The 72,089-nt window shown below is 36.6% G+C and overlaps 3 protein-coding genes and 1 long non-coding RNA gene across 10 annotated transcripts in view; 2 read left to right on the plus strand and 2 right to left on the minus strand.

Moving 5' to 3' along the window:
- Window positions 1–1,585, minus strand: part of LOC113295704 (exo-poly-alpha-D-galacturonosidase-like) — a 5,831-nt gene extending 4,246 nt beyond the window's left edge. Inside the window, exons 1-2 of the mRNA XM_026544031.1 lie at window positions 1,083–1,585; window positions 1–9 (exon numbers count right to left, since the gene is read on the minus strand). The exon at window positions 1–9 is cut by the window's left edge and continues 323 nt beyond it. Of these exons, the coding sequence (XP_026399816.1) occupies window positions 1–9; window positions 1,083–1,585 (512 nt within the window). The remainder of the gene's footprint in view (window positions 10–1,082) is intronic.
- Window positions 1,586–20,121: 18,536 nt separating this feature from the next.
- LOC113293228 lies at window positions 20,122–22,546 on the minus strand. 2 transcript variants are annotated; one of them, XR_003332147.1, is made up of 8 exons: window positions 22,408–22,546; window positions 22,239–22,289; window positions 21,887–21,930; window positions 21,705–21,752; window positions 21,472–21,563; window positions 21,026–21,107; window positions 20,800–20,885; window positions 20,122–20,502 (listed from the first exon to the last, which is right to left on the minus strand). It is a non-coding gene; the product is annotated as an uncharacterized LOC113293228 (long non-coding RNA). The 2 variants fall into 2 exon arrangements; XR_003332148.1 differs by having other exon boundaries at window positions 21,472–21,734.
- Window positions 22,547–25,458: 2,912 nt separating this feature from the next.
- Window positions 25,459–26,814, plus strand: LOC113295705 (F-box/kelch-repeat protein At3g23880-like). The gene has a single exon (XM_026544032.1). It carries the CDS (start codon window positions 25,459–25,461, stop codon window positions 26,812–26,814), a length of 1,356 nt encoding a protein of 451 aa, XP_026399817.1.
- A 17,669-nt stretch (window positions 26,815–44,483) lies between these two features.
- Window positions 44,484–49,843, plus strand: LOC113299224 (expansin-A6-like). Of its 6 annotated transcripts, none has more exons than XM_026548207.1 (7): window positions 44,484–44,686; window positions 45,442–45,492; window positions 46,317–46,699; window positions 47,573–47,782; window positions 47,965–48,128; window positions 48,262–48,583; window positions 49,263–49,458. In XM_026548207.1, exons 4-7 carry the CDS (start codon window positions 47,598–47,600, stop codon window positions 49,300–49,302), a joined length of 711 nt encoding a protein of 236 aa, XP_026403992.1. In that variant the 5' UTR covers window positions 44,484–44,686; window positions 45,442–45,492; window positions 46,317–46,699; window positions 47,573–47,597; the 3' UTR covers window positions 49,303–49,458. The 6 variants fall into 6 exon arrangements, with proteins under 6 accessions (XP_026403992.1, XP_026403990.1, XP_026403995.1 ...); XM_026548205.1 differs by having other exon boundaries at window positions 44,485–44,686; window positions 46,776–47,782; XM_026548210.1 differs by having other exon boundaries at window positions 44,485–44,686; window positions 47,617–47,782.
- Window positions 49,844–72,089: the final 22,246 nt, after the last annotated feature.

Raw genomic sequence — 72,089 nt, forward strand, 5'->3', positions numbered from 1 at the left:
ATGTGCAAACTGTAGACGAATAAGGAACACAATAGATAATAAAAAATCATGCTGTTGCAGTGCCAAATAGAACACAACTACAATGTGGTCATTTTTGCCAAACTTTGGCAATCATTCCTTTTTCAGGGTTTCTGGGTATTGTACATTTTGCTTTCTACTCTGAAGAGAAAATATTGACATTTATGGATGCTAAGATCAGATAGCATAATACGAGTGAACCTACATATGTAGATAAATGAGGAACACAGTAGACAATAAACATCCATGCGGTAGTAGTGCCGAATAGAACACAACTATAGTGAGGTCATTTTTGCCGAATTTTGGCAATCAGTCTTTTGTCAGGGTTTCCAATATTGTACACTTGTTTTCTACACTGAATATTGACATTTATGGGTGTTAAGATCAGATAACATAATACGAGTCAATATAAGCATGATGAACTGTGATATAACCCTGGTCCCTGACTGATAACAAAAACCTTATTTAAAGAACTCCCTTTTGTTCCCTTTTCCTGCATCTCTGTTTGCGATTAATATGAAAAAATATTATATTTGCGACTAATATGAAGAAATATTATCATGTAGCTTAAAGTTTTTTTTTTATTGCATAGAAAGCGTGCAACATATACAACATTCAGAGGCCTGTGCTTCCAGTGCGAGATAAACCGAAAATTCCTTAGACAAGTTGCATTTTCGGTTTATCTCGCACTGGAACCACAGGCCTCTGACCATAATATGGAACAGGCATTACATTTCTTGTAGGGCCATTGGACAAGTTGCAATATCTACCTAATTGTTTTCATGTAGTACGGGCAACACTAACATATTTCTACCAACAACATCTATCCTGCCCAATGAAAGTATGCAGTAAACCCATGTGTATGTAGTGAATCAGGAAAACGAAAAACACAAAATTTTACAAACAAGCTCACCATCTTGGTTCCCATATATAATCTAGTAACATAGTACTATAGTAGTAGTTCCTGACAGTATGAATGTACCATGGACCTAATTAATTCTTTTAGAAATTGGCATTATTAGCAAGCATCAACAGAGAAATATCAAGAAGTGAGTACTACGCACCACCAGTAAGCAGGTTGTGTAAAGAGGACATCTGAAACTCCAACATTTGTGCAGTCAAGGAAACCAACGAGCCTAGGCCTGCATTCATCACCAAAACAAGCTCCGGTAGCATTCCAACTGACCATAATATTCTTCCTTTCGTTTATCTTCTCCACAAATTTTGGTCCTTGACCGTCAATTATTCCTTGACCCATGATCCCAACATCTGTGGCACTCTCTGCCAACACAACATACCATCTATGTGATTCTAAAGGATAATCACTCAGTTTCGTGCCTCCTAAAATGGTAGCATTTTTCTGGAGATCCAGCATCACCCCTGATTTCAAGTAAATTATTGCTGTTAAATAATTCCCAATTGGGAATTTAACACGTCCACCACCCGTGGCATGGCAAGCATCTATTGCTGCTTGAATATGTGGTGTATCGTAGCGTATGGGTGAAAACCATTCCTGCTGATTGATGTGCACGTTAAGTTTCGTACTTTGTAATTTTGTAATTTTCATGTGCAATATAGCTAATCACTTCGTACTTTCGTAATAATTGATGTGCACGTTAAGTTTTCCTCTTTGTAGGTGTTTATGGGTGAAAACCATTCCTGCTGATTTCGGTAATTTCGCGTGAGTGTGGGTGAGAAACGAATCTAAACCCAAAACAATGTACTGTAAGGGAGTACTTTAGATTCGAGAGATCAATCTGTACAAGTCTGGCCTAAACCAAGAAATGACCGTTCCAGAATTGCTTCGGACACAAAGTGAAGGAGAAGGGTTGGTTTTGGGGAGGGAAGCGAAGAGAGTGTTGAGACCAGAATGGTTCTGGAAGAGTAGTTGTTCGACTTGTATCAGAAAGTGAAAGCTAACATATGGGAAATCTAACAAATGTTTTCTGAGTGTTGTATGCTCCTGACCAGAACTTGTTGTTCGGTGGAAATAGGTAATGCCTATTTCTACAAGTCGAAGTGAAACGTATTCTGGTCTCATTAAGAAATGGAAAGCGGGTGAGTAAACGGGAGGAGGTGGTAACCGGCAACGCCTGGAATTGATGTTCCATAAAAGAAAGCGTTTCACCATTACTCCCTGTATTTACTAACCGCCTCATCCTTATGACACTTTCTTATAACGGGCATAGTGTACGCCACACGCTATAAACCGCCAAACCAATACCCAATGAGCATCCCCCAGTTTGTGACATGCGTTGATGTCTCGAGTGTTTTCGTGGAAAACATGAAGCATGTTGTTGTTGTCTGGAAAGTTGAACTTGGGAGACTTGATGGCTCGGTGGTGACCTTCGACGGTCGAGATTTTGCATCTTAAGAGGAAAGGTAGTCGTTGATCGTCGCACGCCTTCGTTTTGGCAGCCACATAGAGAAGGCCGGTATGGTGCGGCAAGGTGGTTGGCATGCCATTGGCACATGTGGCATGGCATGCCTTGGCGCGGTTTGGCGTGGCCAAAGGTTAGCACGCGTCGTCTAGCAACCTTGGACGGCTAGGATTCGCATCTAGGATAGAAGGGTGGCCGTTGATCGTCGCACGCCTTTGTTTTGGTAGCCGCATAGAGAAGGACGGCATGGTATGGCGCGACAAGGTGGTTGGCATGCGATTGGCACATGTGGCATGGCATGCCTTGGCGCGGTTTGGCGTGGCCAAAACTAGGGTTTTGGGCCAAAAGTTACCATGCGTTGTCTGGCGATCTTGGACGACTAGGATTTGCATCTAGGATTGAAGGGTGTCCATTGATCTTCGCACGCCTTCATTTTGGTAGCCGCATAGGGAAGGTCGGCATGGTAGGGCCAAGGCAAATGGCGCAGATGGCTTGGCATACTGGGGCCAAAGGTTTGGACGGCTTGGAATGGTAGGGCCAAGGAAGAATGGTGCGGACGGCTTGGCATGGTAGGGACAAGGCAGAATGGTGCGGACGGCTTGGCATAATGGGTCCAAGGCAGAATGGTGCGGACGGCTTGGCATGGTGGGCCAAGGCAGAATGGTGCGGACGGCTTGGCATGGTAGGCCAAGGCAGAATGGTGCGTACGGCCTGGCATAGTAGGGCCAAGGGTTTGTCATGTCATTGGCGTATGGTGCGGCTAGCATGGCTAGGGCCAAGGCAAGGTGCGCTTGGCTTGGCATAGTAGGGCCAAGGGTTTGGCATGCCATTGGCGTATGGTGCGGCTAACATGGTTGGGGCCAAGGCAAGGTGCGTTGGTTGGCGAACTTGGACGGCTAAGATTTACATATAAGGTGGAAGGGTGGTCGTTGATCGTCGCACGCCTTCGTTTTGGTGTGGTCATACCGAAACCCTAATTAGCGCCCTTTACTAGAATCTCCGTAGAATTCGCGTACGGACTTGGATTTTTACTGTCTTCCCCTCCATCTGACCGGAAAAGAATTCTCTATCTCATTACGAGGGAATATTAGGTTTTGAGCTCGTTTGGTTGGTGAAAACATCCCGACAGTAAAAACCAGGAAGAATTCAGGAGGGACGGCGGCATGGTCGGCATGCCTCAGCGCGGAGATGCGGCTGACACGGCCTGCCATTGGCACATGTGGTGCGGCTGGCATGGTTGGCATGCCTTGGTGCGGAGACGTGGCTGGCATGGTTTGCCATTGGCACGGTGGTGTGGCTGGCATGGTTGGCATGCTTTGGCTTGGAGATGTGGCTGGCATGGGTTTTCCATTGGCACGGTGGTGCGGATGGCATGACTGGCATGCTTTGGCGCGAAGATGTGGCTGGCATGGTTTGCCATTGGTACAGTGGTGCGGCTGGCATGGTTGACATGCTTTGGCGCGAAGATGTGGTTGGCATGGTGTACCATTGGCACAGTGGTGCGGCTAGCATGGTTGGCATGCCTTGGCGCGGTAGCATGAGAATTAGGGTTTGGCATAGATGATGTCAGTCAATGTTATGGGTTCTGCCGTGGAACATGACCCATGTAAAAAAAGGTACCCCGGTCATTCTTACGTAGGCATGCTGATTGATTCAATAAATGTTTTAATGTTCATAGTGACGTCATGTCAATTGTACAGTTTTACGATTTTAACCCTAGGCTAAAAACCACCATCAACAGTAGGTATAGGCTCTTATTAGCACGATTCATCCACATAGGACAAAAGGATCTCAGACAATCCTTAACTGTTAATCCTTAAAAAAATCTTTCAATGAAGTCCATCAATTTATCCGTTATGTTAATTAAATTTTCGTATAAGTGATTTTTTTAATTAAATTTCCGTACAAGAGATATAGTCTAACTGCGGTAAACAAATGTTCGACAAATGAATAACCTCGTCAAATGAACAATATTTTTTCTCTGTTTGTACTTGGATAAAGGGGAAAAATGCCAAAATAATTGGGCAAAGGGGCTAAATGAATAACTTCGTTAAATGCATTAATGAATTAAAAGGAATTTACACTTTAAAGGCCCAATGAAAAAATAAATGAACAATCACTAAATTTCATATAAATATATATAGGGGAAAAATATTTCTAGTTAGCGGTGGATATCTTTGACCACTGATAATGCCCCAAAAAAACGCTTAATTTATCAATTATCAACGGAATCTTATAAAAATATTTTTGTCAGTATTCGTATATTAAATAAGGTTAATTTAGTCATTTAAAAATGTGAAAATTTAAATTCAATCTAAACTATTAATCTTAACCGTAGATCTTATGTTTTTGGGCTACAGATATATATTATTTTAATAACGGGTTTCTAAAAGAGATGGGAACCATACATGGGTTCCTCAGAAATTTCCACAATATATATATATACCAAAATACTTTATCTAATCAATAATGCTCGTACAAAAAGTCACTTATTCTTAAGAAAATGCATCAAAAGTTGATTTTTTTTCCTTACGCCTTGTTATAATTGTAAAATTTCGGTATCTTTATAAAAGTAAAACTAAATATGCATACTTGGGCAAAATCATTCAATACGACTTCTTTCAATCCTTAGGCATGTCCCCATGGAGGGTGGTATAAAAGTTGTTTTGCCATTCCATGTGGCATGGCAAACTAGTTTCCCCACTATGGTAAAAGTGGCAAATTCTAATAAACTAGTATATTTATTATGTTTTATGGGACCCATATTAATAAAAAATCTGTTGTTTAGTTTCGCTGGGTCTTTAATAAATTTTTGGGATTGTACAATATTTTGTGAGATGTTTTTATAGTAAAATCTGTTACAAAAACTAAAATGTAGGAGAGAAGAAAAAAATATGATTGTTAGAGCACTGCTCGGTCAAACTCGCATGCGTTGCTATATCAAGCATGTTTGTCAATGTTAGTGATCAAAACTATAAGTCTTTATTTCTAGTCTATTATAGCTAAGTCTCGGATTAGGATACTAAGTGTATTTGATCTCAAGGACTTCATGGCGATTCATCATACAAGTAGAAGAACTACTCAAGGAACCGGTGGAACTTCTCGACAAAAAGGTATGTGAAGACTTGAACTTATGTGTCACTCAAAAGTCTATCTATTCTATCTCCTACTTCTTGAGACAAAAGTCGTATGCTATATATATAGACTTAGATTATACACATTTGGTATTTCGAGACGAGTATACCTCGCCTATCTATATCTCGAAATATGTGTTGGTAAGCGTTTCGCTTCGACCATGTTTATCTTTACCTGGTGACGAAAGTCATGATATGTTTCAATCACTTTGAAAATTGCTTTGACGAGAAATGGTGTAACAACTACATAACGTCCTCTAAGAATGTTTCAATGATTGGAATGAGAGTTTAGATTACATAACCAATATGGACATAAGTATTGTTGTGGAAACACATATGTGCATAAGTCCTAAACCGGAAGAGTGGCTTGTTTCCAAATCCGCGAACTCAGTCCGCGAACTGCCGAACTTCTCATCCCGAGAAATTCTGCTGGAGTTGACAAACTAGTTGCGTGACTACCAGTCCGTGAACCAAGTCCGCGAACCGGCGGAAAGTCTTTGCTGGAGTTCGTAAACTCTGCCCGGTTCCTTAAGTCCGCGAACCTAGTGTGCGAACTTAAGAAGGTTATATATCTAAAGAGGATTTCTGAACTTAAACTTATAAAGACTAAGGAATGCAATTTCAAACCGTGGCTATAAAGTTCGTGAACCGATTCTTTGAATCAAATCATCTTTGCTTCAATTGTGTCTTCTTTAGTATATGAGATTTCCATGCAATTGAACAACTTTCTAACTAGTTCATTTGAGTCGATTGAACTAGTTATGGTGAAGAAGAATATGGTTGGTATGAAATGCTCATATGGCTAACCTTTTGGTTAACTATTGTTGAACCAACAATGCACACGTTTGGGTACGGTTAACAAACCTAGAAGCGTGCATTTCATTTGTGTATAACAAGCTAAGGTTTTCGATCTAACAGTTGAGAAATACTACCTTGAATCTAAATCAGGTTTTCATCTAACGGTGAATATTGTTTTCTTTGTAACCAAGGCGAAACCCTGATTTGAAAGACTATATAAGGGAACATCTAGCAACTCTGCAAAACTAATCCCCACACCTTACATGTGATACTAGTTTGCGTGCTAGAGTCGGTTCTCCTTTAACCTTTGGTTTTCTTCTTCTAAAACCAGGTTAACGACTTAAAGACTGCATTGGGATTGTGAAGCCAGACCGATATTACTTTTATAGTAATTGTGTGATCTGATCTTGCATCTTCTATCGTACGAGTACAATCAAATTGATTGGCTTGAGATTTAATATCTCCGATAGGCAAGATATAAAAAGTAACCACAAACACCTTCGTCTCATTGTTTGTGATTCTGCAACATCTTGTTTCGCTACCATACGATTAAGATTGTTGTGAGGTGATTGATTAATCTAGGTTGTTCTTCGGGAATATAAGACCGGATTATCAATTGGTTCATGTTCACCTTGATTGTTATCAAAAGACGGAACAAACACTTTAGGGTTTTGTGGGAGACATATTGACCCTTTGATAGACTTGTCTGTGTGAGACATATTTGTTTATTGTCAAAGCCTGTGATTTTGGGTCGTAGCAACACTTAGTTGTGGGTGAGATCAGCTAAGGGAATCAAGTGCGCAGTATCCTGCTGGGATCATAGGCGCATGGAGTACAAATGTACCTTGGATTAGTGGGAGACTGATTGGGGGTTCAACTAAAGTCCAGTCTGAAGTTAGCTTGGAGTAGGCTAGTGTATGTAGCGGCTTAATACAGTGTGTGTTCAATCTGGACTAGGTCCCGGGGTTTTTCTGAATTTGCGGTTTCCTCGTTAACAAAATTTCTGGTGTCTGTGTTATTTCTTTTCCGCATTATATTTGTTTATATAATAGAAATAATACAGATTGTGTGTTAGATCATCAATTGGATTAATCCAACCTTTGGTTGTTTATTATCATTGATCGATCCTTGGACAATTGGTCTTTGGTATCGTCCAAGTTATTCCTTGTGTTTGATTAAAGACTCGCTGATTTCTATTAGCTTGAATAAATCAAAACAAGAGAGATATTAACTCCTTGAGATACTTTTACCTAGATTGAGTCTGACTGTCTAGTTGATTCTCTAGAAAGTGTTTCGGAGTTAGTCCATACAGACTGCTAAGCGAAATATTGGGTGTTGTTGTTAGACCCCCGCTTTTTCAATTGGTATCAGAGCAGGCAAACACGTTTAAGGCCTTACAAGTCTGTGTTTGTAGCGATCTGACTCTATGGACAGAGGTGCTATCTTTATTAACGTACCACCAGTCTTCGATGGATCTAATTATTTATGGTGGAAAATTTCCATGCAATCTTTTCTTCAAGCATGTGATTTTCAATCATAGGTATAAGTTGTTAATGTCTATGATGCTCTCGTTGTGGCAGTTTGAGATGTACGTTCCCAAACCTATTGGTGAATACACCACTGCTGAGATAAATGTTGCAAAGAAAAATTCCGACGGTTTGAATGCCATCATACATGCCATTACCCCAAATCTTCAGCACCATGTGTCTAATTGCACTCGGTCTAAAGATGCTTGGGATATTAGAAACCGTATTTTAAGGAAACTCTAGTGAAAAGGAAGCTAGGCTTCAAAACCTTAATTCCGATTGGGAGAACCTTCGTATGGCAGATGAAGATACATTTGATGAGTTTAATCACAGAGTGTCTGAAATTGTTAATGCATATTTTGCATTGATTAAGACTATTCCTGAAAAGGACATGGTGATGAAAATTCTCAGATCGCTGCCATCTAGATACAAGTCTAAGAAGAATGCCATCGTTGAGGGAAATAACCTTGATAATCTTTCCAGAAATACCTTGGTTTGAAAGCTAAAGATCTTTGATCATGAGCATACATACAAAATTGGAAAGGATGTTGCCTTTAAAGTACAGAAGAACACGAAATTACTTGATAAAAGTAAAAGTGTTTATGTCTCTGAGGATGATCAATCTGAGGATGATTTTTCGGATGAAGATCTTGACAAATCAGTCTCCTTGATCACAAGACAGTTTAGGGATCTTCTTTTAAAGAGTAGTAAACGGTTTTCAAGAGACAAACCTAGGTCGTCAGATAAACCTCACAATCGCGTTCCTCTTACAAACAGGGATGCCGACGAGGCTGATGACGAGGATATGCCATGGTGCTTTAAGTGTAAATGTTTTGGTCATTTTGCAAACGAATGCCCTAATCGGAAAAAATACACTGGGAACAAAGGTATTGCTGTAACACTTGATGAAATGTCTGAGATCTATGATTCTGATGAAGATAGGAAATCAAGTGTTGGCCTTCTATGTGAGAACATTGATTTTGATAATTGTAGAAATACGTATATCAACTTTGATGGTTTCGGTGAAGATGAGAATCCAATCAATCTGGAAGAATCAATTGACCCATCCTTTGGAAACTCTGTCTGTAATGTTTCAGGATCTAACTTGTGTTTAGCTGCAGTCACACAAATGCCTGAATATTATCCAAGATTGACGTGCTCGTTTTGTTCTCAGAAGGGTCATGAACTATCAAGATGTTACAAGTACAAACATCAAATGAGGCACGCCAACAAATTTCAACGAAGAGAAAATCAATTAGCAAGGAAGCTTAAACTTGCTCAAAAGACCGCTGAGGTATGCAGGATTTTATCTTCGTCTAAGAAGTTTGTTTCCAAAGAAAAAACAAGACCATTTGAGAAGAAAGTATGGTCAAATCGTTTTAATAGACATAAGTCAGAGGATTCCTCTCAAGAGGAAAATGGTGGACAAATTGTTGTTCACCACAGCACAAATTAATTGTGTTGGTTGGTAAATCTTGTCTCATGTGCCTGATCAAAAGAGACAAGGTTGTGAACGCACATGCTTTAGGAAAAGTTCTTCTTCTTAGATATGTTCTTCTCTGTCTGTCAAATAAAAGAAAGGGTTATTATCGACAATTATACTCTTTATAGGGTTTAGAGTTGTGCATCCACGAATCTGTTTAAAGGTTTCGAACCCTACATTCCTTTTTCCTCTTTGATATTATTTTTCTCAAGACTTCTTGTTGAGATTGTGAATTCCATTCACAAAAACCAGTTGGTCATAGCTGCTCTCAAAGCATTACATCTTTGGATGGAAAAGATGTCAACATGATTTTTAAGCCATCAATCAAGGAAAAAGAGAAATCTCCAATAACTTCATCCTTGAAAAGAAAAAGGAGGAATATAAGAAAGCCAAGGGTTGTCCATTCCAATTCTCAGAAGTTTTTCGATGTTCTTGATGAGTTGAAGGAAGTAAGAAAAGAGATATATAAAATAAAGGCTTGCATTTTAAGATCTTTGGAAATTCAGAAAGCCCTGGTTCGACATAACCAGCCAAGACGGTTTGTTGATATCAACTCCTTTCTCCACGAACCTTATGTACCAATGGTGGTTGATGACAAGGAGTTCGGGAATGATAAAGAATTTCTCAAAGACATTGTTGCCTAGTATGTCTTCTTTTTGGTTTAGTTGGAAGAATAACTAGTTCTTTGAATAGCAATGATTGTGACTACACATAGCTATTATTTCTCAGCTTCTTGTATTATTTTTTAGGTTTATAGGTTTTAAATTCTAAAAATATTTGGAGGATGATGGTTTGAAGTATTTAATCTTTATGATTTGTTATATTGCAATGTGTTATGGGATATTGGTGTTTACGTCCGTGAACTATGTTGTCCCATATTTTGTCAAAAGTAAAGTCGTTCATGATCGGTATTCATGTATTGATTTAAGGATGAATAGACTTTTGAAAAATACAAAAGTTAAGCCTATATTGTCAATTATTTGATGGAAGATAGGTTAAAATCTTTTGTGTTTAAGGATTATGTCTATTATATATCGTTGTGCAAATAGTGATGGAAGATAGAATGAATCCTTGTGAATTCCACAGTATTGATCTTCACTGATCCATATTTTATGTAATACTGTGAGGCTCCGTAATGTGTCTTATGTTGAGCACGATACAACTAAGTTGATTAATTTTTGATTAGCTTTGTTGGTTGTTCCGTAAGGTACTTTATGTTGAGCATTTGGAACTAAATTAATCATCTTGTTTGGTTATTTAGTTATTGCTCCGTAAGTTTTCTTATGTCGAGCAAAACAAATGACAATTAAATTGATCACTTTTGTGTTTAATTTGATTGCGTATTCCGATTAAATTAATCATGGGTTTACTTGTGATTAATTTGATTGAGTTTTGGATATAGAAAATCATTCTCATGGTTTTTGGTGTCCAATAAAAAATCCTTTTTTTCTTTCGAAATTAAGGTCGCTTTGTTGTTCCCTTGGGAATGACATCTAATGGGGGAAAGTTCTTTTGAAATTGTGCTTAATGGTCATAACTTGAGAGGTGTGCGGCTGTGGAATTTAAGAGGGGTTATCTTGTATATTTAAACTCCTTGATAAATGCTATTAGCTTCGGCTATATGATTGCATCTAAATTAGATGGTATGTATTTTTTTCTTTTAGTCATGAAATGTCTCTTACGGAAATTTCATTATGATCCCGTTCTTGTACCTTTGCCAATTTTATTGACAAAGAGGGGGAGAATTAATATGTAATTCACACTACAAAAACATATGGTTTTCGGATCATTGTGTGGGGGAGTGGTTTCCATGTGAGATGGATTATTGACTAAGGGAGAGTGATACACATCACCATAGTATTATTGTCGAAGTTGTGATACAATTGGACTTTGACACTGTGTAATAATACTATGATACTGTATAACAATGATCGAGACCGATGCTTTCTCATTGTTATAGCTACGGATCTTCAACAATGGTGATGCTAAACTTACAACCTTTGGGATCATTGGAGTACTTGGAAGTGAGTTTTCAAGGAATGTTGAAGATTAGACATGTGGAATAGGAGCTACTAAAGTTTCATTATCTTTTTGGTATTCCATATGTATTGATAGTTTTGTCACTAAAATAGACAAAGGGGGAGATTGTTAGAGCACTTCTCGGTCGAACTCGCATGTGTTGTTATATCAAGCATGTTTGTCAATGTTAGTGATCAAAACTATAAGTCTTGATTTCTAGTCTAGTATAGCTAAGTCTCGGACTAGGATAGTAAGTGTAGTTGATCTCAAGGACTTCATGGCGATTCATCATACAAGTAGAAGAACTACTCAAGGAACCGGTGGAACTTCTCGACAAAAAGGTATGTGAAGACTTGAACTTATCTGTCACTCAAAAGTCTATATATTTTATCTCCTACTTCTTGAGACAAAAGTCGTATGCTATATATATATATATACTTAGATTATACACATTTGGTATTTCAAGCCGAGTATACCTCGCCTATATATATCTCGAAATATGTGTTGGTAAGCGTTTCGCTTCGACCATGTTTATCTTTACCTAGTGATGAAAGTTATGATATGTTTCAATCACTTTGAAAATTGCTTTGACGAGAAATGGTGTAACAACTATATAACGTCCTCTAAGAATGTTTCAATGATTGGAATGGGAGTTTAGATTACATAACCAATATGGACATAAGTATTATTGTGGAAACACATATGTGCATAAGTCCAAAACCGGAAGAGTGGCTTATTTCCAAGTCCGCGAACTCAGTTCGCGAACTGCCGAACTTCTCATCCCGAGAAATTCTGCTGGAGTTGGGAAACTAGTTGCGTGACTACCAGTCCGCGAACCGGCGGAAAGTCTTTGCCGAGATTTTCTGCTGGAGTTTGTAAACTCTGCCCGGTTGCTTAAGTTCACGAACCTAGTGTTCGAACTTAAGAAGGTTATATATCTAAAGATGATTTCTGAACTTAAACTTATAAAGACTAAGGAATGCAATTGCAAACCGTGGCTATAAAGTTCATGAACCGATTCTTTGAATCAAATCATCTTTGCTTCAATTGTGTCTTCTGTAGTACATGAGATTTCCTTGAAATTGAACAACTCTCTAACTAGTTCATTTGAGTCAATTGAACTAGTTATGGTGAAGAAGAATATGGTTGGTATGAAATGCTCATATGGCTAACCTTTTGGTTAATTATTTTTGAACCAACAATGCACACGTTTGGGTACGGTTAACAAACCTAGAAGCGTGCACTTCATTTGTGTATAACAAGCTAAGGTTTTCGATCTAACGGTTGAGAAATATTAGCTTGAATCTAAATCAGGTTTTCATCTAACGGTGAATATTGTTTGCTTTGTGACCAAGGCGAAACCCTGATTTGAAAGACTATATAAGGGGACATCTAGCAACTCTGCAAAACTAATCCCCACACCTTATGGGTGATACTAGTTTGCGTGCTGGAGTCGGTTCTTCTTTAACCTTTGGTTTTCTTCTTCTAAAACCATGTTAACGACTTAAAGACTTCATTGGGATTGTGAAGCCAGGCCGAGACTACTTTTATCGTAGATGTGTGATCTGATCTTGCATCTTCTATCGTACGAGTACAATCAGATTGATTGGCTTGAGATTAAATATCTCCGATAGGAAAGATATAAAAAGTAATCACAAACACCTTCGTCTCATTGTTTTTGATTCCACAACATCTTGTTTTCCTACCATACGATTAAGATTGTTGTGAGATGATTGATTAATATAGGCTGTTCTTCCGGAATATATGACCGGATTATCAATTGGTTCCTGTTCACCTTGATTATTATCAAAAGACGGAACAAAAACTTTTGGGTTTTTCTATGGGAGACAGATTGATCCTTTGATAGACTTGTCTGTGTGAGACAGATTTGTTTATTGTCAAAGCCTGCGATTTTGGGTCGTAGCAACTCTTAGTTGTGGGTGAGATCAGCTAAGGGAATCAAGTGCGCAGTATCCTGCTAAGATCAGAGTCGTAGGGAGTACAACTGTACCTTAGATCAGTGGGAGACTGATTGGGGTTCAACTACAATCTAGTCCGAAGTTAGCTTGGAGTAGGCTAGTGTCTGTAGCGGCTTAATACAGTGTGTGTTCAATCTGGACTAGGTCCCGGGGTTTTTCTGAATTTGCGGTTTCCTCGTTAACAAAATTTCTGGTGTCTGTGTTATTTCTTTTCCGCATTATATTTTTTTATATAATAGAAATAATACATGTTGTGCGTTAGATCATCAATTGGATTAATCCAACCTTTGGTTGTTTATTATCAGTGATCGATCCTTAGACAATTGGTCTTTGGTACCGTCCAAGTTATTCCTTGTGTTTGATTAAAGACTCGTTGATTTCTATTAGCTTGAGTAAATCAAAACAAGAGAGAGATATTAACTCCTTGAGATACTTTTACCTAGATTGAGTATGACTGTCTAGTTGATTCTCTAGAAAGTGTTTTGGAGTTATTCCATACATATTGCTAAGCGAAATATTGGGTGGTGTTGTTAGACCCCCGCTTTTTCAATAACACTAAAATATTAATCAACCTTGATATTAGTAACCAAAATATGTACAATCGCGAAAACCATCATGTATGATTATCCAATCTTGTTTTAGTTTCCCATGACGCAAAGCAGATATTTTGGTACACTGCTAAATATATAGTCCCCTAATAGATATTATGAGTAATCATACACCAAACTAGGCATTTTTCATGTTCACACTCCTCGGTCTTTATTTGATGTTGGGCAAAGCAGATTGTTCTTGACCTGTTAAAATATATAATGTCGAGAAAGGTATAAAGAGTAATCATATACCGAACAATGCATGTTTAAGTTCATACTACTCAATATCGACATACATTCTGATCTTCCAGAATTGAGCAAAACATATCTTTAGGTACATTCCATAGATTTAGTGGCTCAGGGTGGATATTATGAGTAATCATATACCGAATGATGCATGTTTAGGTTCACACTTCTCGATATTATTGACTTTTAGGTTCACACTGCTCGATACCTCCGTCATACATTCCGTTCTACTAGATATGGGACAAAACATATCTTTTCCTATATTCCTAGATAGATTAGAGTCTCGAGACATGTATTGTGAGTAGTCATAGACGCTTTCATGCATGTTTAGGTTCACACTGCTTGGTATTGAACTCCGTCACAAATCCCGATCTACCAGATATGTGATGATTACTCATAATATCTATCTTGAGATCCTGAATCTGGAATGTACCAAAAGATTTGTTTTGGCTCATATTTGGTAGATCAGAACTGTGGTCAATACCTTTCAGTGTGAACCGAAGCATGCTTCGCCGCGTCTATGACTACTCACAATACCTATCCCGGGACTCTAAATCTGGAAATCTAGGAAAATAAACTAAACATGCATCGATCCATCACTGATTACTCATAATATCAACCTCGAGACTCTAATATGGGAATGCCAAAAGATATATTTTGCTCAATATTTGGAAGATTGGAATGTATGTCAAATGTCAATATGGAGCAGTTTGAAACTAAACATGCATCTTTCCATCAATGATTACTCATAATATCTACCTCGATACTCTAAATATAGCATTGCTCCAAAAGATATGCTTTCTTTCATATCTAGTATATCGCAATGTATGATGGAGGTCGGTCCTAGTAGTGTGGACCGGAACATGCCTCGTCTGCGAATGTACCAAAAGATTTAGGCTTTGTCCAAAATATGTAAACTTCAGAATATAGGATAGAGATCAATATTGAATACTGTGACCTAAACATGCTCCGTCGCATATATGATTACTCATAATATCTTCCAGATGACTTTAAATCTATTAATATACCAAATGTCTGCTTTACTTATGAAGAGTGGTCATAAATCTTATCAATGCAATCTAAAATCTAAGAACGAAAGTGGCTTCCAGTGTATTGTCCACAATTTAGCCAATAATTTGGTAAAGGACAAATGAATAGTACTAGAAATCTCTTAAAATTTGGTAAAGGACAAACAAATAGTACTAGAAAGCTCTCAAAATCAACCGAGTCTAGTTCCAACAAATTTCGACATGTTTGAGTTCGAACTTTCAACACCTTGAAATGCGAAAGGCATAAACACCCGTGTCGTTTGGTGGGGAAAAAATAGAGTGGGGATTTTTTTTCAATTTCATGCATGCCTATGTTTTAGGCTTTCATCACACTTTAAGCAAAGATTACACATGCTGGAGTGTTGGACTAGGAATTAGGGAAGTATCAAACGGATTTTTCGATAGTAAATTTTGATCTCAAGCAGTTCGAATCATTAATGTTTTTTTTCTGATAAACTACAATATAGTGTAGACAAGTTCGAATCTTCGGGGTTTCTTGTTCAAGCCAAGATAAGTAAAATTTACCCTTGTCAGTACTCTAGTACTGCTATTATGTGTTTCTTGGGTGTCATTCAATCAAATCTATTCAGCCTGGTTAGAAATCGTCCAGATTTTTCTCCATGGGTTCTTAAAGGAAAAACTTCATATCTTAAGTCGTCTTATACTCGGTAAGTATCCATGTGTACGTCTACTACATTTTTAATTACGAACATGTTTTTGACTGTCATTTGAATCGGCTGTATTATCTATATATCATGTCTAAAACGCTTCATTTGGTGGTAAGGGGATTGTAGGATCAAGATTGAACTTTGTGGGTATGTCATATTTTGACCGTCAGTTGAATCGGCTGTATTATCTATATATCATGTCTAAAACGCTTCATTTGGTGGTAAGGGGATTGTAGAGTCAGGATTTAGCTTTGTGGGTATGTCATATTTTGTAAAGAAAAGAGGTCATGTTTTTTGGTGCTATGTATTTAACATGGGATTCATGTATAGGTTTCACTTTATTCGTAAGTCATTAAGATAGCTTAAGATTTGAGTCAGTCTCTTCACAATACTTGTTTATTGTTAGTCATAAAATGTACTTCATCAGTTTCATGCCTACCCATGAGGTTATAGATTAGGAGTTCTCAACAAGTAATACTCTTAGTTTTTGTTTCCGAAAAACCAAAAAGAATGAAAGAACAAGTATAAATTGGTTGATGGAGAAGACTTTTGCTACTTTCACTTGGTTTTACCTCTTCTTATTTGTCGTTTTAGCTCTGGTGTAACTAAAATTTTAAGACGTTTGAGAAAATTAACGGAATGGGTTACTCAACCAGGCCTTAGACCAAAGATAACTATAATGACTCAATCTACTCAGAGCTTCAGGTGGCCGGTCTCCTAATAACAGACTATGAAATCTAGGATGAGAATACGATAGTTGAATTTAAGAATAACAGTTTAAAATTTGATTATTACAATTACGAGAGGTATAAATAACAAAATTGAATGTATATGTTATATTTGAGTTTAAATTACCATCAGTTGTGCACATAAGGATTTATGCTTGTCAAAACGTCGTTCAAGCTTATTATGTATGAAATTTGAGTTGAGAAAAGTGTCTTCTGTCTTCAAGCTCTTTATTAAATTTGAGTAGTCTAATGAAAGACCGAGTTTAAATTTGAGTAGTCTGATGAAAGGTTGAGTTATATAACAAGCATCTTGCAAATCTTGTTATTTCTCTAAGCAAGGAGAGTAGCAAATCGTCCACTGTTAATCTTTTTCTCTCCTTGACTTTGGCCGGGCGATTTTAATTAGATCCAGGAATTGATTCTGGTTCTGAATATTTCCCTCCTCTTCCCCCTTCTAACCGTCAATCAGGTTCTGTTTCTACGGATACTCCTACTCCAAATTGGAGTAGGTAGCTAGTCGTTATAAAAAGGTTCTTCCGAGATCCTCAGTTGGTTTGTGCTATCGTCCTCCTTCAGTGATTGATGGAGAAGGATTCTGATATCGCTAACCATATGGAGGGATATGAAAAGCTTGTTGCATGAGGCTTTGTGGCGTAAATTTGCTTTCACTTATGTTAAGAATTCTCTTGAAAAATCTTGGAAGATTAAAGGTAATCTCTCTTTGACTGTTCATGTTTCTATCGTGATTGAGTACAATCGTAAGATTGGCTTGAGATTAATTTCTTCGATAGGCAAGATAGAAAAGTAATCACAAACATCTACGTCTCATCGTTTGTGATTCCAAGATATCTTGTTTCGCTAGTCGATTAAGATTGTTGTGAGGTGATTGATATTTCTAGGCTGTTCTTTAGGAATATAAATCCGGTATATCAATTGGTTCATGTTTACCTTGATTTATCAAAAGACGAAACAAAACTCATAGGTATTTCTGTGGGAGACAGATTTATCTATTCCTGTAGACTTTTCTGTGTGATACAGATTTGTTTATTAAAGTCTTCAACTTTGGGTCGTAGCGACTCTTAGTTGTGGGTAAGATCAGCTAAGGGAATCAAGTGTGTAGTATCCTGCTGGGATCAGAGACATAAGGAGCGCAATTTTACCTTGGATCAGTGTGAGATTGATTGGGGTTCAACTACAGTCCAAACCGAAGTTAGTTTGTAGTAGGCTAGTGCATATAGCGGCTTAGTACAGAGTGTGTTCAATCTGGACTAGGTCCCGGGGTTTTTCTGCATTTGCGGTTTCCTCGTTAACAAAACTTCTAGTGTCTGTGTTATTTCTTTTCCGCATTATATTTCTTCTAGTGCATATAGTGGCTTAATGTAATTGAAATATCATAGCTTGTGTGTTGAATCGATCAATTGGTAAATCCAACCTTTGGTTGTTGATTGAAATTGATTAATCCTTGAACATTGGTCTTTGGTACCGTTCAAGTTAATTTCTCTTGTATTCAATCAGGCTCGCAGATTTCTATTTGTTTGAGTAAGGATTGAATCGAGAAATTGAGATATAACTCTTTGATATACTTTTCATTAAGATTGAGTCTGACTGTCTAGTTGATTCTCTTAAAATTATATTGGAGTTAGTCGATATAGATTTCTAAGCGAAATATTGGGTGAGGTTGTTGTACCCCCACTTTTTCACTATAAATATCTAAATTTGCATTTCTAGCAAACCAACCTAAGAGCCAGGCAAACTTCATTCTTGTTGTTTATGGTCGATCCGTCTATTCGGAGAAGAAAGTATCCTAATTAGGTGAAATCTCTTACGACCGCTCGTTCAAATACTTATGTGGGATCAAGAAGCTCTAAGAGTACCGTTGGTGGGAAACTAGATAACTGCAGTGTTATTAGTTTTCGATTGATTTGATTGACTAACGTTTGTTGAAACTTTGGTTTCACCTAGTTTATTTATGCTTGAGAATCTTCTCTGCTGATATAAGATTCACTCAAACTAGATCGAAGTATCGACGGGATATTTAGAACTGTTATTAGATCTAAAGACATCTTGTGATAATCAATTGTTAACAGACTCCGTTCTATGCGTGATTGATCACATGAGATTCAAGTGGTGTTGTGCAGGTTATTGAATATTAAAGAAGATTTGAAGACTAAGAATATTTCTGATTGGTTTTCGTATCTTGTGAACTATGTGCACAAACCTTGATTGGATGCAATCCAACTAGAATCAGATTTATCGATTGATTAGTTGCGTGAGATCGGCATTCTCAATATATCTCTTTAAGATCTATTTTGATTGAGTGTGAATCTATACTTGACTATTTTGGTAGTTAAAGTTAGGTTTATCTAACCATACAAAGGAGTTTATTAGATTAAACGGAAGAGCCTTTGTCAACGACTCATCTAAATCTTTAGCAAGATTGATTTGAGTGGTTACCAAACAGATTCTCCCTTGTTATTTGAAATACGATCCAAAGGACTTGTTATTCACGTGCGTGACTCTAGAAGTCGAAGGCGTAGGGATACTGAGGGAATTAAGTAGCTAGGGGTAGTCTACTTGGTCTCAACTATACGAAGTTGGTATTAGATTTTGTATAACGTCTTAATTGTGAGAGTATTCAAAACTGGACTAGGTCCCGTGGTTTTTCTGCATTTGCGGTTTCCTCATTAACAAAATCTTGATGTGTCTTTTACTTTGATTTCCGCATTATAGTTGTTTATTGTAGTAATGTAAAATACACATATACGTTAACTCCGCATTACTTGATAGTGATACTATAGAGTTTGGTTATTACCGAACCTATTATCAAGTAACACACTTTGTTGTAGTATTGTCTAGATCTTGTATTCATAGCCAATCACACAAGTTATCTTGTTGTTGTATTGTCTAGATCTCGTATCCATAGACAATCACACGAAGTGTGAACCGAATTATCGTATTGTATCGACTCTGTCTATATACGATCACATTCTATAGAGTACTTATAGGTTGAAACAAAAGATTGTGGTGTCACTAGTCCAGAGGGGGCTATATATGACGAATGAAGTCTGTTATATAACATGATTTGTCACGGTTTTTAAATGTTATTCGAACCGTTATTTATTTGGTGTGACTCTTTATAAATGAAAAATAGAAAACGTCATTAAGTATGACAAATAAAATATGTGACTTTCAATCACGAACAAAATTTGTTTTTTAGTACCACGGTTTTCGTACGTTAGATATAATGACAAACGATGTTTGTCATAAGGGAGGCCCTCAGTATCACGGTTATTGGGTGTTAAATATAATAACGGTTGATATCCATCATAAGGAATGACATTTCATAAAAATAAAATTACTAATTAAATCGAATGATACGTCACTCTTCAAATTTTGGTATACAGGTTTTGTGAATCTCATTCCAATTCATATTTGGTGTATCTGAAACTAATTTTGGTTTAACTGAATCTGAAAACAAAATAGAATCTTAAAGGAAACAGTGTGAAACTAAATTTATATCAATTACCCAAAATATCATTCAAGAACATCGAATCTCTGAAAACAAATCGCAACATGAATTCTTGCTAAAACTGAATTCAATCTGTTATAACCTTGCCACTCTAATTGCAAGCTCTCCTACAGGAGTTACATAATCTTTTGGTTGCTGAATCATCTCACCCTTTGAAACATGAGCTTTTCCACGTGCTTCATCATCTCTATCGCATAACATCTCACTTGCCAATGATTTCTTCAATCATGCAGTCATAATTGTCATCATTTGGTGGCTATGCACTATCAACATTTGCGCTCGCAAAAAATTGAGTTTCAGAAACCCCAGTAGAAGTTGTTCTATCTTGTATGTGATCATCTCCATATCGTGGAGCTGTTTCAAATTGAGAGAATAACCAATGTAAGTAAATTAATAAGAAAACTTAGCTCAAGAAAGAAAGAGATATTGCTTGCACACTTGAAAATATTAGTGAAGCCCAAATTCACTGGAAACAAAACACAAGCTGAGTCACAGAAAAGAGGAAACTCTTTGAGTCTTTGGGTAGGGGATCAGGGAGCCCAAAAAGATTAAATAACTTTTTCTTTTTGTATTTGGATGATCTAAATTAACAAGAATGAGTTTGAAGTAAAGAGATCAAAAATAAAGATTATGACAGCCTCTTATCCTTACCTCCACCAAGGGTTGCTTTAGGTAGTCCCTCAATCGATTACTTCAAACTTATGGCTAGTGATGTACATGATTGGAAAGGCAGAAACCTGCTCCCAATCAAGCAAATTATGCATCAGAATGAAAATAAGAATAATGGCATTTGTTCGGCAATCAATTTTTAAAAATAAAAACGAAGATACAAAAAGAGAAGCAAAGTTTCAAGGCAAATTAAAATGTGCCGGTATACCTTGCGAATTCTCCACTTCAAATCTCTATCTCATGAAAATAGTACAGATCAGTATATCCACTATTAATGTCTTCTTTGATATCTGTTACCCCATATATTAACATAAACAACATTACTGAAAACAACACAAGAAGTTCTTCTAGGCTAGCCATAATTGATGCATAAGAACCCGATAAATCTATATACATTTCATAGAAATCAGGAGAAATGTGATTCCAAAGAAGCGATTTAACCTAGGAGACGGTGATAGATTTAAATTCTCTTGTCTCTATCTTTAGCACAACTGAACTAGGTTCAAAGATTATAGTTTCAAAAATGAACGCCAGATCATATGCTTTTGAACAGGATTCAGATGAATTACTCTATTCAGAAAGCCACTTGTGTTTGTGTAAGTACTAGAAGCAGAAAAGAAACATGAATCGATAGAATCTGTTATTGGTTCATACCAGATTAAGTAACTCTATCAACCATAAAATCATCGGCATAAGTTCCTTTGTGGGTACATGGGAGTCTCTCAAACCAAGGATCCTTTCCAATCCTATTAAACGATAAATGACATTTCACACACTGTTAAATTTAAGAACTATCTCCAGTTATAAATAAAACATTCTAACTCATTTAAAAACAATTAAACTTCTCAAATAAACATCTATTCTCAAAGCTACTCATTACTTCTGACCTAACTTCTCCTTCTCTGCCATGAAGCAATCTGTAATGCAAGGAGTACCTTGTTACCAAAACGAAAAAAAAAAAACAACCAAAAGAGTCAATATACAACAAACAAGCACATCAAACCAATCAGATACTAAAAGGATCCCATGGTAACATTCAAATATGTAGAAAAAAAAAAAGAACACTCACGTTTTGCATACAAGCAATCCATCCTTGCTTTTCTCCAAATCCAACTACACAAAATGCAATTGATATAAAGAACATCAGTGGATATTATCTCTATAAACATAACATGACGCATAGTTTTAGCTCGATTTACTAAACCAACCACAATCAATAAAAACCCTGAGTTTAGATGTAAAAAAAAATCATTACAGACAAAAACTATGATATTTTTTGTAAATTGATACTATTTGTTCATATGTAATCGCGGTAACAAGATTATATATCTTTTCCACCAAAAAAGACAACAGATTCAGCTTCTTCTACAACAATTTTTATATTGTAAAACGAAAAAACAAAGACAAGCATGAAATCATACCTGAAGTTGAGAATGAATCCAACAAATCAATCCAAATGGATTTCGCGTAACCTAAGGAAAACATACAAAAACTGAGATTCTTCTCCTAAACCTTTGTTTTCAAACATCAAACCAGTTATAATCTGAAAAACTATGATGAGATTCAAAGGGAAATACAAAGCGACTTTACCTTAATCTCGGAAAGAGGAATAAAGAAAAATCCTTTGAATAGGAGAAGAAAAATTTGTCAAAATAAAGGAAAACCATGATTCCATAGTTGAATCCATGGCCGATCCGCAACAAAAGCTAGGGTTCTAGCTCAGGAGAGTTAAACGAAATAGATAAATAAAGAGTAAAGAGAGAGTTTGGGTCGATATAAGAAATAGTGCGTCTCGATAGCCCATTTCCCACTTAGGCCAGAAGTTTTGGGCTTTGTCGGATCGGACCGTTCCCGAACTAGGTGAAAAAAATTATGGCAAGTAATCCAGTGGCTAACAATTTTCAGACTCATAAAAACATGGCATAATACGTGGCTAGTCATTTCTGGGTCTCACAATATAATTTTAGTGGTGGGCGTATTAAAACTTAAAATATCTGTCGGATTTATTCCGTGATTTAACGGTTCATCATTAAATCACGCACCTAGTAATTTATCACGTTTGAGAATAACAGTTTATTTGTGTTAAATGGTGGTCCCAATTATTTTTAAGTTATATGACGAAATTTATTCGTGAAATCCTAATCACGATATTAATCTGTCACTTAAAAACGTGATTAATAGCCTTTTCTGGACTAGTGTGTATTTGGGTACCCTCGTCTTTTCAGTCGTTACTTCTTCTCATTCTTCAGGTCTTTAGAGTAATACTTGTATGTCTCAACATTCCTGGACTTTCTAGTCTAATATAAACAAAGTTGACTCTAATATTTAATCAAGCGGCTCTAGATGAGTTTTGATACTAAAATATGACAACCAAACTTGACATACCAAGCTTGGTGAGTTCAACCGAACTATGCTCTGACACCCTTAGGTAAATCAGTGTTCATATGTTGCAAAGTTGGAGTTTTAACGGTTAGTGAAGAACCAAATTCCATGTTTTGGGAAGTTATGAGAGAAAATAAATATGTTTCCTGATTGGTTGCATGAGAATGATTGTTGATCGAATTCATAATCGTCAGTTTAATATTATCCGGATAGTATCCAGATGAAGGTAATTAACTGCCTGTATAAGTTATCTTCTTGACAGTTGAGGGAGTCAGCAGATGAAGTGCAGGGAAAAATCCTAGTCATAATTGATTTGTCTTGATGACTTATCATCCATGTGAACTCAGTTGAGTTTGTTCTTCGATCATTCACAAAATCTACTATTTCTTCTTCCTGATAATCTGAATCTTTGAACTCTTCCATGTCATTGACGTGGTTCTTCACAAAAACATTAATGGAAAGGATGATATTTTGGAAGGATGATATCTTAAGCTTGTTGTTGTAGTTCCGGTGGAAAGTCTTGATGAACTTTGTCTTTAAGTTGATGAACTTTAGGACACATCTTCAACAAATGACCAAGAAGATCACAAAAATAGCAGAATCTATGAAGTCTTTCGCATATGATTCCAGTCGTGATTTCCTGGCCATTAGACATGGGAAATGTGATAGAATATTTAAGTGGATGTTTAATGTCAATCAGGAGGCGAACTCTAGCAAATTTGGCCCAATTCCAGGATTCTTGAATTGTTATTACCCAATGACTTCCAGCATACGAAATTAATCATTGTATGACTTTTTGATAAGGTAATTCACTGATATTCCATGGAGTTGAACCCATAATTCTACTATGTCGAAGAGATATTAATGGGGCAATTTTCTAGTTACACACATTTCCAAAGACAACAAATCATCTCTTGTGATCCATGGAAATGACTCGATAATAAATTTTGAGTCTGAGTGAGACTCAATTTTTTATAACAAAAGTTTCTAATGTAAATTCATACACATAGAAATTCTGATTAAAAGATCTCCAGAGTTTATGTGATAATAATTTATGATTTGAAAGTAGCTAGGAGTTAAAATCATGAGTACCAGGCCATTCTGATGATCTTTCGATAAATTTGATAATACAATATCAATGCATACCTTCATAGATAGCATTTTTTGATTAAGAAGGTTTGCAAATTGACGAATAATTTCATATTTGAAATTAGTCGTTGTATATTGGATCGGGAAGATCGCCAAAGACTAGGAAATTTAAAGTTGTGAAAACTAAAAGAGGAGGAATCCCCTCACACTTTTATTATCACACTATCTCACACGTTGGATGTCATTTTTAAGAAGTAAAATCAAACCATAACGGATTTGAAGCTAATAATTTGGGAATATGTTACTATTACATAGCTCTACTCTCCTACCGAAAAATGAGCGTTTTTGAAACGTATAACACCATCATCTACTACTTTGAAAATGAACCGTTGAAAATTTGCGTATTTCTGACCGTCGAAATTAAGACCGGTAGATTGTATGGTTTTATATTTCGGAATGAGCTCATTTTTAATAGGCACGTACAACTTGGTAAGAGGAACATATCTTCAAGATATTAGCTTCAAATCCGTTACGATTTGATTTTTATTCACAAAAATAACCTTCAACGTGTGAGATAGTGTTATAATAAAAATGTGAAGGAATCTTTCCTCAAGCTAAAAATAGGAAATCTTTGTTCCAATAGGAAGAAATCCAAAGTCCTTTTTAACTCACATAAAGTTAATGCAAGTGTTGATTAGACTATGAGCATGAATGTGTTTGATTTGGAGATGGAATTGCAGCAATGATAAGATTATTGGAAAAATTTCTGGGACAAAATACCGCGAGGAAGAGTTTTAGCCGGGCCCCCTAAAACTTCCTGGTGGGACTCCGGGGCTCTCTCGCGGAATTTTACCCCGAAAATTTCTGCGATCAACGTACCATTGTCCATGGAAATGGGATCGAAGTTATGTCCATAGTTATCCATTTATCCCATTGCATTGATTTCTATCGTTCCGCATTGATAACAGTTCCAGGCGCATACTTTGTGTGATGCTTCAACTAAGACACGTGTTGAATTTGTAAAAGACGTAAATTCTGGGACAGAAATCTCACCGCCTCACCTCCTTTCCTTTCCTTTTCTGAAATCTTTCTGATCCAATTCAATCCAACCTCCACGAATCTGGATTTCCACCGTCAGTATCTTCATCTCAACCTCTTTTCATCTCAGAAATGGTGAGAGCAACTCCAACTTGTAATCTCAAAAACAACAACATTAACAAATTCCCTCTCGTACAACCACAAGAAAATCAAAACCTACTTCAAATTCCGAGTCAAGTAAAAGAGAACGATAAATTTGACCAACAAAACTCAATTTCTGACGATGGGATTCAGCATGTTGAATCTTTGGAGGAATCATTTGGAAATCTTCAAATTGGTGAAGATTACTTCAGCAAACTTCTCTATGACGTGAAGCTGCAAATATTGATTCGAGTTCCAACGGAGTCTCTTCTCGACTGTAAATTGGTGTGCAAATCGTGGAATTCGATTATTCATTCTGGATCATTCTCTAGATTTCATTTACATAATCTGATCAAGTCTGATTCTGGTAAGTTTGGTTTTCTTGCCTACTCTGGTTACGCTTTCAATTATGGAGAATATGATGATAATGAATCTACTTCTACTCAGAGAAAACTTGACTTGAGACCTCCTTTCAATAATGGAATAGTTGTTGGTTCTTGCAATGGTCTCATCTGCTTATGTAAAAATCCTTCTCTTTATATCTGTAATCCTGTCATTAGAGAGAGGAATCTCCTTCCTGAAATTAGGAAACCATATATTGATGCAGATCAACACTTGGATTGGATTTCTGGTTTTGGTTATGTTTCTTCTACAGATGAATACAAGGTTTTGGGGATACATGTTCTGCAGAATGAATTTCTTGTCATTCACATATACACTCTGGGTAGAGACACTGGTTGGAGAAACATTGGAAAGTTCAGTGCTGATTTGAGACCCTACACTTGGAAAGAATCAGCTGTATTTGCCAATGGAGCCCTTTACTGGATAGGTGGATGTGTAGAGAAAGTTTTCAGTTTCGATTTGGACAAAGAATGCTTTCACACACATCTCTCACCACCTGAGTTGCCAGAGAATAATGACTGGAGTTTCAACAGACTGCTAGTACTGGAAGGGTGTTTGTATTTTGCTGCCTGGTTCTTCGACGAATGTGAAGGAAATGAGTTTTACGATATATGGCGCCTAGAAAAGAAGGCCAGAAAATGTCAACAAGATTGGTCATGGAAGTATATCTTTACTGTACAACAAAATACATTACTAGCCATAACAAAGGGTGGCAAAGTTTTAACACAAATTGATGGGGATATATACCTTTACAACCCGATTTCGTCCACATCGAAAAGGGTTGTAAAGTTTGAAGAGTTGAATAGTGACATATGCCCACACAAGAATACCTTAATATCCTTCAAAGATTTAGGGGAAGAAGATCCAGAGACTATACAGTCCAAGATGGTAAGCGATGAGCAGCCAGAAGATGTTGGTGCACTTGGTAACGTGAACAACAGTTAACTTCTAGATGGGGGTGGAGTATGTTTCACTGAATTTCGATTTTAATCAGTGAATTCTCTTAAGATGATGTTGAAGCTGTTTTGCTGTGCAGTCACATGAGTGTTCCTTTACATTGTTGGATTCAACATATTGGGTTCACATGGGTTACTTTTGATAGGCAAAACTATTCAAATTGAACTGCTCCTGTATCTGGGCACTTGCGAAAGCTATAAGGTAGTTGGCAGTGAATTCAGAATAGCCAGCTTGATCATGTACATGGTTCATGTTTCTGTGTTTCTTTTCCCTTTTGGGTATGGTTATACATGTTTCTTTCGGATGTGGTTGCAATTTTTACTCATCCATCAAGTAGACCATCCCATCTTGCGCAATAGGAAATGTACAGTTGATGTGCTTCTACTGATTATTATATGCCAAGTTTCATTTTAATGGTGTCCACTCATTCCTTGAACTGCTTTAAGCTCTATGTGCACTACCTTCTCAACTTTCAGTGGAAAATAGCACCATATTGCTGTTCATTCACTTATTTTGTTGGTTTCTCACTAATTATCAGTGTTATGACACTCTTAGGAGTGCATTAGTTGGGTGCAGTTTTTACAGGGATGCTTCTGTTTGACCATGTGATCGTGTTCTCATGTCTGAAGCTCATCCTCATATTTCACTTTTCCTGTATCTTGCTTTAGTTAATTGTGTACTTTGTGTCTTTCGCAATGCGAGCTGTTTATGTGTGACGAGGAAAATCTCTCTGATACTCTTTGCAGATATATAAGCATATAACATTGTTGCACTACTTAAGTATATATATTTGGCTCCTCAGGTAATCATGGAACATCTAAGTTTCTTACATAAGTTCGACTTGAATTTTGACTGGTGCATGATTTATACAGAGGTTCTATGGCTGATTTCCCCCCAGCAAATACCTGTTTCAAAAAGGATATTTCTCAATTGAGTTGCGCCGTGTTTGCTGGTAGTGTGTACAGCACTTCCTATCAATGACTGACATGTTCATATTTGAACAAACATTTCTTGTGGTGTGTTGGCTTGGTAGTTTTATTTAGTCTCTAGCTTAGTAGCTTCGTAATTTCATCTTGATTCATCCTATGTGTTGCATTGGTGGTAAGTTATCTTTCAGGTTCTGATCACTTTGCTGTGTTACAGTAAATTCTGTTTAATGCCTTCACATAAAAAGTATCGTTCTTAGCTAGTCGTTGCATCGATGCAGATATTTTTTTCATTTGTAGTGACAGAAGAATTGTTAGATGGGTAGGCAGTTAAAATCTAGCACAGTGTGAGCTGCTATGTAGTTTTCCTCTTACCACAGTTGGGTTTCTTGCCTGTTGGTGTGCGTATGCTTAATTTCTCCTTCTGCTTCCTATTCCTGCATTTTTCATCAGTCTTTTGTCTAAGCATAATCAAAAGAGAGATTACGTCCCGCATATATTCCTTTTACTGCCTTGTTAATGGTCTATTCTGTCAGTAATATTGTTTTGTTGTCATTGCTAGCGGTAAGGGTAGAAGTGACAATATGCTGCTTACTTCAAGCATGTTCTCTAAGTTTTGACCTGCAGCACACTTTTGTCTTTCGTTAACACTTGCTGCTTAAACCGATAAACAGTGCAATGCGACTGTATTTGTTTCTTCTTATCTTAATCTTAACTTAGGATGATACAAAAGTTATGGCGTAATCCTTTTTATTGCTTACAGTTTGATGGTTTGTCTGCAAGGTTCTTAACTGCTGTGTTTGTTCTTTGTTGAATGTTCATTTCTTTAACTCTATTGTTTTAGTTCTGGTTTCATATAATACTTGAGTATCCCTCACTGAAGTGTAAGTCACATCTATTCTCACTGATTAGAAGACAGATAGAATCGTGATACAGTAATTAGTGTAGCGGCTGTGCTGATAGTCAAATCCACTGATGGGAAACTAGACAACTTTGTATGCTGTAGATGTTTTCTTTTTCTTCAATTAGTGTCGCTTATTTCTCTCTTTTGACCAGTGCAATGCACCATTTTGGTTCAAACTAGGCCTAACTTTCTCCAATCACAGAAAAACAATCCTTTTCTGTTTCACAAATGGATGGGCAACCAATAATATAATTAGTATCTAGAAATTAGGTTATTGCTGTAAAGGTGATCGAGCTATCCTTGTACACGGATTGGAACTGGATCCATTCCGAGTATCGAACTTCTGGGAATTGTTGCCATGTCATGTTTGGCTTGAGACTAGAACCTGCTGCAATGGTTGCTGTTGGAATGAGAGTGAAACAAAATCATTTGTTAGCTGAAACATGACTCGTTGAAAGTGATAATCATACAGCATTGCTTTTTTGAGGTGCAGTGCAGTAACATTCCCTGCAATGCTAGATTTAACAGAAGAGCCACAAGAATCCCAGACATGGTTTTAATTTTTAAGGATTCTTGGTGTCTATTTAGGTAATTTGTGTATCATTCAACACCCTCTGCAGGATTCCCGCCAATTTGTGTTCAAATTCAAAATTTTCTACCAGAGAAGTAGGTTTTAATAGCCATTAACTGCTACCACTACTGGTACTCTTGGCTCTAGGCTGTATTAGCCTTCTCCATTTAATTAAGCTTTTAGTCTTCTGTCTCTTGTCTTGCAAACAACTTCTCCTTCACGTTGACGCTGTTCTTTACTGCTGTTTCAATTCCCCGCTCTAGCCTACTACTTACTTTTAGTAATTATCTATCCAAACCCCTAATTAGTACTACCAGCTTTCCCAAATTAAAAAAAAAAAACCCTAAGAAGAGTTATTTCAGATTTAAGTCTCAAACCATCCCCAAGCTACCTGCTGATCATCATGATGAAGTTATCTCTAATGGGAATGATATCGGTGAACATATATGTGTATTTTTATAGAATCATTTTTTACTGAACCTTTGCATTTCAGGCCCACCACATAAGTTTACCTAAATCCGTCCTCTCGTTCTTATCTGATTTTGAGGGGAGAAAACAGCATATTATTACTAACCCAAATAGAATACTGTAGTAGTATTTCACTTCATAGTATGTGTGTTTCATAGTGCGTACTTGCAATATACATCTGTAATACAACAGTACACTGTCGTAGCAAAAATGCAGGCCATGGACTATGGTGAACTCAGGCAACGGCTTTATTCCAGCTTCGTCCCCAATTTCTCTTATTCCCTTTTCTAGGTACACTACACGCGGACACACGTTATTAGCATTAGTATTATTTGTTCAACCACACCATTGCTGACGAAGAAAAAGAACAAGAAGTAGAAGTTAGATTCTTAAAATAATATCTTATCTCCTGAGTTCTGATAAATAAGCATGACGTCAACGTGTTTTTAGTTTTGAATCTGTTTTTTGCGGACGTGAAATTTACCCAAATTCAAAAGCATTTGTTTGTCTTGTCCGTTAACAAATTTACAAGCATTACAATTTTTAGCACGTCTTTTGTCCAATCATTCATAGATAAACATCAGGATACTCATGTTAAGAAAAACCAAAAGATTTTAGACAAAGCAACCTTAATTACATCAAGATCAACAAAAAGCAAACAAAAATCAGCAGTCAATATTCCAATTACTAGCCTATTTCATTACCAACCATTTTCCAAGCAAGTCAAATCAAAACTTCGGCTGCAAAACAAAGTCCAGCATTTCAAATCATGCTGATTTACTACTACTACTCTAATATTGTTTAAACCTGCAGAAAAAGACTAAGTTTCTAAAGACATAAGTTTAAGAGTTACTGATAAGTCTAAAACCACAAATATATAAGAGTTGAAAACATAATATTAGAAACAATATAACACAAACATATCAAACAGAGTTTCATGGATCCTTTTCATTGTTGTTATCTTCCTTCACATCACTAGTTTTTTCACCAGCATCTGCTTTTGCTTTCCGCTTTATTATACCTATGTAGTCACCAGCCTTATTGTAATAGGGGTTCACTCCACAAAAATCAGATGCCTTGAAAAAATTTATTGGATCAAGCTCCTCTTCTTCTTTCTCTAATGATGTGCATTCAATATAGTTGAGGGGATTGCTAGGACTGTTCATATCCCTTAGAAATTATTCAGGATTATTCTTAGCCATCAGAAGTATGTTATCCTCATAGGGTCATTCTCTCCAGTTTCATCACAAGATCTTCTAAAGAAGGATAAACCTTGTCAATCCATGCTAATACCTCTGCTGCATTAGTAGGACAAGGGATATCCTCTATGTTATCCTCTTGGAACCTAAACAATACACAAAAACAAGCTATGTGTTAATAAAAGAGTGTTCAACATATGATATTGGTCGGTACATTTATGAATTTGGATAACAATTTTCATCTCCCTTCCGTTTTAGGTGTACGGGGAAATGGCGAACAAATAATAATTCTTCTCCTTGTTTCTTAGAAAACAATAATCAATTCTCACCACTTCCTGATACCGTTAAACCGGGAGGGAAATGAAAATTTTGGTCACCTACTAGTCGGCATGGTAATCTAGAAAAATACCGACTAATACGTAGTCGATATGGTTATATTCATATACAATGCCGACCAATACATAGCCGGCAGAGTTCTATTCATATACGATGCAAAGTAATAACAAAATTGAACTCAGGAAACTGTAACATAAAATCGTGACGTTACAATTTTAAGAAGATGCCGACTAAAGAAAATCATTCCCTATGAAAAGTCGGCTTGTTCTTCATGTTACGACCTAGACGACTACCGCAAACATCCTAAGTCCGGCATCTAATTTTTTTAAAAACCCTGCCGACTTTAGACCAGAAATCATATTTTTCAATTTTCTAACCTAATATAACAATCAAAACACATAACACAATAATGGGTTTGAGTTTAGACATCACTTACAGTCTTCTTTCGCTGGTAGTGGGATCTTTTCAACATGCTCAGGGATTGGATATTTGAATTCTAGGATTTCACTAGTTCCAACTTTTCCCTTACCTTTTCCCTCTGATTTGGATCTTTTGATATCACCTGGTGAATCTGTATTGCTACTTGACCGTTTAGAGTCAATCATTTTTATGGAAAATCAAAGTTGAAGATTTTGCATATAGGTTGATGGAAGAAGATAATAGGGAAGAGAACAGGAGATGTTTTTTTTAGTTTTTAATTTTAAGGTTGACTTATTAAATATGATTTAGTTTTAAAGTTTAATTAGTTCAAGGATATTAAAGTAAAATCACCAATTTTAATCATCCCTTAATAAAGGTATTAGGTTCATTTAAATTTGGATATACCTAAATTGGTATGCGTATCAAGATTATATGCCTCTCAATTTTTTTCTGTATCTAGCACCCACCTCCCTTCCCCGGGGACCAATTCCGTCTCTTTTATAGTGGAAGTTTTCTGTGCAACTTCCCTTTTTTCATACGTAGGCGGTAAGCCAACAAGACATACATTTCCTTAATTCCAAGAAAGAAGAAATGTGTTTGTGCAGCAGATTACAGGGCAATTGGTTTGTGTAATACTTCATACAAGATTATTTCTAAGGTCATTGTTAATAGGATGAAGCCTGTTACGGAGAAGATCATCTCTCTTTTCCAGGCAGCTTATATTTCAGGAAGACTTATTAGTGATAGCACTGTGATAGCACAAGAAATCATTCATTCCATGAAGAAGAAAAGAAGAGAAACTGGTTGGTTGGCTTTAAAGCTTGATATGTCAAAGGCTTTTGACAGGTTAGAATGGCCATTCTTATTGAAGGTTCTTTCTTACTTTGGCTTCAATGATGATTTCTGTGATTTAATTCATCAATGTATAAGCACTACTACTCTCTCAGTCATGCTTAATGGATCACTTTGTGAATAATTCCCACCTTCAAGAGGTATCAAACAAGGTGAATCACCTTATTTATTCATTATTGCTATGGATTTTCTCTCAAGACAACTCTCAGCTGCTCAAGTGGATAAATCAATTAAAGGAATTAAAGTGGATGCTTTATCACCAACCATTAATCACTTGCTTTTTGCAGATGATTGCTTGATCTTTACTCAAGCAAATCTTTCTTCAGTCAACAATTTACTAGAGTTACTTCATGATTTCAGCAGCCAATCTGGACAAGTTATAAACTTCGATAAAAGTGCAGTTCATTTCAGTAAGAATACAAAGCCTGAAGTAGCTGAGATACTTAAACGAATCCTTGGAGTCAAAACTATGAACTCTAAAGAGAGGTATTTAGGTTCTCCATTAATTCTTGGACATTCCAAACAAGAGTTTTTCAAAAACATAAAGGATTCTTTTGAGAACAGATTATCTACATGGTCTGCAGTCTCTATTTCTCAAGTAGGAAGAGGCACCATGATTAAACATGTGCTTAATTCAGTACCAATTTACCAGATGGGTACTTTCAAATTGCCATCAAATCTTCTACAACAATTAACAAGCATAAAAAGGTAATTCTTTTGGGGGTATAACAGTAACAGATGGAATAACCCTACAACTTGGTTGAACTTATGCAGGCCTATAGAGATGGGTGGACTTGCCTTCAGGGATTTGGAGAAACTCAACTTAGCAATGCTCACTAAGCTTGCATGGAGATTGTGCACTGAACCTGACAAACTAATGTCACAAGTCCTATCTAGTAAGTACTTCAAAACTGGAGATATTTTACATCAAAACATTAGTGATAAAAATTGCTCTTATGTCTCGAATGGTATTACTAAAGGACTTTTGTGTTGCTACAAAACTATTTCATTGAGATAAACAATGGCTTGAAGACTAAAATATGGAAAGACAGATGGATCCCTAGTATGGCTCATTCTCCACTTCCTAAGAATGAATTTTTTCATTTATGAAAATGTAGCAGAACTGTTTCTTCCTGATAATTCTCAATGAAATGTTACCTTACTGGATAACTTATTTGATCATGATACTTCTCTGAAGATTCAAGCTCTATACATAAACAACAGTAAAGATGACATCATAATCTGGATACCAGCCAAAGATGGTAATTTTTCAGTGAAAAGTACTTGCAAAAAGCTTACTTTTATGACAGAGAGGAACAAGTCAACGGGGTTACAGTTAGTAAGAGGGTTTCGAAAGCATTATGGGGTTGTAAAGCTTCTCATCGCGTTAAACTCTTTGCATGGAAATGCATAAGAGAAATACACTGCACTAAATACAAAAGAGCTATGTATGATGATTCTCAAGACACTAACTGCGAAATATGTGGAAGGGCTGAAGAAACAATGGAACATTTGCTATTTGAGTGTAAACATGCCAGAGCAATTTGGAGTGGTGTCAATATCAATATTGACACAGTCAGGAACAACAATAATTCAGTTTCTGAATAGATGATAAGTTGGTTCTCCAATACACAGAATGATGAAGAAGAAAGAAGGCTTTTCACTCTTATGATTGATGCATGGGTTATTTGGAAAGGCAGATGCGACTTAGTATTTCAGGGAGTATCTCTCAACCCTGTTAACTCGGTGCATAAAATACAGTATCACCTTACATCACATCTGCATGTAGACCATAATTCTATAAGCAATGAACAACACTAAAGTTTCTAGATGGAAACCACCTATAGAAGGTTTTATTAAGTTCAATGTGGATGCATCATTTAATCATGATACTAATGAATTTGGAACTGGTATTGTCAGGCGTGATAACACAGGTAACTGTCTTGGAATCAAAGGGGCATATGGCAGTGGAGCATTAGGAGCAGAGGCTGGGGAGTGCATGGTTGTTCGTGAAGCGTTATGATGGGCTAAGAGACTTCAACTTCCAAAGATCCAGATTGAAGCAGATGCGAAGATTTTCATACAATCCATCAACAGTCATTTCTTACTCGTTCAATGGGAAAATAAGAACTTCATTAAAGAGATCAAACACTTAATCTCTAGTTTTATTTCTTGTTCTTTTGATTTCGTTAGTCGAGATGATAATCAAGTGCAAATGCTATTGTCAGATCATCCAGAGAAACTGGTCAATCTTGTGAGAGTCATGGAAACTTTGATCCTTCAATTTGTAGTCTCCTAACATGAGACAAAAACGCTACCAATTAATAAATTTCTTTCACTATAAAAAAAAATACGTAGGTGGTAGGCCACCTCTCTTGGAAATATATTATGAGCACGTGTAAATGCATTGTTTAAGGTAAGTTGATTTGTCTTTATTGTGTTTTCTTCACTCGAAATCATTTCTCTACTCCCTTTATTCTCATTCTCAACTGATTTCCTTCCCTGCTTAGCTAGTCGACATAATCCCTTGTTGCCAAATCACTTGTATTCTTCCCACCAATATCGACTATAAATATCATACGAGCACATGAAAATCACGTATGCAACGAGAGTATTATGGATTGTCGCCATTTTCTCCATTTATTTCGTTAAATTCATATCTCAAGATACCTCCCTTTCACATTATTTCCATGCATGGAATATGGAAGATACTTTCTTTACTTGATATTTGGCTGCATAGGATGTGGACATTTTAATTCTTATCTCTTTGTTACGAACACCAAGTCCTGATCCAAACAAATAGGTCCACAGGGATTGTGAAACCTCGTGTTACCACCCCATCATTTTGGGCGCAGTGGAGTCCATTAGTAGTAAGTCTATAATCTACTCCCTCCGTACCTGACATATAGAGGGAATTTTCATTTTTTTCCTGTACCAATATATAGACCGAGTCCAAATTTTAAGAGGTTTTTTTACTTCTACTATCCCTATTTATTTGCTTGGGTATTATAACATTGCCATTAATGGTTCTAGTTATCAGTCTATGAAACTCCCTCTTTCATAAAGATAGTTTTATTTTCTTTATAAAGAGAATTCAAATATATCGCGTTAAAGATTATTAGCCCAACATTTACTCGTGAATGACCAATATTTACTCGTGAATGAGGAGAAGTTGTACTTGTTTTCAATTAATGGAGTAGATTACCTTAAATATCGCTCTAATTTAGGAGTAGTTATTATACGTTTTGGGAATGACATAAAGGATAAATCAGGAAAGATTTTGCCAAATTATAAAACCAAAGCAATTCCTTAATATTCGAGATTTCAGTCCCTCCGTCTATATAATAGGTACGGAGGGAGTACGTATTATATTGGCTCGTGTCCCTAGATAACTGGAATATGATTGTTTCGAAATTTTCTTCATTTACGAGAGAAGTTGTATGTTTTAGTCCAATCGATCTTCGTTTCTTACAAACTTCCAAACTAAACAAAAATATTAAATTTGGACAAAATAAAGAGCTAAAGAAGTGTAATTGAAATGTGAATATACCGTGTTTACGCACTCATAAACTTTGTCATTCCCCTGCTCCTAATTTAAAAGTTTCTTAACTTATTAATCCTGGCATTAGATTTTGGTATGTTCCTGGATTGAACATCCATTTCCTTTAAGCGAGCTATGCACTCATGATACGAGAGTTTGAGAGCTTTTCAAATAATGACAAATTTAACTCTAAATCCACCTACTTGGGTCTCAGGGGTCTAAAATCTTCCCCAAACAACATTCTTTAAAAGTGCATTTGGAAGCTAAAGTACCCATCGTATCAAGTTTTTTACTTGGAAATCTGCTAGAAATGCTTTTCCCAAACTAGATTGCATATTGACATCATCATTTGCTCAAGATGCCTTGCTTGTAGTGAGACTTCTATGCATATTTTAGTCGTTTGTCCTTTTGCTTGTTCTGTTTGGTATGTTACCTCTCTTAGTTTTCCTAATCTGAAGTTCGCTAACTCTATTTTGCTTGACTGGTTTGATCATTGACTTGTTAATGTTGTTACCTCCCTATCTGAGGAGTCTAAAAAAATAAATTGTTATTGTCATGTGGTCTATCTGGGACAGTAGAAACGATTTATTTTTTTGTAAGAAAAAAAAGAACCCCGGTGCAGTTATTACCGGAGCTAAATTCATGATCACAGTTAAAGGTCATATTATACCTCCTATCCCCAATCCCATTGTTATTGGTGGTGCTTCTTGGATGCCTCCTCCTCAAGGATGACTAAAAGGGAATATTTATGGTGGTTTTGATCCTGTCTCTATGGCTGATGGTGAAGGCTATATAATTCGTGATGTTGTTGGGAAATCTTTTTTTTGTGATGCGTTCACTTCTGAAGCCTACTCTTCATAAGAAGCAGAAACGAGAGAAATTTAGGAAGCTTTAAAGAAAGTAGTGGAGTAGAAAATTACTAACTTCATTGTCGAAAGTGATGCCAAAGATTTGATTGACCAATTTTCTTACGGGAATTTCGATGATAATCCGGGGAGGAATGTGTAGACACCCCAATTTTGGGCATAAGTAGCGGATGTCACCGTAAAGTCGTATCCAAAAGAAGGAAGAAAACAATGGGTTAAGAGAGAAAGAAATGTCTCAAGAGCCCTGGTTAAGATCTACCGGAAAACGTAATCGGAAAAGTAAGGGTGGAGGTCGTGGCACGATTCTTGTGGAGGGAGAAAACTCACTAAAATGCTCCATTCAAACAAAATCTTACGAGATTTGGGGGAATGATAGAATCATTACAATCAAGGAATCCTACAAAAGAAAACGTTGGGTCAATTCCTTTACCAAAGAAGGAGGACATTGGCTGATCTTAAAACTCCATGAAGTACTTCAGGAGGATTTTCACAAAAAAGAATGGACATTCTCACTGAAATCGGAATGGTTTACTCTATCAAGAGACAAAAACAAGGAGGGGAATTTCTAAAGCTCTCTATTCCTGACTCCAAAGGATATCTTCACCATTGTTTCTTTCCTACGGGGAGGAACAAACAGGGATGGCATGAGTTATGTAAAACTCTTGAGATATGTTGCAACTTCAACGACAAAGCTGCTGCAAATAATTCCAACACTCTTCAGAGAGAAAATTCTGTACTTGATGGTCTTAAATCTTTTAATTGTTGGAAGAAATATCCCGTGGTGGTAGGGGAAACAGCTAATGATCCTGAAACCAACTACTTGGGCAATTGGAATCTGGCTTTAAAGCTAGAGGTTAAAGCATTAAATATGGATTGGCCTGAAATAGGGGGATGGATGCAACAACATTTAAACATTAAAGAAGATTTAAGATCTGGCCATTATCTTTTAATGAAGGAATGATGTTTGCCTTTTCTTTGGAAGAAAAAATGAGCTGGTTACTACCGGTTCTTTATTAGTGGACGGAGTAGAGATCAAATTTACTCCTTGGTCTTCTGAAACAAACTCATCTTCTGCTCTAAATATCTCAAATGCGTGGATTACCATATCTGGTATACCAAAAAACTCTTGGGATTTCATGTTATTCAACAATATTGGTGCTGCTTGCGGTGGACTCTTAGCCGTTAGCCACGAGACTAGATCAGGGGAGGTGATTTCGGAAATTAGATTAAAGGTGAAAGGTCCGATTTCAGCAAGTGACTGGTCTCTGGGGTTGACTGTTAAAAATGAATGGGTCATTGCTAAGATTTCAGTTGCTGAGAAACAGGTAGAGCATTCTTCTGGGATTCATCGGAACCTGGTTTTTGAGCCGGAAACATCATCAATAAATCTCGGTGAAGCTGGTGATGAAGCATTGTGCATCTCGAGGATAAATCAAGGGCTACCAGCAGTCAACTCGATTTTGACTTGTACGTACCTTCCCATTAATTCTCAACTAACTCCATTTAATAGCGTGCAGGAAAGTCAGTCTATGTTGTACTATTCGCAACTGAAAAAATCTGAATTTTATTACTGCCCCGACTAACCCCAAACCAAAAGTTAACTTTAATGGGAAACCCAACATGGTTTTGTTCCTAAGAGCAACTGCAGTGGACGACTAAACCCAAATTTGGCGTCGAGTGGGCTGGCGTAGTGGGACGGACCATCGATCAAAATTTGATCAAAGAGTAAAACTCGGACCAAATTTGGTCGGCGATTAAGACCAAATCCAAATATAGTCGGGCGTTTATATAATGTCCGCCTACCCGACGGGTGTTGGTATAATGTCCGCCTGTAGCCGCGCGTTCGTAAAGTTAACGCCTGATGCAGGGCGTTGGTATAATGTCCGCCTGGATGGGGCGTTGGTATAATGTCCGCCTGAATGGGGCGTTGGTATAATGTCCGCCTGGATGGGGCGTACGTAAAGTTAACGCCGGACACCCAGGCGTTGATATAGTCGTGATCCCACTTTCACAAAGTTTTGAAAACTTTGCTTGGGGCGTTGTCTTTATCAACGCCCCATTTTTTTTTATTTTTTTTTGAACCCCGGCGAACGTATAATCTCCGTCCCACACACCAGGCGTTGCTATAGTTCACGCCCCATACAGACGTTATCTTTATCAACGCCCCATACCAGGCGTTATCTTTATCAACGCCCCATGCCAGGCGTAATCTTTATCTACGCTGGACGATGAAGCGGACTTTATATCAACGCGCGACCAAATTTACTCGTCACCCGCTACGGCACAGGACGGACTAAACCCAAATTTGATCTTTTTTTCTAGTCTTTGGTCTTTAGTTATGCTCGCACCACTGTGGACGCTCTAAGGGATCTATTTCCTTATCCAAAAGGCCCATTTTATTAGCCAGTCCCTCTACTTCTGGAACGTCTTCTCGTTCAGTTTTTATTGATGAGCCTCATGTAGATGGTAAGGTATCAGGATCGTTGGATGCGAATGATTCTGACGCCCAGACACAAGCAATTGAGTCTACGGTTGCCGATTTGACTCGGGATTTTAAAGACTCGGAGATTTTGGAACCATCCTCACCAGCGGAATTAGAAGAGGGGGAAATCCCTAGTGTTATCTCTCCTTGCTCGGATGATTATTCTCATCCATTGGCCTCTGATGCTCTTCCAATTGAAGATAAATCGGCGCATTCCAAGGAGATAATCAAGAGGTCCGTTCCAGCAATGAATTATCCATTGGGTAATACAATGATGGAATCAAATTCAACATCCCATCAGGTTGATAATCAAACACTCATATCAGAAAAAGTGGCTTATCAGGTCAGTAGTGTTCTAACTCCATCTGATTCTTGCTTATTGGGTAAACAATGTGATCCCGTCAAATTGAACAAGTCTCAAAGATATTTGGAATACAAATTTGGTACTCTATTTGATATGGAAAAAGGGGTTTTAAGCCCTAAGAAGACGACTATTCCTGGTTCAAAAGAAGAATTTATGGAGATGGTTGTACATGGAATTCAGTTACATGTTGATGCTTTCAAAGACTAACTTTGTGAAGGGGTTCCATCACGAGTTTCTCCTAGTCCTGGGGATGAGTCTCAGGAATTGCATCAAATGGTACAAGGGGCAAATTCTTATTCTTCGGATCCGTCAATTCCCCCCGGATTTGAAACACATAATCGTTTCCAAGGGATAGGAGAAGACCAGGAGGTTTCTTCAAAAATCACTGACACCAGCATTACCAAACCAGTAGTGTCGGAGCCTTTTCAAGCAGCCAACATTAAGGTACGCAAAAAGAAGAGATGCTCTTCGAAATCTCTTACTAGTCCTAGTAAGATTTCAGCAGGTAATCTCATGAAGTTTGGTTCTACAATGGGGTCAATCTTTCCCTCTACAAAGGCAAATCGTCAAGAAATGTTTAGTGGCGTGGCGAAAAGTCACAAGGGTTTTACCATGGAAGAGGTTGATGAAAATCCTACTTAAATATAGCTTGCGCTCTTATTTTAGTTTGTAAGTAACAATGGTTGCTTAGTTTCTAAGGTTTGTTAAGAGGCTTTGTTGCTTTTTATATATCCTTAGAACTTTTGCTTTGATTGAGATTATTTTTCCCTTTTTTTTGGTGTATTCGCTTGTGCAATACTTATGTGCTTCTTAATACAATTCCTTTTGATCGATCAAAAAAAAAGAAAACAAAAAAAAAGAAAACAAAATAAGGTTGAGCCTAAATTAGGTCCACCTTGTCGACATTTCAGGTGGAGGTACTTTCACCTTTCTACCAGTAACCACTTAGCTGATTAGTGGAGTAAGCAAGTCCACCAAGTACGTTTGGATCAAAGTGAATCCATAAAGTTCGAACTACTATGAAAGTCCACTAGGTAGTACCATTTGTCCCCTAGTGTTCTAGTCCGCCTAGGCTAGTCCAGTTTCAAGGTATCCACTGGTCTGTACCAAAGCCTCGTTAGCTTGATGTCTATCCTAAGCACAATGACGGCACCCAAACACTAAAGTTTCGATATGACATTAGCTTAGAGCTTTTCCAATTGAACGTATGTTAAAATTCTTCTCCAATCCCAACTTCTTAAATTAATGTGAAGATGATATGGCTTTATTTTAGTTAGGCATTGTCAAGGTGAATGTCAAATTTTAGTCATTCATCTTGACAATATCAAGTTATTTTAGTAAGTTTTTGCTTATCTAAATTAATTTCAATATATTAAATAATCATTTTTAACTCTAATAAAATCTTAAAATTACTAAAAATAAAATTTACATTTAATCCATAAGAAACCACAAACAACACTTTTGGAGATGAACTATTTTTCCTCCCGGAACTTAAAGGAAAATTGGAATGAGAATGTCATGTTTGTGTTGCCACCTAGGAAACACACACAACCACCATTGGAGAAGCTCTTAGATCTTCTCCAATGGCATGTGTGAAGAGAGAAACGTCAAAATCCACCTAGGATACATATCAATTTTTTCTAAAATCATTCTCCAACCCTTATGTCTTAAACCAATGTATAGATGACTTAGGGTAGACAATGTCAAGAGGAATGTCTAGTTTTAGTCAGCTTTTACTTAATTGAATGGACTTCAATATATTAACTAACCATTTTTAGCTCTGATAAAATCTTAATTATGGAAAATAAAATTTATAATAACTAAAAGAAGAGGTTACATGCAATACTGTTGGAGATGGATTTTTCCTCTCCCTAATTTTAAGAAAAAGGTAGATTGAGGATGTCTTATTTGTGCTGCCACATGGGAAGCACACACAATGATCATTGGAGAAACTGTTAGTTTCCAAATCTTTTGGTTTGAATGAAATTTTTTGGAATTTGGGAATAATATCCAATAATGAGAATAATATTTTTGAAAATGAGTAATAATATTTAGGTTTTTAATTTTAACTGTTCAATCTAAGGCATTTGATCCAAGGGTTAGGGTAAATTGGAAGAAGCTATAGATAGCTAGCTAATTCTTGTGTTTAAGGAGAAAAAATTCGGGTACAAATCTAAGAAAAAAATTGAAGAGGAAAAAATAAAGAGACAAAACTTTCGAGAATTACTAGAAGGCGTCCGGATATGATTTCACGGAGACTTGCTTTCTTGGTTCCTCTCGAGCTAAGTAACATTAATAATACCTTTGGCCAAATCAGGTTTGCATCATATTTTCATAATCATTTTGTACTTGGATGATTGTTTAATAGTATATAATGGGAATTCCCGTGATAGTGATCAAAAAACACGATCACGTATTTTGGCAGTAATATGCTCCAAGCTCTCATTATTTTGTTTTGTCCATATATGCTTTGCTTGGATCTGTTTTGTGCACACGCATTAGATTTTAGTTTACCATCTTTATCTGTTAAGGCTTTGGACATTCATGTTAACACTTCATAGCAGTGGTGTAAAACGTGCCGGTCCAGCACAGTACAACCCATGAATTCACGTGTTTAGCGTGTTATGCACCGTGTTGTGCTGTGTCGGAGATTACGACGTGTCGTGTTATGCCGTGCTAGAAGGCGTGCTGGGTTGGACTGTGCCAAAGAATAAACGTATTGTGTCGTGTTGTGTTGTGTCAGCACATTTATTTTATATTTTTCAACATAAATGTTTTCCAAATATTTATGTATTATATGTGTTATTATGCAAATAAGCTAACATAACAATAATAAAATGTCAATAGTCGGCTAGAACAAAGATTTTTATTGTGAAATAGACACAAAATGTGATGTATTGTGCCATGTTTTGTAGTATCTTATACATATTATGATGTGCTTTCTTAACGTGTTGTGTTTTGCCGTACCACGTGCTAATCCGTACCGCGTGTTGTGCTACTGTGTTAATTAGTCAAATCCAGCACGTCCCATTTAACTAACATATTGTGCCGTGCTGGGCTAAGTCGCGTGTTGGATGGATTGTGCTGAACTTTTAGCGTGCTGTGTTGGGTTGTACTCGTGCTGGCACAACCCAATTTACACAAGGGTATGATGGGTGTTATAATTGCAACCAAAATATTTGATTTATTTTCATTCGGTCGGGCATCTTCTTTGGTTCCTTTAATCTTTTGTTAGTTTGCAACATTTGGATACCGACTATAGTGATGCAGTGATCGGAAAACAGTAAAGGTATTGATATAATATTTTGTTCGTCATTACATAATTGTGGTATCTCTCATGATAGTAATTTTTGGCAATAACAGTTTTGACATATAATAATATAATAATTTGATTTGCTATTTTTTATTGTAATAGTAATATTTTTGTTCAGAATTTTTAGTTAGTTATCAGTTATTCGTGCATGTATGATATTTTTGGTATTTTTATAGGTTATAATTTTATGAAATTGGTTTTATACATTTATTTATTTATCACAATCAAAACCCTAATATCCTAATTATAAAGTAGAAGCCAATCTTTAGATTTGATGGTCTAGGTGCCTCACACTCTTCCTAATCCATATCTTGATTTCCCGGACTCATCTTTGTTCTGGGTCCCAACTCCCTTAGTTAGGTGGCGGCTTTCCCTAATAATAACTTCATTGTGTATTTAGCCATTTAGATATTTAGAGATCACTGTAGATTTCGACGGTATCTACAGAATGCCTTGTTTAAGGATATATTTTTTTCTTCAGTTCTAGGCTTGTATCCTGTATTTTTGCCTTTCAGCCTATAACTTGCAACAATGTAGCTCATACTTTGGCTGTTTGGGACAAAGACAACTCTGAAACTTGTTTCTGGTGTAGACCTCTAATTTTGCTCTTAGCAACTATTAAGGCAGACCTCTAGACTCCTTTTAGGCCGCTGATTTAGAAAAAAAAATACTTATTTTTCACAGAAAAAAAAATTTGAAAAAAAGAGGGATAAAAAGAACATATTGTAGTTCCCGGGAAAACTGTATGGGAGATTCGTAGGTATCACCACCACCCTGACCGCATAATGTGTCCATGGACACATTTTTTCGGAAAACTGCATGAAAAACCTTTCCATGTCCGTTACTCTTGAAAATCCCCCTTAATTACTTGACAAACTACTCTAAGCTCAATCTCTCTATCCCCAAACAAAAAATCACGACACATTTCAATTTGATGTACTTCATTTTCATCATTCTTCTTCTAACACATATTTCTCATACTAATTCTCTACATCAAAAAAAGACATTTTTTTGATGCAAAGAAGAAAATATATTGATTAATGAATGGTTGTTACAACATTCTTGTCAGCTTCTAGAGCTGGAATAATAAAGACTGGTGGATTATCAATCCAGTTTTCTGAAGCTTTACATGATCTAGCATGTTAAGCTAGTTCATTTGCTGGTTTATTAAAACATCTCTTAAGAAATTTGCAACTTCATAATCATATTAAGCTATAAAAAACCAAGGCGATATTATTTGAGTTACCAAAACTCCACCCATATGTTGAGAGTTACAAGAACTCTATTTCCCTCAAAAATGATACAAAACCCCCAAAAAAAATTTAAAGTTTAAATTAGATCATTCAAGTTTTCTAATAATTCCATAACAACCCTCCCACAGTTTATTTCTTCTTATTTTCTGTCGTCCCCTCCTCTTCTTATCTCATTTCTTTTTTCCACCGCCTCCTCTTCTCCAACTACTAGCAGCACTTCCTCTTCTTCCTTATGCACCACCACCAAATCGACGATAATATCCTGATCCTCCGTCTCCTTTTTCCCTATCACCAACAACAACACCTCCTCCTTTTACTCAACGAATATAAAATACAGATTGAGTATGCGAATTAGGAAAAAAAAGGTAAAAATTAAATTGAATCTAGAGATCTGATTTTTAATGTACGATTAATGTAATTTTTCTTCTCAATCTATCTATTTTAAAGTTGAAAGTCAAAAAAATTGGTCACAAATTTTAATTGCTTTGTTGATTTGATGAATTAGATCTAAGGTATTGAATAATGATGGAGATTAAACTTGATCCTTGTTTTTTTTCTTTTATAATCAATGATCCTGATACAAAACAGGGTAGTTGAACTAGTCATTTTGTTAACCTTGATGTGAATGTTGTTTGGTCTTCCTTTAACTAAGATTTGTAACAAGAAAGGAACTGTCATACTTCGAGGCGTATATGCAAATGTCGAAGGTCTTCCTTTAATTTTTGTGATGCGGGAATTGACTATGGAGTTCCATTTATTCGTAAGAGGGATTATAATCATTTAGTAGGTTAATTTTTGGTAGTTTTTTGGTACTGGAAATTGACAAGTATGTTGCAAGTTGAAATATTGTTAGTTTGGAAGAACAACACATGTTAATTTTAACTATAATACACCAATGATGCCATTTCAAAGATTTAGATAATTGTACCTAACTAGTTACAGGATATCCAATAGATCTTTGTGGTGTTATATGATTTTGTTTCAGTTTTGTGATTTTTTTTTTTTTTGACGAAACCTAATTGTGGTTTCATCTGAATTTGAATTATGTTTTTGAATTTTTGTCGATGAAACCACGTTTTGTTGGTTAAATTATAGTTATGTGTATGTTTCTGTGATGTAGGAATTGATCATCGAGGAGGACGCATTGTTGAAAGGATTGAAGAATGAACAGGTGAGGAAGAATATATTGGTTTTGGTTGCTTTCGTGAAATCGTGTATGCGGAAATGAAAGTGAAAGTTAGAGATGCCGTTATTGCATTAGTTAACAAAGAACGCCATGGAAATGAAATTGATAGGAGTTTGGTGAAGAATGTCTTAGAGATTTTTGTTGAAATTTGGAATGAGAAAGGTGAAAATAAGTTGGATTACTATGTGAATGATTTCGAAACTGCGTTTTTAAGCGATATGGTTGATTATTATACTAGGAAAGGTTCTAATGAGATGACGGCTGTAGAATGTTTGCAAGTACTAAGAAGAAGCTGTTGAAACAAGTTCAAGGTCATGCGTTGCTTGAAAATGCCCAATAGGATCTTGAAAAAAAAAGCAATGCAGCGCCTGGTGATCTCTGGAGGATGTACTGACTCTATCTAATACTTAGAAGATGCGAAGGCATGAAACATTTTTAGAATAAATGGATCATGACTATAAATTACTACTTTTCATTTTTTAGTTAATGACTTATTGTTTCATCATTACTGGTAAGCCAAACCTACAAACTACATAGTAGACCAAAGTTTCAAAATCAACTAGCTTATTTTTCAGTTTTTATTTATTGTTGTCGTTTCTAACATTTTAGACTAACTTCAAAATCTAATTTGTTTCATATGTATCTGATTTGTTTATATTAGTTCCCTAACAAACCTTCTTAGACCTGCAGTCAAGTCAGGTTAATTAATATGACTTTCCAGTACTAAAACGTGTGTTTTATTTATTTTTTTGTTTCCTTCCAGTGCAGTTGAAATTTAGCTGAGGTATGTTTGGTTTTTCCCCCTACAGGTTACGTCGTCTTTTGCATTGTCATCTGAAGTGACAGTGTGAAACTCTTTTGGATTCGAGATAGTGATGATATTTGGTCTTGTATACACTGTATATGCAACAACAATTGATCCAAAGGAGGGAAGTCTGGGAACAATTGCACCACTTTCCATTGGTTTCATTGTTGGAGCCAACATTTTGGCCCGTGGATCTTTCGATGGAGCATTCATGAACCCAGCTGTCTCTTTTGGTCCTGCCATTGTCAATTGGACTTGGACTAACCACTGGGTTTATGATGAAAATTAAACTTGGGGAAAAGAGATTTGATATTTATATGATGATTCATGTTGTTGTTGTTGTTGTTACAGATGATGATGAGGAAGGAGCAATTTGCAACTAAAAGGGTAGGTTGATTTGTTTTATTTGTAGTCATGCTTTGAAAATTGTTGAAATTGATGTATAAAATCTTCTGCATTGCAGGCTGCACCACCTAATTCTGATACTTTTGATGTTTACGAAAGATTGTTCACCCGCTCCATGTCGTTTCCTGTTATTTTTAGTTTACAGAACTTTCATTTTGCTTTATAGTACCTTGTTGGAATTCTCCTTGCGTACATAAAGATAAATCCAAGTGTGTCGGACCTGCTAGGGATTGGAGAGTGCCGCTCTAGTTTGACCAACTTTCATCGATTATGAAACACTGAAGAGTACATTTAGGATGAAACCAATTTTGGTTTCATCTAATTTTGTCTTATATTTTTTAACACTTGACCCATATATTTTATAAAATAAACCACCTGAGATGAAAAAAGCTTCAACTACCTGTATTATACTCCTACTCGCATATAACATTTAGACAAATACTCCTACTCTAATGTTTCTTGTACTAGCATTTAGCAAAATACGTAGGCAACATCTACACTTTTGGCACATCAGCGTCATACTAGTGCCTCACAAGCGACTTTCTAGGTTGTATTCATTTTGTATAAGTTCATTTTAGTAACTTTGTGGTGTTTGAGAATTTTGTTTAGCTACGTTTCATCTGTTAGTGTTTTAAGAACTTTGTGAAATAACATTTAGGCATTTCACTGACGTCTTTCTATCTATGGACATGTATAATACTTCCTGTAATTTTTCTTGCAGTTGAATAGGCATTTGCACGAAACTAATTATGGATTCATCTTATTTATGATGGAACCAAAATTGGTTTCATTTATTTATGATGAAACCAAAACTGGTTTCATCTAATTTTTGCTAATCTTTGTCGTGATATTTAGTCGGACTGCTGCTGAAATACCTGAAATGCTTGAGATGTTTGAAGCTTTGGGAGTGCCACCAGTTTTGAATGATGACGCAAAAGATGTTGTGCACTGTAACTTAGTTGGAGACTTTTCTACAAAAAACGTTATGAATGGTTGGTGGAGCAGATGCCAAATACCAGTGAAGTACCCTTCTCTTGCATATGGATATAATATGTCCCCCCAAAGGTATAATTATTTCTATGGTCAGCTTCTGAAAATTCAATTCCAACTATCGATAATTTAAACAGAAGTGGATGTCAAATACAAGATACAATGTGTTCCTTCTGTAACCTTCATGAGGAATCTGTGAATCACCTTCTCTTGAATTGTGATTATGCACATAAAATTTGGTCTTACTTCATTGGTAGGTACACCATCAGATGGGTACAGGCCTACAGGGAGGAAGAATGCTACTCAACTCTAAGATTGGAAATTCAGCATACTTTATTTAGTAACAGTTTTTATCAAGGCGACGGCTGGCAATCTGCTCATGCCATCTTCTACGGCGGCAGTGACGCCTCTGGCACTATGGGTATGTACTAAACTCACGAACCCACTTCTAAAATCCAAAACCCACTTCTGAAATCACTCAATCTCATCATCTAAAGCTTCAAACTTTTGCAAATTTCTAACTTCGGCTTGTTTTCTTTTGGTTTTTCAAACAGGTGGAGCTTGTGGATATGGAAATCTGTACAGTCAAGGTTATGGAGTACAAACAGCAGCATTAAGTACAACATTATTCAACAATGGGGTTAAGTTTTGTGGTTCATGTTTTGAGATAAAATGTGCTAACGATCCACATTGGTGTTATTCCGGCAGTCCGTCGATTTTGATTACGGCTACTAATTTCTGTCCGACGAATTTCGCACAAGCTAGTGATAATGGTGGTTGGTGTAACCCTCCTCGTCCACACTTTGATCTTGCTATGCCTATGTTCTTGAAGATTGCTCAGTACCGTGCCGGGATTGTTCCTGTTGCTTATCGCCGGTAAGTTGCTTTCCGACATTTTTATTGGTTCTGTTTTTACTGTTGTGCATCTGTTATATGTCAGATATTCTTTAACTGTCCAAGCACATAAAGTTAAAAAAAAATAACGCCCACTGGCCACTACATAAAGTATGTTGAAAAAACAAAATGGACGGACTTGTCCCATGAGCATTACTTCATATGATAATACAAAAATACTGGTATATCTGTATATCTGCCTGTCTAGTTGTTGAATTTCCAAGTGAAAAGCTATAGGGTGATGTACATCTACTTGTCTAGTTGTTGTTTACACATTGGTAAGAAGCTGTCATTTCTACATCACATCGTGATTTTTTGTCGGTGTAGTAATCTCATAAACAACCCATCCGACTGGCCATACTGCAGCGATTGATATTTACTATTTTAAAGGTTAGATATTTGTTGGTGATATAATATTATTTATTTTTTATTAAAACCAGTTTTGATTTCATCTAATATGTGATTTTTTTCCCATATTTTATATGGACGAAACCAATCTCATTGGTGATATGGTAATTTATGTTGAAACGAGTTTTGGTTGCTTTTCAATTTTTTCAATATTTTTTTTTACTTTTTGTCGATGAAACCAATATTATTTGTGATACGCTAATTTTATATTGGGACGAGCTATGGTTTTATTTTCTTATTTAACTTTTTACAGATTAGACGAATCTTGTTGGTCATACGGTAATTTATGTTGAAAGGAGTTTCGGTTTCATCTAATTTTATTATTTTTTTTTAAGTTTTTGTGGACGAAACCAATATTATTGGTGATATGAGAATATTATGTTGAAACAAATTTTCATGTTTCATATTTATCGACAAAACCAAATTTTAGTTTATTGTATTTATTTTTTTCATTTTGTAGATGAAACCAAAACTGGTTTCATCAAATTTTAGCTTTGGAGATGATGGTGGTGGTGGTTGTGGAGCTATTGTGGTGGTGATGGTGCCGATGGAGGTGGTCGGTGGCAGCAGTGGAAGGTGTCGGCGGAACGATGGTGCGGGTGGTGGGCGGCCGCGGTGCTGGTGGCGGCAGGTGTTGGCAGTGGGGGGTGGGGGGGGGAGCGGGGTTTGGTCGGTTGGTAGAGATTGGCGGTGGTCGACAGCGGTGGAGTTGGCTGGTGGTGCAATGACGGTGGTGGCGGCACGATGGTAGTGGTGGCGCGGTTGCGATGGCTGGTGGCGGTGGTGGTGGCGTGGTGGTGTGGTGGTCGGTGGGTGTCGGCGATAGTGGTGTTAGTGAACTGTGGTGGTGGTGGCGTGGTGGTGGTAGACGGTGGTGGTGGTGGCGGTGGTGGTCGATGGTGGTGGTAGACTGTGGTGGTGGCGGCACGGTGGTGGTGGCCGGATGCGGTGGCGGTTGGGGGTGGGGGGCGCAGTGGTGGTAGTTGGTGGTGGCGGTGCGGTGATGGTCGGCAGTGGTGCAATGGAGGTGGTGATGTGACGATGGTGGTGGCATGGTGGTGGTGGTGACGGTGGTGGTAAGTGGTGGTGGCGCGGCGGTGGTGCTGTTAGTGGTGGGTTGTTGTTGGTAGTGAATATAATAAAAAATTAATTTGGGGTTGATTTTTATTTTTGTTGGGGTGATTTAAACTAGAGGGGTGGGGGTTGGTCGGTTGGTGGATTGGCGGTGGTCGGCAGCGGTGGAGCTGGCTGGTGGCAGTGGTGGTGGTGCAATGACGGTGGTGGCGGCACGATGGTGGTGGCGACACGATAGCGGTGGCTGGTGGCGGTGGTGGTGTCTTGGTGGTTGTGGTGGTCGGTGGCGGTCGGCGGTGGTAGTGGCGCGTTGGTGAACTGTGGTGGTGGTGGCGCGGTGGTGGTAGACGTGTGGTGGGTGGTGGTGGCGGGGCGTGGTGGTCGGTGGACGTGGTGGTGGCGGGAGCGCGATGGTGGTGTCTAGGTGCCGTGGTGGTCGGTGGCAGTCGGGTTGTGGTGGCGGCGCGGTGGCGGTGGCGCAGTGGTGGTAGCTGGTGGTGGCGGCGCGGTGGTGGTCGGCGGTGGTGGTGTGACGATGGTGGTGGCGTGGTGGTGGTGGTGACGGTGGTGGTAAGTGGTGGTGGCGCGGTGGTGGTGCTGTTGGTGGTGGGTTGTTGGTAATGAATATAATAAAAATTAAATGTGGGGTTGACTTTTATTTTTGTTAGGGTGATTTAAACTAGAAGGGTAATATAGACAGTTTATATTAAAAGGGGTTTTGGTGAACAATTTGTTTTGTTGGAGTTTTTGTGCATGTATAGTGTCACCTTTGGGGTTCTAACTCGCAGACTATTCTTTATTTGCATATCCCTTCAAATCTTGCTCCATGGACCTTACGATTTGCAAAACAAGTGGTCCTGCAACCATTATGACTTTCTACCATAAGAAATATTAAAATGATATTATTTTAATATTTCCAAATACTGGTATTTCAAGAAAAATTAAGAGTTTCAGTTAAACTGAAATTCCTCCAAAAAAGACCAAATAATACTCGATGGGACATAAAAAAATACAAAAAATTTCAAGAATGGTCCGCCAGGGCCATGTCAACACGAGCATGCCACCATGGCCGGTCATGGTCGGTTCCTTGGCTTCCAACAGCCGGTCTCACATACGTCAATGATTAATGACCTAATTAATCATCTACAATCCATTTTTGGTTCAAACTCTTTCCAACAACTTGGACCATCATCCCTACGACATTAGTTGGTCCCACTATCACCAATAGACGATTCTACACACCCTTGGTTGGTACCCATTTTTCTATCATAATTAGGTTTCACTTGATAATGCTCGACATAGCACTATTTTAGTTATGATTAAATATTCTTTCACCAAATGCTCTGCAACTGAGTTTGGTGAATGCTCAACCGAGTACCATCCGAAGAGTTTATAAAGTTACTCGAAGGAACTGATGAAGTCGCAAAGAGTTTCCGGGAAAATATTTGTAGGTAAGTAGCATTCAGACACTGCCAATATTTCATGATAACATTTTGTTAGAACCTGAACTAAATGTTCGGCCTTACAAAATAGACTTATCCACTAACTGAATAGTTCTTTGTAATGAAACCAACACAGGTACAACACGTCAAACGCATTCACGATTCTGGGATGCACACTAAAACCACAGAAACTCAAAAGGAAAAGGTACTTTTGATTCACTACATGTATCATGGTAGGAGTGTAAACGACATTCCTATAAAAACCTTCCAAACCACATCTCTGGTTTAATATACAAATTGGTGTATACGTACATGAAGTGTTTTCGACTGAAAAACAGTTGTTACTGTAACCTTGAGGTTTTGGCCACAATATGCTTCTACTTTGTTGACTACCAAGTACCAATTATTTGCCACATAGTAGTGCAGTTGAGAAAATGTAGAAAGTTTGAATGTAGTATATGTATGAATAGATGATTTGTTTGTATAGCAGATTTAGTACGTATGAACTTAAAGTTAGGAACGATAATCAGACAAGTGATATGGTAATTTATATATTTTACTTCTGCTGTTTTCATAGACTCATTTTTGATGTTTTGTGGAGTGGATGCTAATTTATATAATTTGTTTGATGTTATTCACTCACCCATTGCTTTGAGATGCTATTTCTTGTTTTTATTCCCCTATAAATGTATCACTTTTGAGTTTGGACTGAGCTCGATCTTTGATGTGTTAAACATGCCCACCATTGTTTATTATTCATGGTCAGCTAAGGCATAGAACCAGAACACTCTTACCTGAAAATTCGCAAAGCGGCACATACTTACAGCTGTACATTTACGATCCTAAAGATGCAGTATCAAAATGGCTTGAGCTAAACCCAAGGTTAAACATTACGATGCTTCAGATCGTACAACTGGTTCTATCTGCCAACAATATCACTATGCATTCAGGATTTTGAATAACTAAAAAGCAATGAGTGGAGGGGCAATGATGTTCATGTTTGTCTCCAATGCGAAAAAGGTTCATATCAGAGACGTTATAACCTACCCCACAACATATGAAATAGCCGTTATATTGCTTAAAGATAGACAAACCATCAATTCTGGACCGCGTGACATAATACTTCATCTGAAAAAAGTCATGCTTTGCAAAGAATTAATGACTGGCATCCAGCGTATTTGCCTCTACGTTATGTTCTTTTGTTCCCATGTGGTGAATTGGGATGGTACACTGGGATGTCGACTAAATAAGGCTATAGATACACGTATCACGCAAATGGAATATTACAGTTATAGATTATTTCATAGGCGAGGTGAGTACTCGACGATACTAAGAGTGGGTATTCTCTTTCAGGAATTCATAGTGGATGCTTGGGCATCAACTGAACAAAATCGCATTCGGTGGATTAGGAAAAATCAACCCAAGATGAGAGTTCAGAACTATAAAGGGCTTGCTGACCTTGGGGTTTCTGGAAACAAAGGTGCGGAACGTGGTCAACCAGTAATACTCCCATCCATTTTCATAGGCGGTCCTCGGAACATGTACGAGATATATCAAGACTCAATGGCCATCACCAGGTACAACTAGGCTTGCCTGATATGTATTTCTCTCCATGATAGTGTTATTTCAGTCATTTTCGTTGTTTCTTAATTCTCTGAATTTACCTTTTGTCGAAAGAAAAATATGTTGATAAATTAGATGCCTAAATTTTTGATTCGGAAATACAGGACGAACCTTTTCCCGTCTAAAACATAGTCTAGTAATTCGCAACTAATTCAGAAATGCATACCAAGTCTGACATACCCCACCAATAATGTGTGTCAGAATCTAATCATCCTCCCATTAAAATCTAAGGAAGTAATTAACATCCAAATTTTGTTGAGATGGGTATTTTTTTCATATTCCTGACAGAAAAGATGGATTATTGTTGTTAATTCTTTTGTTCATTAAGTTGTTAGATTTTGTAATCTGCTACTTGCACATGATAGTGTTCATAGTTATGATGAGACATACATGAGACAATGTGTAACACTTTCATACTTGCTTGTAATAACTAAATATTTTATCCATGTGTATGCTGGCATTTCTGTCGAGGCTTAACTTTAATCTAATATTCTCAGAAATTAGACGTACGATCACCCTGTTTTTCGCTACCGCAATCAGTCATATACTAACATGGATGTGGTCCCTCACAATCCACATCTTACCAGGATGTTTGACTTCCATATCAATGTCAAGGTCTGCTCCAACATCCGATTCGTGAAGTATATACACAATTAAATCTACAAGGGACATGACTTGACGATTATGGTTGTTGGTGGTGGCCCCAACGAGATTCTTCAATATCTGAATGCAAGGTATATCGGAGTATCTGAGGTGGCTTGGCGATTACTTGGAAATTGTCTACACAAAGAGAATCCCAAAGTACAGTGGTTAGTGGTACATCTTCCAGGAAAGCAACGAGTTATTTACGATCCGGATGATTTTGTCGAAGTAATTCAGGATAAGGCAGAAAATGTAGTAACAACTTTGATGGGGTATTTTGATTACAACAGGTTAGTGCCTATTTAAACTTTTTCCCGCAACTAGAATCTCTGCTTGATTTTTGCATTATGTTCTTTGTTGCCTCTATATCTTGCATCATATTATCTCCGCCGTGTTTCAGTTCTTGCACAAAGTGCTCATTGTAGTAGAATAACTTTAGTCCATTTAATGGATCTTCAGAAAAATACTTGCATGTAATAGCTTCCATTGTTGGTTGTGTAAACTAAACAAGATCCAGTCATGTTGTTTATAAACCTTTAATCAAGTCAAGGTGAAAGATCCAAATATGGCAGTGACAGTAATAACATGGTCTTGGAATCCCACAACTCCTACAGATGGCAATTATGGTTTATTTCTAGAAATTCGAGATGTGATGCTCATATTATGAATAATGTTACGTAATATATTTCCTATGTTAGCTTCTATTTTTGCGAGAAATTTTGGTGACGAAGTCTTGTAGTTATCTATACTATAAAACTTATCTATTAATTGCGTATCAAATAATTTTTCTTTTGACTGATTAAATTACATGTTGAATGTTTCATTGTTATATTACTATGCAACCTAATGGTGATTTTCTCTTTTGTTTTTAAGGGACGTAAGAGACACATTCTAAAGTTTCTGAATACTATAGGTTAAATCCAGAAGCAAGGGAATATACCTACATGACTTCCCGCAGAAGTTTGTATGGTCAGGTAAGATACGGGCCTCCGTCTACATGTCGATTTCCTTCTTTATTTTACGTTGCTATTAGTCAAACTATTAATTAGTGAAACGATTAGTTACTGGGATGATTGTGGTAATAGTCTGATTGAGGTAGTAATTACTGAAGTGGTCGTCATTACATATGTTTTTTTACATGTTTCTCAGTATCCATTTGAATTATGTTTCTGAAAATGAACATGTTTCTAAATTATGTTTCTGAAAATGAACATGTTTCTAAATTATGTTTCTGAGTATCATGTCATTTTGTCAGATAAGAAGTGGTCTCCTCTAAAGAAACACTTTTCCATTGGGAGAATGTATTTTGTCGCCCCAAACAGTGATGAACTGTATTATCTGAGGTTGTTGCTTACAGTAGTAGCGGGGGCAAGGTCGTTTAAGCACTTGAGGACAACGATGAAGAGTGGTGTTCAAGAGGTCCACCGGACTTTCAAGTCTGCATGTAATGCACTAAATCTGTTGGAAGATTATAGAGAATGTGATAAATGCTTGAAAGAATCCGTCATAATCAAAACCGGGCATCAGCTGGGACAACTGTTTGGTATTATCCCGAACAAGTGTAGTCCTACACGACTAGAAGTTCTATGGGAGAGATATGGAAAGGATATATGTGATGATTGACCATTCAGGATCAAAAGACTATACAGGATTGAAAATCCAACGGAGGAGCAGGTACTTGATTACAGTCTTTACCTCATGAGAAAATAGTTCATGAGGGAGGGAAGGAAATGAAGGATATTGGAATGCCCCTGCACACGGTGACTGGAGCCGAATTGTTGGAAATCGACTACTGTGGGAGCAAACATAACTGCATTTGAGATTCAAGATTCATTGGTGGATTCAAAAGTGGATAAATTCAATACAGAACAAATGCATTTGAGGTAATAAAATATTCTGTAGTAAATAATCTTGGTAAAACTTTCTTCTTAAATGGTAGTGTTAGGATGGGAAGACTTTTCTGTACCGCACATTGGTAGCAACACGAAGAAGCAAGGGTGACGTTGTTTTAACGGTCTCTTCTTGCGGCGTAACTGCATTGCTTCAAACTGGTGGAAGGGCATCACATTCAACCTTTAAGATACCTTTCGATACACAATTTGATTCCAAGTGTAATGTCGATTTTGATTTGATCGAGGCAGAATTATATCGAGCTACCAAGTTGATCATATGGGATGAGGTGGCAATGCAAAACTGATTTTGTATTGAAGCGGTAGATCGTACTCTAATAGATATAAGATCAAGTAGCGAACCATTTGGAGGGACCACTGTTGTTCTTGGAGGATACTTTAAGAAAACTTTGCCAGTGGTACAAAATGGTCATAGAGAACAAATCATAGATACCTCGATTAGAAGATTTTTTTTGTGGAGAGATGTGAATGTGCTTAAGCTCACACAAAACATGAGGCTTGAGAGTCAAATCCTGATAGCATTACATTCGCTAGGTACTTACTTCAACTACGTTGTCTTTTCTTGCCATTATCCATTGCTATTATGAATTTGTGCTTATGAAATATAATGCATTGTTTCTGAATTCATGTTTCTGAGTTTGTGTAGTCCTTTTGTGTATCAGTATGTATATCGTCAAGAGGTACAATACTGTAATCAGTTGTACTTTTCGGTAGATTGGTTCTTTCTCCTAAAACTAACAGAGGAGGCATTAGGTACAGTGTAGAGTTTCCTATATAGAGCTGCCAAACTACACATCCTAAAACAAGTTGAAACTGTGTGTCATCTACAAGGCATCTTAAAGGAAGTCTGTGAGGTAGCTACAAGCCAGCCCATCATGCCACTTACAGTTAATTTGTGTAACATTTATGCAGTGTATCTTGCATTTAAACATCAAATTTTTTTAATTGTCATGTTTATTATTTGGAATATTAAGTTCAGTGGTACATACTTGCTTAGGTGATTACATGATTGATAAAAAAAACTTCATAGAACTGGATAATTACATTACATAACGGAAAGCTAAGACTCACAACTCATTAAGCTTTTTGGGGAGTCTGCTTATGGGCATTTTTATCTCGGTTGAACCCACCAATCGTTGGTATGTCAAGTTTAGTTGTCATATTTTAGTATCAAAACTCATCTACAGTCGCTTGATTAATTACTAGAGTCAACTTCGTTTAGGTTAGACTAGAAAGTCTAGGACTGTTGAGATTTACAAGTATTACTTTTAATACCTGAAGAATGTGAAGAAGTAACAACTGCAACGAAGACACCGTCCCTCCACTTGAGGTTAATAATACTGATTTGACTTGTTCCATTCTGAATGTATCTTTTAAGTCTCTTTATATTAAAAACATAACATGCGAAGTTATATTTATAACACTCTGGTGATTAAACTTGGTCATAGTATTCTGATAAGGACATGGTATAATGCTTATCTTTTGAACTTTGTAAATACGATAGCAACATAATTTAAGTATTTAGTTACTTGATTATGTGTGAAATATATGTGTGATTTCATTGTAGGAAACTATATATTAATACATTGGTTTAAGGAAGTAGATGTACGAACTTGTTTCGTAATCGTAAAATGCAAGATGATAAGGTAAAACCAATCTTAACTTATGTTGATAATCAAGGTAGAACCGGTTATAAACTATATTGTATCACAAGGTGTAACCGATCCTAACTAGTATTGGGAGACAAGGTAGAACCGGTCATAACCTATATCTAGTGACATGGTATAACCGATCCTAACTATTTTTGGAAATCAAGGTATAACCGATCATAACCTATATCGGTAGTCGTGGTATAACCGTTCTTAACTTAGTTTGGGAGTCACTGTAAAACTGGTCCCAATAGCAAAACCGAGTTTCCAATATTCGCATATTTCTGTATATTGTGTGTGAATTTTGATTTAGGGTTTGCTAAGATAGGAAACTTCTAGATGTCAACATTATTTGAACATGTGCATAACTCTCATCATTAATTGTTCAAAGATATTCCTTGATGCTCAAGGTGATCCCAAACCGAAATATTGAAAAGCATTTAATTTTGATTTTCAATTTTATATGTTTTAATTACCAACAATTAAAGAATATACTCTAGAAAAGGATTGTTAGTTAATGTGCTAAACTAATAATATAAATTTTTTATGAGAGATTTCGAAAATATTGTTTGACATTAATTGGAAATAAGAAAAACCGAAATCAGGTACCTTATTGCTTATCTTGAGAATATTTTCGGTTTTGGAATTTCCTTGTTGTCCAAACAACCTTGGTCTATAAATAGTTGAGTTCGCACTTCTTGCAAACTATCTTAAGGTCTAGGAAAACTTCATTCGTGTTGTTTCTGGTGGAGCCGTTTATCCAGAAAAGAAAGTACCCTAATTAGGCGAAATCTCTTACGACGCTCGTTTAAAGACTTCCACGGGATCAAGAATCTCTACGAATACCGTTGGTGGGAAACTAGATAATTGCATTGTTGTTTTAGTTTTCAATTATTGATTTGATTAACTAACGGTTGTTGAAAATTTGATTGCACCTAATTTGATTATTCATGAGAGCCTTCTCTTCTGACATAAGGGTCACTCAAACTAGATCAAGGTATCGTCGGGATCTTTAAAACTGTTGTTAGATCTAAAGGCATCTTGTGATAATCCATTGTTAACAAACTCCATCGTGTGTGTGATTGATCACAAGAGGATTCAAGTTTTGTGTGCAGCTATAATTGAAGGCAATTGAAGATTTAAAGACGAAGAAAAGCTTTGGTATCTTGTGAATTTTGTGCACACATCTTGATTGGCTTTGATCCAATTAGATATTGTTTATCTTTGATAGACTTGTGATTATTAGTTGATAAAATCGGCATCACTTTATAGTTTCTTTTTGAGTTCTATATTGTTTGATTACAAATCCGGAAATTGATTATTTCGGTAATTAAGATTCAGATTGATCTAACCAGACAAAAGAGTTTATTAGATTAAATATAAGAGTCTTTATTAATGACTCAACATATCTTTTCTTAAAGATTCAATAGAGTGGTTACCAAACAGATTTGTTCCTTCACTGTTCGGAATACGATCAAAAGGAGTTGATTACATAAGACTTTACTTGGTAAAGCAACCCGAGCTAGTGATTTGTGTCTTAAGATTCATGTGCGTGACCAAAAGGTCGAAGACGCAGGGATGCTGAGGGAACTAATTAACTAGGGGTAGTTTACTTTGTTTCAACTATACGAAGTTGGATTTTGTTCATTGTATAACGGCTTACTTTTGAGAGTATACAAAACTGGAGTAGGTCCCCGGGTTTTCTGCATTTACGGTTTCCTTATTAACAAAATCTTACTGTGTCATTTACTTTACTTCCGCATTATAATTGTCTTATTATAATAAAGTAAATTACACTTGTACGTTAATCATAATCACTTAACTTTGATCCTATAGTCAACCGGTCTTGTACCGTAACTATTATCAAGTGAATATCAAGTTGTCGTATTATCTCGACTTTGTCCATAAACGATCACACTTTGTATCAGACTTATACGTTGAAATTAAAATATCGTGGTGCATTTGGGTGCCCTCGTCTTTTTAGGCATTTAGTTACATTCAATGGTTCAAGTTACTGATAATATCAATGATTTAGTTTGACTAAGTTAAAATAATATCACTATTGATCATATACCAAGTGCTTCTATTAGTAGTTTTTTTGAATTATGATTCTGAATTGTGGTTTGCGATATTAATTCCTCCGATACACTCATGTCATTTTGCAGGCGGGGGAAAATCCAGAGCTAAAAGTTAACTTGCCATCTGCTATGTCAAAATGCGTCGGTCTACATGAGTTGATTTCAAAGATATATCCGGAAATTGAATAAACGAGCAAGCACGCTGCAGAATATATGACCGAGAGAACTGTTAGAGCATTGCTCGGTCTAACTCACAAGCGTTGATATCTCAATCTTGTTTGTCAAGTTTAGTTGATCAAAACTATATACTTGATTTCTAGTCTACTTGTAGTTATGTCTCGGATTATGATATAATGTATAGTTGAGATTTAGACTTCACGACGTTCATCGATTGAAGACGAAGATCTGATGAGGAGAGCTTGGAGGAACTTCATCAACAAAAGGTATGTGGAGACTAAAACTTATCTATCACTCGGAAGTCTATCTTCTAATGAGACTAAGTCGTATAGCTATATAGACTTTTATATTACACACATTTGATATTTCGAGCTGAGTTTATTTCGATTATCTATTTCTCGAAATATTGTTGGAAGCTTTTTTGCTTTAACTATGTTCATCATTATTCTTGACGAGTTTAGTTGGAGACAAATTTATTTGTTGGAAACTAAATATTAAGTCAAATGATGATCATGTGAAAATTGCCTTGAAACATCTTACATGATTTGTGTGAGACAATCATTTGATGTCGACTTGGAAAGTTTCGTATTGATCATTCGATCACTTGAAAATTACGTGAAGCTAACGATATGTGTGAGACATCCATTTTCGTTTTATAAGGATGTTTAATGATTGAAATGGGAGTTTAGAACAATTAACCATGTCTGGATGCAACACGGTACGCATATGGCTAACTTCGGTTAACTGTTATTGATCCAACTTAATATACACATTTAGGTACGGTTACCCATATCTAAATAAAGGTATATTTCATTTTTGTGTAACAAGCTAAGACCATCTAACGGTGGAGATTGATTGCTTTATTTTAAGGCAGACTTAGCTTGAATCTTAAATCAGGAGTTCATCTAACGATGAATATTGAATGCTTTGTTACTAAGTTATCTTAGCTTTGATTGTAATCAAACCCTGATTTGAAATATTATATAAGGGAGAACTCTACCAACTAGAAAACATAATCCCGACACTTTCCTATGTCTTAGTTGCAAACTAAAGTCGATTGTCTTTCTAGATTTTTCCAAAACCATATTAGGTTAACGACTTGAAGACCTCATTTGGGATTCGTGAAACCATATCCAACTATTTTCTCTGTAGTTGGGTATTCTGATCTTACTTGTTATATCTTATTGAGTTTTATCTTCTCCAATATTTACTTGAGATTTATCTCCGATAGGTAAGATATAAAAAGTAATCACAACATTTCTTCATTTCAGACTCTTTTGATTGTGCAATAACTTCTTCTGTTAATCAGTTAGGTTATTGTGAGGTGACTAATATTTATAAGATGCTCTTCTAAAGTATAAGACTGGATTATTAGTTGGTTCATGTTGACCTTGATCTTTGTATCAAAAGACGGAACAAAAACAGAATAAAGAATAAACATATCTGTGGGATGCAGATTTGTTTATAAGTCTTCGACTTTGGGTCATAGCAAATCTTAGTTGTGGGTGAGATCAGTTAAGCGAATCAAGTGCGCAGATTCCGACGTGGTTCTAGAGGCGTAAGGAACGCGACTGTACCTTAATCAGTGTGAGACTTGGTTAGGGATCAACTATATTCCAGTCCGAAGTTAACTTGTAGTAATACAATGTGGTGTTCAAATCTGGACTAGGTCCCGAGGTTTTTCTGCATTTGCGGTTTCCTCGTTAATAAATTTTATAGTATTTGTGTTATTTCTTTTCCGCATTATATTTTTTTATATAATTGAAATATCACAGGTTCTGCATAGTTCAATCAGTTGATAAATCCGACCTTGTTTTTTGGATATAACTTGATTGACACTTGGGAACTGGTCTTTGGTACCATCCAAGTTATTTCTCTTATCAATCAGACTCGCGGATTTCTATCTGTTCGATTTGCTGATTGGATTGAGAAATAGAGATAAAGCTCTTTGATATATCTCTTGATTGAGTATGCTTTTAAGTTGGTGCTCTCAGAATCATGTTGGACTTTGTATATAAAGATTTCCGAACGAATTATTGGGTGTGGTTGTTATACCGCCACTTTTTCGAGAACAATATTGTCTCCTAGGAACGACGAGGTTTCAGAAATTACTAAAATTATGTTGGAGATGTACAATGAGGAATCTCATACATTTCTCGCAGCATACAAACAAAAACAGGTTAATGGTGAATCATCAACAGGTAAAACCTATACAAGTGAAATATTAAACCAACAAAATCCATCAAGATTATCGCCATTCAGATTAGATCTCAAAATCGGTTGTCCATTTATGTTGTTACGTAATCTAGCTCCTAGAAGTGGACTATGCAATGGTACTAGGTATGTGCCTTTTTCGAATTATCACATGCCATTTGATTCTGTTCTCATTGTGTTATTTATATCTAGTATCCCTAGACTTGCATAAAGTATTGTTTAATAGTGACATGGTTTGTTGTAATATTCTACGAACAACATGTCATTATGGAAACAATTTTAACAAGAGATAACGCTAGGGAAGTGGTTTTTATTCCCCGCATTCACTAACAACATCTTCATCGCTGGTCTTTCAAGCAAAATTAAGAGTTTCAGTCAAACTGAAATTCCTCATAAAAAGATCAAATAATGCTCGACGGACCATCAGAAAATACTAAATTTCTCAAGAATGGTCTGCGGACGCATTGTCAACACGAGCATGCCACCATGGCCGTCCATGGTCGGTTCCTTGGCTTTCAAAAGTTGGCCTCACCTCCGTCAATGATTAATGACCTAATTAATCATCTACAATCCATTTTTGGTTGAAACTCTTTCCAACAACTTGGGCCATCATCCATACACCGTTAATTGGTCCCATTGCCACCAATGGACGGTTCTACACCTCTTGGTTGGTTCCATCTCTCTATCATAATTAGGTTTTACTACATAATGCTCGATTAAATATCCATTAGTCATTCTTTCACCAAATGCTCTGCAACCGACTTTGTGAATGCTCAACCGAGCACCTGGGAGCCACATGGTCGACTCATCACCATAATGGTCGGTCCCTCTATCATCCATTGGTCGATCTTCATTCCATCATTGGTAGATCATCCATCGATCAAAATTAGGGTTTTGAACCTAATGCTTTACAGAGCATAATTCTGACCAGGTTCAAACACCAATAATTTTAGTATTGATCCAACAATCAATTATTTTTTTTGGTAAGATCTAGCAACCAATATTTAAATTAATAATTAAATACTCGGCCCAACTACCAATATTATATTAATATTTTATTGATTTAACTATTAATTTCCCTGCTAAGCAATATTGATTCAACTATCAATATTTAAGGAAGAGAGTTTCATATTGATCCAGTTATCAGTATTTTAATAGTATTTTACTTGGTTCGTCGGTCAATCAGTATTTTAATATTATAATCTCTCTGCTTGTCATTTGACTTACTCATGACATGTATATCGAGGATGAACCTTTTATGATCATTCAACAATGATCATCTTTATATGAATTCGTGTCAAATGCTTGACGCATCAACATAACGGCTTTTGATCGACCCAATAATCTCATTAAACTCGTGCTTATCAATCCAAATCATTCGACTATCATTGTTTCTTAAGCTAGCACAATGATATGTCACAATCATCCGTGACCCATCAGGCTCAATGTCCATGGTCCACAAAAAAGGCATTTCATGCTTCATCCATCGTAACTTTGAATTTCGAACTATGTTCAATTCATCAGTTAAGACTCATAGTCTAACTAGGTCAACGATTGACCGCATAAAATACGTCTGCAAAGCAAATTTTTAAATGAGACATCAATTCATGTCACAAGGAGGGATATTCACTTGGGTTTTGGTCTGGCGGTCTACAACACGTACGTTGTGCAATACATCCACGATGACAAATGTGAGTATACTGGAAGTTTAAGGAGTAAATAGAATAGTGGATGGTTGATCAACCAAGTCTCCCACGCAAAGTGTAAATGGTTCACACATGATTTCCCACTTCCTTTAACTGTAACCACTTGCAGGAGATCGATGTGCAGCAATAAATAGGTTTCTTAACCTACGATATGGACAATTTAACATAACCTAGAAAGAACTGAATTCATCTCATCAGACATTAGTTGTCTAACAAACATATCAAACACGAAAGATTTCTCTCGTATTACATCGCCACATATCAATCGATCAATCTCCATTGGTCTCCACATATTCTCAGCTTCTCTCTCTACAGACCGACCCTTCTCCTTCCTTATGACTGAATTGAATCTGGAACGAACATTGTCTTGGTTTGGTCCAGAGTCCTACAAATTAGTCTCACGAACTTAAAGTACTCTCGTGCAGTACATTTGTTGTCAGTATGCGAAGGAGTCTTTAGAACACATACTTTGGTATTGCATCTTTGCAAAGAAGGCATGCTAATGAATTTCAGATATTTTCAACCTTACACCTCAACATAAATTGATTGCTTCTTACAAGGTTGATAAAGGATGCAGTAGAATGATAAATGACCTATGGATGATATCTATATCGATGGTGCGCTCGGAACTGTGGTGTACATGGAACAAGAAGGTTTATGAGAAGAAATCTCCTAACTGGTCATTTTTTCAAGAATGTATGTTTATTTTAATACATGAATACTCAGATTGGATGAGAGGTTATATTTACAATACAGTGGAGGACTTGCGAGTCATGGATTATTTTCGAATCAGTTACATGAAGGTGAAGGTTAGTGATATTATCGAGTGTTTTTGGCAACCACCAGATTGTGATGAACTTCTACTTTGTTGTGACGGTACATTGATGGGAAACCTAGGAGTGGCGGGAGCTGGAGTAACAGTTAGAGACACAAATTGTAATGTTATTGGTGCAATGAGCATTGGGAATTTAACGTCGAATTATTTGGCGGAAATTTATGGTATCGGTGTGGGCGTGGAATGGGCTAATAAATGGAATGTGTCTTGTACTTAATATGTTCAGACTCTATTGGCACTATTAGAGCTCTTGAAGGAGAGGATTTAGCATGGTTTGTGCAGCAACGTTGGCTGGATGTGCGCAACTTGTATCAGTCTATTCGCTTTGTTCATACGTACCGTGATGTGAATTTGCAGCAGATACTATGGCAAATGAGGGTTGTCGGGAAATTGAGAAGGTTTGAATTATGAGGGTAGACCAAGTTTTTTGAGATGCCTTATGCTTCTTATTTTATACTTAAATAGTTTATGAGTTTTTGGGGTTTCTACGGTCTATTTTCTTGTAAACCATTTGTAAATATTTTTCCTCTTTAATGCTCCTTCTGTCCCTCTATTAGATGACTTAGTTCATGTTTGCACAATTCTTAAAGCAAGGAAGGGAAAAGAATATTATTATGTATCTATATATTATAAAAAGAAGTCCCCTTTGTGTATGTGAACAATTACAACCATCGATTTCGCCATCCGGCGGTTATGATCGCTTGGTTGTATGTTTTACATAAAAGTATATGGTCGTCCATCGGATCGTTGGGTTTCCTGATACAGTTAGGCTTCATAAGGTATCTTCACGGTTCTATATAAAGAATAAATTCCACACAAAAAAAAGATTTCCTTATTTATGGGTTTCCTATATTAATATAGTTTCGTCTCTTGAGTTTATTCTTCTCGCTATGCGTTTTCGGTAGTAGTATAATTTTGTAATGATTTCAGAATTGAAACCTATTTTGTTCTTTTCGTTTTTTCTCTGATTTAGTTTGCCATGAGAAGTATGTACAAGGGTCTGGACTCCGGGGAGAAAAATTTATGTACCTGAAATCCACATTAAGGTTCTGGTGATCATTACACCATCAGGTAATCGAAAATCTTCCTTTTTTTCTGACAATTACAGTGGATTTTGAGTTACAACATTTTGAAAAAAAATCATCTCATGTGTTGCAGACGTTCTTCAGATTTATCACCATCGGAACGTACATTAAAAGAGACATCAAAGGTAAGATTTTAATCAAGAAAGGGTTAGCATTCAATTCCTTTATTCATTCAGTTATGTTTTGTTGCAACATGCTGCATTCTAGGATCTACATTACTATACCTTGGGTAATCAAAAAGTAATTCAAAATAAATTTGTATTTTGTAGTCTACTGAATAATCATGTTTTGTTCATCTTACTTTTGTTCTTTGTTCTTTGTTGTGAAATATAACTTCTTTGCCAATTAAGCTCATTCAACTTTTTCAATTAGGAAAAAGTTGATGAATGTATTGAGAAAATTTTGAATTGAATTCAGAGTTTTCCTTATCTCCTATCCTTACTTAGATGCATAATGTCTATCTTTTAGGAAATCTGCGAGGTGAGCAGTGGAATTAATTGTTTTGAAGACTCAAGAAAAACTATTATTCATCAATGATGCTTATTTTAGGTACCTAAATATCTTGAGTTGCATCAAGGCATAGGAAATATGGTGCTTGACTCGAAGGAAACAACAATCAATGCCTAACCGAATCTCCTTTCATGCCGAATGTAGAGGATTTTGAAGTTGTCCAGTATCTGGAATTAGTTCACTTTATTTAGGTACTTATGATGATATCCTTTATTCAGGTAAATTCACGGCCAAATCCTGCTATAGAACTAAATCAGGTGACATCTCTTCTTCTTCGGCATTATGTATACTAGCTGTCTAGCTCCTAGCTTATATATCTGATATTTTTCTCTCGGAATAATTGGATGTTGTAACAACTTTTGACATTGTTAATGCTAATATCCCAACGAAATTGCTCGCTTCAATATCTGAAAATTTTGAAATGTAATAATTTGTGCTCTCAACGGAAGCTACGCAACAACTTACTAAGCAAGGAAAAGAAACATGTCAATGTTTGGTTATTGGTTGCATGCCAGAATTGTTTTTAGAGATTTTTTACAAATCTAATTAGATATGCTCCCTAAAGATGTGCTATCGGCATCCATGAAAAGGGACGAATGGTAAATCAGATTATAAGTCGAATATGTAGTTCTTAGACTTCTTTCTTTTAGTTTTTCTTTTTTTGCTTCATATCCTTGGCTCCACCTCCGCTTGAAGATGCGTTTAAACTGTACTTCATTCCTGAAAAATCTCCTAAATGGATATACCTGTTCTTAGTAAAGTATCAAGTCAGAAAGTCGTAGGTATATATTTGGAGTTTGATCTACCTTAACGCATTCATGGTCTAGTTGGATTTTTTAAAGATTGTACTGCACGGTTAATCTTTTTTGGCACTTCCTTAAATGTTAGTGGTGATAACACGAATGTTTTCATGACTTTACCTGAGGGTACGATTCCAAATAATCTTACGGATCGGATCTGTTAGAGCATTGCTCGGTCAAACTCGCATGCGTTGCTATCTCAAGCATGTTTGTCAATATTAGTGATCAAAACTATAAGTCTTGATTTCTAGCCTATTTAGATGTCTCGGACTAGGACATAGATTGTGTAGTTGAGCTTTAGACTTCACGACGTTTATCATTTGAAGATGAAGAACTACTAAGGGGAGCTTGTGAAACTTCATCGACAAAAGGTATGTGGAGACTGATGCTTATCTATCACTTGGAAAGTCTATTTCTACTTTATCTCCTACACTGAGACATAAGTCGTGTTACGATATAGTTTTCTATTATACACATTTGAGATTTCGAGCTGACTTTAACTCGCTTATATTTCTCGGAATATGTGTTGGCAAGCTTTCGCTTCGGCCAAGTTCATCTTACATTCATGACGAAAGTCCGAATAAGATCATATGAAAATTGCCGAGTAACATCCCACATGGTTTGTGTGATACAATCATTTGGTGAAGTCTTGGAATGTTTCATTATGATAATTTCAATAACTTGAAAATTGCTTTGATGAAAAATAGTTTGTGAATAACAACTATATAACATCCTCTAAGAAAGTTTAAATGATTGAAATAAAGAGTTTAGAATCATGTAACCATGTTTGGATATAAACATAGTGTGTAAATCACATTGTTGTGCAAGTCCAAAACCGGGAGCCTGAAGTATGCGTACCCGTACGCGTACTGGTGGTTGCTGATGTCTGGGAAAGTATGCGTACCCGTACACATAGCGGCGGAAAGGTCACGACCGAGAAAATCTGTCGGAGTTTGGAAAGTTTTGTAGTATGCGCACCCGTAAGCGTACTGGCGTAACCAAACTCAAGTCTGGCTACTCAAGTATGTGTACCCGTTTGCGTACTTGAGTGGGTTACTTCCTAAAATCGGTTGTCTGCATGAACTGAAACATTTCTATAATAAGGAATGAAATATTTGCAAACTGTGGCTATAATGTTCATGAATTGATTCGAGTGAATTAAACCGATTTTGTTCGATTATGTTCTTGTATACTTCTATGAGAATATAGAAATTGAACGACTATTTAACTAGTTTCATTTGAGTCATTTGAACTAATTATGGTTAAGATGAATATGGTTGATATGAGAGTTATCATATGGCTAACTTTTGTTGACCATTGTTGAGACAACATGGTGTACACGTTTGGGTACGGTCATAAACCTAAATGAGGGTACATTTCATTTGTGTGTAACAAGCTAAGTTCGATCTAACGTTTGAAAGATATTAGCTTGGTTGAATCAGGTTTTTCATCTAGCGGTGAATAATGAGTGCTTTGTTACCAAGGTAACTTAGATTGCAAACCCTGATTTGAAAACTATGTAAAGTAGAACTTTAGCAAATAGGAAACCTAATCCCCACACCTCCCTGTGTGTTACTAGTTGCATAAACTAGAGTCGATTCTCCTTTAACCTTAGGTTTTCTTAAACCTTGTTGGTTAACGACTTTAAAGACTTCATTGAGATTGTGAAGCCAGACCCAACTATTTCTCTTGTAGTTGCGTGTTCTGATCTTGCCCGATTCTACTGTCTGAGTACTATCTTCTCTAAGATTTGCTCGAGATTAATTTCTCCGATAGGCAAGATAAAACGTGTTCACAAACATCTTCGTCTCATCGTTTGTGATTCCATAATATCAAGTTTCGCCATCATACGATTTAGATTATTGTGAGGTGATTGATAATACTAGGATGTTCTTCGAGAATATAAGACCGGTTTATTAATTGGTTCATGTTCACCTTGATTTATCGAAAAACGGAACAAAAACCCTTGGGTATTACTGTGGGAAACAGATTTATTCAATCATATAGACTTATCTGTGTAAGACAGATTTGTTTATCAAGTCTTTGACTTTGGGTCGTAGCAACTCTTAGTTGTGGGTGAGATCAGCTAAGGGAATCAAGTGCATGGTATCCTGCTGGGATCAGAGATGTAAGGAGTGCAACTGTACCTTGAATCAGTGTGAGATTGACAAGGGGTCAACCACAGTCCAGTGAAGTTCATTGGCAGTAGGATAGTGTATGTAACGGCTTAATACAATGTGGTGTTCAATCTGGACTAGGTCCCGGGGTTTTTCTGCATTTGCGGTTTCCTTGTTAACAAAATTTCGCTATCTGTGCTATTTCTTTTCCGCATTATATTTTGTTATATAACTGAAATATCACAGGTTATGCGTTGTATCGATCAATTAGGAAATCCAACCTTTGGTTGTTGATTGAGATTGATTGATCCTTGAACATTGGTCTTTGGTACCGTTCAAGTTTACTCCTCTTAAATTCAATCAGGATCGCATATTTCTATTTGTTGATTGCGGATTGAATTAAGAGTTAGAGATGTAAAACCCTTTGATATACTTTTCTCTAGATTGAGTCTGACTGTCTCGTTGATTCTCTAGAAAGTATATTCGAGTAAGTCCTCTCAGATTGCCAAACGAATCGTAAGGTGTGGTTATTAGACCCTCGCATTTTCAATTGGTATCGGAGAAGGCAAACACATTAAAGACCTTATAAGTATGTGTTTGTAGCGATCTGATTATGGACGAGTCTATCTCTAATAACGTACCAGGTCAGAAATTACTAGATGATTTTCAAAGCTTGGATTCACTTGAGACAACTGTCACATCTATGTCAATATCTAAACATTCTCTTAATTTTAAAACTGTTGATAACTGGGAAACACTCCTAGAAGAACAGTTGGATGAACTTTCTGATAAAGGTGATTCAGATATTGATAGAGAGGTTGATGAGGAAGTCTCAGTGTATGTTAAGGTTTTGAATTCGTTGGAAAAGAAGAAGATGACAACTTCTCATGTCACACCTCTTTTGACTCCTCTCTGTCGAAAAAAAAAAGCAGTTGAGAAGATCTTGCGTAGGTGTTTATGTTTCGAATCATTCTAACGAATCGATTCTCAAGGATTCTGAGGAAAACCTACATATGAAGTCACTTGAATGTGATAGTCTTTATCAAAAGTACTTTTCGTTGGAAGAGAAACTTGCAGAATCCGAAGCAAGTTTGCAAATCCGTATGCATACTGCTCCAGGTCATGAAAATTCGTTTGCAAACCCTATGCATACTATCATGTAGACGTCGATATTCGGTAAACTTGTTTTGGCCGTAACTTCTTCGTCTGAACTCGGAATGAACTCATTATTTTTGCATTATCTTCCTCTTTGAATTCTCTTCAAATTGGAGATGAGAATTCCTGAATTTGGATGAGTTAATGTTGGTATTTTTCCCGTCTCTTGTTATGGATTCTTGGAGTATTACTCTTCTAAGCTCATTTGTAGATTTTACAAGAATGTCGCTGGTGAATCACAAAGAAGGAAGTTCAAGAATGGGCAGTAGTACGCATTACTATGGGATTTTTGAATGTTCACAATCATTTTATGTGAACTATAGTGCATGGTCGTTAATGACTTTGTATGTTCTTCTTTGTAAAGAAAATCTTTTTATACGCCTTTTGGTAGCTATTCTTGGTGTAAATCCAGGCGAAAAAGATTGATTATACCCTCTAAGGGAAAATCATATTATATGTGCATTACGAGTTTGTTTTGATGCCTTATGAGAATTTTATTCTTGTTTTTATTTAGAAAGATTACTAGGGTTTGGAATAACCATTATTGTGATTATACATAGCTAGTTACAGACATTTTCATCTTCAATATTTTTAGATTTATTTATTTAAATTCTAAGTTATTTGGAAGATGATGTTTGCAATTTTAATCTTTATGGTTTTATATATTGAAAATTGTTATGGGATATGTTGTTTACGTCCGTGAACCTTGACTGTCCCATACTTGTTCAAAAGTTATCTCTATTATATGCCGGTATGAAAGTATTGATAAAAGATAGAATGAACTTTTGACAAACAAAAGTTAAGACTTTTTATGTCATTATGCAAATATTGATGGAAGAAAGAATGAACTTTTGTTTACAAGAATTGTCTAATATATGTCATTTTGCAAATAGTGATGGAAAATAGAGTGAATTCTTGTTTATTCCGCAGTATTGATCTTCCATGATCCACATTTTTGTGTATGTACTGTGTTGCTCCGTAAGTTTTCTTATGTCGAGCATGACCAATTGAATTGATCATTTTTGTGGTTGATTCAATTGAGATTTTTGGTACAAATTCATGTGATTTGGTTATATCCAAAGAATTCCTTCTTTTCTTGTAAAAGCAAGTAACCTTTGTTGTTATTTCGGGAATGACATTTTATGGGGGAGAGTTCGTTTTTGAACTTGTGCTAATCGCCATATCTTTGTGGGGAGTGTGGCTGTGCAATATTATAGGGGTTATCTTGTATCTTTATAAACTCCTTGATGAATGCATTTAACTTCGGCTTTATGATTGCATCTAAATTTGTTGGTATTTTTTTTCTTTTTTGGTCATGAAGAATCTCTATGGAAATTTCATAAGGATCCCACTAGTTTTCGTACCTTTGCCAATTTTTATTGACAAAAGGGGGGGGGGGGGGGGGAGAATTAATGTGTAGTTTCATACTACAAATACATATGGTTTACGGATCATTATGTATGGGGGAGTGGTTTTCATATTGAGATAATGTATAGACTAAGGGGGAGTGACACATATCACCATAATATTGTTGTCAAAGTTGTGATACAATTGAACTTTGATGCTGTGTAATAATACTATGACACTGTATAACAATGATTGAGAGCACTTATTTTCTCATTTTTATCTCTACGGATCTTCAACAACTATGATGCTGATTTGAACACGTTTAGAATCATGGAGTACTTGGAAGTGATGAAATTTTCGAGTCGTGTTGAAGATGCCAAGGAGATCAAGCATTTGGATGAGAAGCCACAAAGTTTTTATTTATTTTGTAATCCATATGTATTGATAGTTTTGTCACTAAAATTGACAAAGGGGGAGATTGTTAGAGCATTTCTCGGTCAAACTCTCATGCGTTGCTATCTCAAGCATGTTTGTCATGTTAATGATCAAAGCTATAATCTTGATTTCTAGCCTATTTAGATGTATCGGACTAGGACATAGATTGTGTAGTTGAGCTTTAGACTTCACGACGTTCATATTTGAAGACGAAGAACTACTAAGGGGAGCTTGTGGAACTTCATCGACAAAAGTTATGTGGAGACTGAAACTTATCTATC

Source organism: Papaver somniferum, chromosome 7, assembly GCF_003573695.1.
Source record: "Papaver somniferum cultivar HN1 chromosome 7, ASM357369v1, whole genome shotgun sequence".
In the NCBI taxonomy this organism is placed as follows: Eukaryota; Viridiplantae; Streptophyta; class Magnoliopsida; order Ranunculales; family Papaveraceae; genus Papaver; species Papaver somniferum.

Coding starts and splice junctions, on each gene's coding strand:
- LOC113299224 (XM_026548207.1), top strand. CDS start 47,598: ATGCTTGAGATGTTTGAAGCTTTGGGAGTGCCACCAGTTTTGAATGAT. Junction 47,783..47,964: donor TATAATATGTCCCCCCAAAG/GTATAATTATTT, acceptor CTTCATTGGTAG/GTACACCATCAGATGGGTAC. Junction 48,129..48,261: donor TGACGCCTCTGGCACTATGG/GTATGTACTAAA, acceptor TTTTTCAAACAG/GTGGAGCTTGTGGATATGGA.
- LOC113295705 (XM_026544032.1), top strand. CDS start 25,459: ATGGTGAGAGCAACTCCAACTTGTAATCTCAAAAACAACAACATTAAC.